At 36.7% G+C, this 72,089-nt stretch overlaps 1 protein-coding gene across 9 annotated transcripts; it reads right to left on the reverse strand.

The window, feature by feature from the left end:
- Positions 1-2,200: 2,200 nt before the first annotated feature.
- Positions 2,201-34,872, reverse strand: LOC131160092 (dol-P-Glc:Glc(2)Man(9)GlcNAc(2)-PP-Dol alpha-1,2-glucosyltransferase). 9 transcript variants are annotated; one of them, XM_058115424.1, is made up of 10 exons: positions 34,594-34,809; positions 22,410-22,567; positions 22,213-22,301; positions 21,828-21,940; positions 21,607-21,680; positions 15,711-15,954; positions 3,288-3,425; positions 3,000-3,204; positions 2,728-2,870; positions 2,201-2,653 (listed from the first exon to the last, which is right to left on the reverse strand). In XM_058115424.1, exons 2-10 carry the CDS (start codon positions 22,497-22,499, stop codon positions 2,394-2,396), a joined length of 1,356 nt encoding a protein of 451 aa, XP_057971407.1. In that variant the 5' UTR covers positions 22,500-22,567; positions 34,594-34,809; the 3' UTR covers positions 2,201-2,393. The 9 variants fall into 9 exon arrangements, with proteins under 9 accessions (XP_057971407.1, XP_057971404.1, XP_057971405.1 ...); XM_058115421.1 differs by having other exon boundaries at positions 21,607-21,940; positions 22,410-22,656; positions 34,594-34,872; XM_058115422.1 differs by having other exon boundaries at positions 21,607-21,940; positions 34,594-34,821.
- Between the last annotated feature and the right edge of the window lie 37,217 nt (positions 34,873-72,089).

Here is a 72,089-nt window from a genome sequence, read left to right on the forward strand (position 1 = left end):
TCCTTTGAGTCCTTATCTTTTTACTTTAGTGATGGACTAACTAACGAAGAATATTCAAATGAGGTTCTATGGTGTTTGTTATTTGCAAATGATATTATATTAATTGATGAAACTAAGGGCAAAGTAAAGGTTAAGTTAAGATTATGGAGAAAAACTTTGGAATCTAGAGGCTTTAGGATAAGTAAAAATAAGACAAAATATATAAAATATTACATCAATAATGATCGGAGGAATATCGGAGATAAGGTTAAACTTGATGACAAAAAAATAAATAACACTTGTTGATTTCGATACTTTGGATCTATTATGTAAGTTGAAGGAGAAATTGAAGATAATGTAATGCATAGAGTTAAAGTATGTCAGGTAAAATGGAGAAGTGTTTCAAGTGTACTTTGTGATCGTAAAATACTCTTAAAATTAAAAGAAAAATTTTATAGAACAGTTATAAAACCAACTATGCATCAGAATGTTGGACAACGAAATAATAGAATATTCAAAATGTAAAAGTTATCAACATGAGAATGCTTAGATAGATAAATGGTTTAACACTGAAAGATAAATTAAAGAATAAACATATTCGCGATAAGTTAGGTATAACTCCCATAGAAAATAAGATAAGGGAGGGACAACTAATACAGTTTTGGTACTTGCAACGTAGGCGACATAGTGCATCAGTGAGGAACAACGAATTAGTTACTATGGAGGTAGTAGAAGGGATAGGGATAAACTTAAAATAACTTGAAATGAGATGGTGAATAAAGTTTTAATAGTCCTAAATTTATCAAAAAAAATTATCTATGATAGAATAAATTGTCTAAAAAGAATTCATATAATCGATCCCACCTAGTGAGACTTAAGATTTAGTTTTATTGCTAGTGTTGTATTAGAAGGTTGAAATTAGAAAGGGCCCAAATCCGTTATAAAATGGGAAACAAAGACCAAATATTGAGAATTAGAATTAATCATTCCAATTCTAATTCCTAAGTGCATCAAAATTTATGCCTATACTGGCTAAGTTCCATACGATCACCCCCAACGACTCAAGATCAAGTATCACAAATGGCCCTAGAACATTTGTTACTGATACTTCCATTTTATAATTATGATTTTTTTATCCAATTAGTATCCTAGGACATTTGCCAATGAATTTTTTTGTTCTGCCCTTGGATTGCCCAATATTTTGGATTATTTTCTTGAAAGAAGAATTCAATCATTAAAACTTGCACACTAAATTTTTACACAAAGTATTCCATCTGAATTTCCTATTTTTATAAAAAAAAAAAATAGTACAAAATTATCAAAGCAGTGTCTACAACCACAAAAATATAAAAGGAAAAAAAATAATAAAATGACATTATTCACTTTTGCCATCTCAAATATGTTGACTATCCTACACAACATGCAGACTTGAGAACATTAAGCAACTGACATTTTTCTTTTCACCAGCGACCCCTCTCCGTGAGGTAAAACAAGTCAAGACAACTTCAATCAACTCTTCCATAGGATGAATTCCAAAGTTCCTTTGGAACTGAACACTAACATTGCTAGTGCAGGAAATTTGGAGGGCAGCTATGAGTATTACCTTCCCTGACGGCCAAAATCCACATGAATGTCATCATCTCTAACATACCTTCTTCTTTTCTTTTTTTTTTTTCCTTTTTCCCTTTAAAATTACAAATCATAAATTAAATTTAACCATTAGATTCTTTCAGTCACAGATATTATGCATGCTAAAAAAACCCAAAACAAAACAAAACAAAAGGCTCAAAAGTAAATTGAAAAGATACATCCATTCAAATCCAAAATTAAAATTTCTGAACAGTGAACTGAATGATGTACATGTACAAGGAGGAGTTAAAAAGTGTCAAATCAGCTCAAGCTTGTTTTGAAATGAACTTCATGAAAAATAGTCTAATGGGTGGCTTGAGAGAGAGAGAGCACCATCATAAGCGTACTAAAGTGAGATTTTTGGCCCCCTTTCCTGCTGCTGCCTGTCAAATGTGGCTCCATGCTCGGTCAAATTTATTATCATAAAATCATAAATCAGTTTTAAGAACAGAGAGAATCATCCCCAAGATGTTATGGTAAGCATGGATGTTAGTTGAATTTCAAAAGCAGCAGCAGAAACCATGTAGTATATTGTTACACAAGTACCAAGCAATAAGGATATTACTACCCAAAAAGCTCAATAACACAAGCATGAGCAAAGCTGGGAGATTTTCATTTCCTCCACTGAATAATTTACAGGCCTCATCAATTAAAAATCTCTATGTGCCATGGTTTTTGAAACAAACAGTACAAATGCATAGAGAGTAATAAACTCTGAAACCCTTGATTTCTAAAAAGAGCTTGGATAAAGAATCCATGAAGCTTTAAGCATTTCATAAGAATGTCTACCATATAAACCTCTGGATCCCAGGCTCATGGTTCCAATGAAATGGTCGAAACAAGAACATCATCATTGTGAAGACATTGATGGCTATATAAAGAATTCCAGCTAGAAGCCAACTTCTATAATCATAAATAGGCGAATGAAGCATCAAGAAATAGAATGGAATGGTATAGTATCTGAACTCAATCAGGGGAGCAGGAACCAGAACAGCAGCAGAAGCCAGGAAATACGCCAACACCCCAGTCTTCTTCTGAACTCTCCCTGCCAATGAAAACATAAGGCCGCGGAATAGTTTAAAGGAAGAAACAATGTAGTGACGGGATTTTAGCACTAACCCAATATACTGAAAATGGAAAGCCATGAATAAATATATAGTGGGACCAGAATGTACTTCATTGACCAATGAAGTCCAATTATCCTCCGCCAAAGATAAAAAGTATAGTGCCGATTGTCAGCAAGAAGATAGGGATGAGCTAGGCTGCGACAGTCAATTCACTAGATGAAGAAAATTAACAGTAAAAAGCGAATGTAAATGAAACCGTGCAGTAAGAACTTGCAGGGTCATGGTTCAATAAATTAGTATATGCATATTATTTACTGATCAGACCTGAAAAAATGCACTGATAGGAAACCAGCAGTGAGAGCCAGAAACCCTATTAAAAAACAGTAGGGCCTATTCTTCCACATTAACTGGAACAGGTTCACAGCTTGACTAAAAGTGAAGTGCAGAGGAGCCATAGATATAGCAGAGACCAAACTAAAATAGAGTATCTGTGCCAAATGTGGGGAAACAGCATGAGCTTCTTTTGCACCTGCAACATGTTTATATAAAATAAGAGGCAAACCCTTACAGTCTTGCTAATTAAAAAATAAGTAGAAAAAGGAGGGCTTATACCTAAAACAACACTCCCATTTAAGAGGATAAATGCAGCAAAAGCCACCAACACTACAAAGAAAGGGCAGAAGGAAACCAAAAGCTCATACTTCAAATGCCATGATGAAATCAAGATTGCCTGAATCTCATCAAGCAAACCTGCAACATGAAACAAGAAGATATAGTCTAATTGCAGACAAAATACCAGGAGGAATATAAAACAATTTGATAGTCACAAAGTCCCGGATTTGATATCTCGTATTTCTACCAGTTATACCAATTGCCACAGCCATTCAATTAGATAAATTTTCAATTATGCTCAAATTTAAGAAGATAGATTGTAAAACAACTTGGATCAATTGAGCAAGCAAAATAAGAAATTGAAGAATATGTGACACAAAGGAGTTCCAGCAGGAAAGTTACTATATGAGCATCTAAAGTTAAAATTTATAGCATGGCTATAAGATCAACTATGTTATCCAGATCAATATATTAAACAACTAAGAAAGAATCCAAAAAGCATATAGCTAAAATAAGAAGGTTAAGATGATGATATGATCCATAAAGGAGTTGAACACATCCTTAATAAGCAAGGAGGAGGATTTGTAAAATAACTAAGATGGTTTGAGGCAATGTTACCTAGAATGTGTAACATTCCGGTTCAAGGAATGGGAATGGGATCGTGGTTCAACACAAGCTTTAAAACGTGGAATGTGAGGAGTATACTTATATGATATTTTGGTGAAAAGTATGTAAGTTGACTTTTATATTTTGAGGAAGATGTTGAAGTTTTCAAATTCTAGAAGAGACTGCCTTTTTTGCATAATAAATTTAGAATGGCTGAAAATGGAATTATAATGTGATAATTCTCAACTTTAACTAATAAAATATATATTTTGTGAAAAATATTGGATTAGAGATTTGGATCATTAGGTTTAGCATTCCAGAACAAAAATGTACCACGTTTCTGAGCGTTTGTACCAATTTTTGGTTTGCCAGGGTGTTAGTGTTTTCAAGTAAATAAGGACTGTGGGAAGTTACAGCTACACTGCATAACTGCAGTTGAAAAGAGTAATTTAATCCATGTTAGAAAAACTTGGGGAGGGTTATAGCAAGATTAAATTTGACTACAGTAATAAAAAATTATGTGACAGCACTCCAACTTTCAGGGGATATTGTCCTAACCTACTTGATTGATGATCGAATAAGACTGATGTAACTGACCAAAACTTTGAGACTTCAGGCTTTATTCTTGTCATTAAGTCAAATTATTATCAACACAAATTTCAAAATCAATTGCTTCGGTCAAATACAGAAAAATGCAACTATTTGCAAAAGGAACTGCAATGGATATGACAAAGAAACCACGGCTGATGCTGCCTTTGTGATGCATGTTATAATTCCCATATCAGAAATAAATGACACTACAAAAAATGCCCAAATGACAAATAACAACACACTCGTGTACTTGTGCACATGCAAGGATTGTTTCAGCCATACTTGATAAAAATCAATTTGAAATGTTTTTCTACAGAGGAAAAAGCATGTAATTATTTTCTGAAGGACGCCACAAGGACAGAGGAAGCTTTGTGAAAATTTTCTTTAGCTTTCACTTTGCCTCTTAGAAAAAATCTCATCTCCATGAATGCCAATTATTTGTGCCCATCAATTAGGAAAAGAAAAAGGCATAACTAATCAAACTTCACCCAACTAACCTTGAACACAATTGTTAGGGATTGCTTACATGAATTCTATACCCTCATTCGGCTCCATTGAAGAAAAAGGCTTAAAAGGCACAATGAAGGCTTGCCTCAAGACAAGGGAAATCCAGAATGCATAAAGGCTTAGGTTAGAAAAATCTTACTCCCAAAAGAAATACAATCCACTTGGGTATCCTTCCTGAGGCAAAATATGTGTTGGAGAGGAAAAACAGTTTTTGCTGGCTACCACAAGAATGCAAACTGACAAGGGAACCAATCAGAGAGGGATGGTTTCCTTCAGGTTGAAATGGAGTAATTCCCTTTTTAGACAGTTCATTCTGAAAGAACTGCGATTTTTCCCTATATTTTTAGGATACGGAGGCGAGATGCTTCAAAATGGATCCGTAAAGATATAATCTTATAAAATATCCCCAAGAGAGTATTGCTTTTGAATATCGAGAAAGAGTTTATGGTACTAACCCCATTGTTGAAGGTGTGAGCATCAATTCCAGCTTCCTTAGTTCATTGCATGAAACAATTCATGTCATCAGACCAGCGGAGTTGATGAGTATTAACTTAGTTTATTCATTTCTATAAGATATGGGTGTACAAGAATAGCTTTAAGTTCATAATGGTTCTGGTAGCTGTACCACATGAAGACAACACCAAAAGCTGGACAGGCTTAAATGGCACAGCAGTTTCTCTCAGAATTGTATACAATTAATGAGCTACAGAATCACATCTACTTTGAGCTGAAGTCTGCAGCAGAAAGAAAAAAGGTAATCCCAATGAATTTGCAAATTACTGTTAAGACATGCTCTACATTCCTTCAAGTTTATTGTTATTTTTGAGGCATATTCTTTTGCAACATAGTACTTTGTGACTTTTTTGTTCCATCACATATGTACATCTTGTAATAAAATAGAAATGCCGGAAACTGTAATGGATTTCAACTCAAATTTTGGAATTATATTATGTAGAAAAAGCTACACTGGGATCATTAGGACTTGATGCATATATAATATAAATGAAGGAAATAAATTGCTCGGCTGTTCATCTATAGGACCCCCCACTGTTCATATCATATGAACTGCTTGAGATTTGTTTGGTATCATTTCAATTTTCAGTTTTTGTTTTTATAGAATGAAGAAACAAATTATGACAAGGTGGCCATTTACATTGCTAGTTTTCTGTTACTGTTGGTTTTCAGCTGTTTTTAAAAAACTGAAAACCAAATTTAATGATTTTCAGTTGTTTTGACAGCTTGAATACTTTACTATCCAAAATTAACTTTTGCATATTAAATCATTCATTTTTTACATAATTTTTAATTAAAATAAGAATAAAATGACTAAATGATTTTTTTTTTTGGGGAAGTACGGACATGTTGTGGTGTACCACATTCCAACCAACCCCCCCCCCCCCCCCCAAAAAAAAAACCCCACTTTTTCTAAAACTAGGAGGAATCCCCACCAAGGTGGTTGAACCGTGGACCTCCCCAAAAAAAATATCAAAAGCAATTAAAAAATACATATTTTTTCGTTAATTTTCAACTGTACATAAGATTGTTCTAGTAGCACTAGAAGGGAGTTTTGAAATATAAAAATTTAGTAAAGCGATAACAAAAGTTTCTATCTTTAATTATTATAATACGCGTTAGAAGGGAATAAATTATTTTAGAAATTAGGTTGTTTGAGTGGCAGTATATACGAGGGCAGACCTGGAGCTATATGTAAGGCTCAAGGAAACCGCTGCCTCTTTTTTCTCTTGCTTTCTTCTTTTGTTCTCTTTTTCCGTTTTTCTCAGCTCTATCTCTAGCTTTAAAACATGGTATCAAATCAATAATTTCCTCTAAATCTGAGCTGTTTTTTTTTTCATAACAAAAGAAGAGATTTCATTTATAAGAAGAGATTTACAAAAAGGAGAAAAAAAGACTTTTCCCGTTAAATTTCTGGAAATATCCAAAAAAATACACTAATAAAACTCCATTCTTGCTGAACCTCCAAAAAGCTAACCCCCTTAAAGCAACCAAACCCAACACACCATAAAGAAGCCAGGTAATGAACCTTCCCCCAAACCAGCTTCCAATTCAATTTTCTCCCTGAAAAAATCCATCCATTAGGCTCCAACCATACTCCACACAACACTGCAAAAATACTGCATTTCCAAAGTGCAACCCTCTCCTTTCTTCTAGACTTCTACCAAACCCCTCAAAAGAAATACACAACAATTCCTCCACTGATGCTGGGCGAACACAAGATTCTCCCATCACACCGAAGAAACTATTCCAGATTCTCCAAGCATAGTCACTGTGTAAAACTAGATAAGGTGCCGTTTCAGAATTCAAATTGCATAGCATGCAAACATCTAGAGATAAGGCCTTCAAAGGTCTCCTGATCTCCTTTAAATCTGAGATGATTTTCAGAAAGAGTCCTTTATTTTAATTATTTTTTTTCTCTTTATCTTCCCCTAGTTAGTTCTCAAATCTGATTTTCTGGGATAGTTTGAGAGTCGTTTAGGCACTATTCGTCTTGGTTTGGTGGTGTAGCATCCTCGGTTGGATGCTGTGTGTGTTTGTGGTGGTTTGCTAATCTGAAGAAGTTATAACCTGTTTCGTGTATAGTCCTATGTTGTTTGTTGTTAAACTATGGCATGATGGTGCTGTTTTACCATCATGTATTCATGATCGCCTGCTTGCTTGTAATCTTGTATCAGTTGCCTGTGATTTAGGTTAGTACTTTATTTTCCTGCTCTTGCCTGCACTCCCTCTAGTTGCCACCAGCAATGATGCCTGCAGCTGCCACACAATCATGTTGTTTATTAAGTGCCTGGTTCTTCTTGTGAGCTACCTTCTTCAACATAGTCAAGCAATTCCTTGTAGGCTTGTTACTTCAGTTTTGAGCTAGCCTCTTCAAGTTCTGGATCTTTGACGGTCTAAAGTGCTGCTCTGTGCCTGTGTGCACCCTGATTCTGCAGAGTTGTTGTGTTATTCATTCTCAATATTGGTGCGTGCTGGCTGCAGAGTATAGGGGGGTGTTTTTTGATGGCATGAGAGAGCTATATTGCTAATGTACAGATGAAAACCATCAAATTCATTGGATCTTCAAACTACTTGTTGTGGTCTCACAGTGCATGTGCATATTAACGTGAAAGGGAAGTCAAAAGTATTTTTCCATTATGCACCATCTTCACACTCCATGAATTAATTACACATTGCTTGTGTGGCTGTGGAATAGCTCAGAGCCATGAATTGTTGCGAACATGATGTTTCATAGAACAGCCAAGGGTATATGGATGATATTCATGAAAGCTTCTACAAGATAAAATAAACTCGTATTTTTTTACCTATATTGGAAGTTTTTTTCAAATATGAACAAGAACGTAGGTCCAATATTAAGTATTATAGCACTTTAAAGGGTATACAGGAGGAACTAAACATCTATCAACCAATTAGTTCTGGCGTTGAAATGATTAAGAGATGAAGAGCAAAGTTTTTGGCTGCCAAGTTTCTGTCTGGGCTTTATTCCATGGCGATCAAATTCTTACAGATGAATCCATACCATCCATGAATGAAGCAAATGCTAGAATCCAATGGATTGCAAAGATGGTTCTTGGTCTTTTTCTCAAGTTTCTTCCCATAATAGTTCAGCTATGGCTAACAATGCATCCAACTATTGTAAGGTAAGTGTTGGATGATAGGGACGGGGGTTTAGAAAGCAGTCATGGTAAAGGTAGTGTATTAGGATGAGGGGATTGTCATGGAAATTCTCACATTTGCATTGTGACAAGGAAAACTATGTTGTTGATCACTGTTGGGATCTCCATGGAAAATTGATTAGGGCCAATAAGTCTGTTGCCAAGGGTGATTCCACAATTGAAACTTTAGGTGCATCTGACCAAAGAGTTGAGTACATCATTTACTATGTCCCAAAAGGAGTATAACGATCTTGTTTGCATGGTTCAATATGTCCAAACTCAACTGTCTATATCTAATGCTATTGTGGCTCATTCAGCTACATCTGAGCTTCTTGCCTTAAGCCTCTTCATCCTCTTCACCATAGGTTAATGATCATTGTGCCTCCACCTCCCCTATGAAAGGCATTCCTAATTTATTTAAGTCCTTGAAACCCACTACTTAACACTCAAAGGTTACTCTTGTCTAGGGTTCAGTTACACTAGTTTTTTTGTGGCAATATTGTTTTTTCCTTCCATCTATTCCCTTGTGTTATATGTGCTTAAATTTCCCTTGAGCCCGTTATCAGTTAGTCAATAACTAAATCTCAAAATTGCTCTATAACCTTCTTTCCTTCTTATTATGTTATTTAAGATCTCCAAACAAAAAAAAAATTGGCGGGAGGCTTGAGAAGGACCGCTTGTACCATTTTCAATGGTGATGGTGGTAGATCCAATTCTTGTCATATTGCTCCCCTAATTTCCAATCATGGTTTTTCCCTTAACCAGCACATGCACGTTCAGTGGCACGCAGATTTGGCATCCATCCCTTAAAAAACTATAACAAGTTTTTTTGTAATGTTTAAGTATGTTTCTCGTTTTGAGTGTTCTAGGCGTCAATTTGGAAAAGCGTGTTAGGACATCTTTTCCGTCTAGAATCAAGTCTCATAGTGCATCACTGTTTTTTCTTATTCATTAAGATGTTCAGGGCGTGTGTAGAGAGTCAAGAATTCGTCCGTTAATCAATATTTTGGTCACTTTGGCTATAAAGGAATGCTAGCGTTTTTAAAGATCAAAAGACTCCTCCAAGATTGATATGGGAGAAAGCTATTTTTCTTTCTTCTTTTTGGGCTCATTCTTTCAAGGCTTTTGGGGGTTTTTTGCTGCCCAATATTCAAAGGGATTGGAAGGTAGCTTTGATGTATTTTCTTTTTCTTTCTTTCTTTTTCTTTTGTGCTTTGTTCTTGGGGTATTTCTTATCCTCGTTTCATTGTAATTATGTTTTTTTTAATAGATTTATTTTATTATGTAAAAATAAATTAGTCCTTTATAAATGATTTTTCACATATGACTTGGATTTATTTGTTAAAAGACAGATGAATTTTTGAATGTATTTACTCAATATTACCAGGAAATATGAACTTGGTTTGGCATTGATATTCAAATTTTTCGATTCGATAATGTATTAAATTTGTTCAAAATGAGCTTAGGTGTTTTTTTTTTTTTTTAATCGTGGCCAAAGGATTATTCATCAAATAAAATGAGTACATACCCCTCAGCAAAATGGAGTAGCTGAAAGAAAATATAGACATTTATTTAACATTGCATTGCCTCTCCTCATTCATATGCATATTCCTAAAATATTTGTACTGCATTAGGATTCCCTCAATTTTTCTATGGGGAGCAAATACACTTCTCCGTTGTGTACCTAAAAACATCCATGTTCTCTATTGTACCTTGTGCCTTTGGGTGCATGTGTTTTGTTCTTGTCCCATGGTCAGAACAAGTCCTCTTGTGCTATTAAATGTGTCTTTGTCAGGTACTTAAGAACTCAGAAAGGTTAGATGTTATGATCCCCACACTCCCAGGAAATATACTAGTGCAGATGTCACATTTTTTAAGGGACATCTTATTTCCCTAGGGCAGGGTCCTCCTTGGATGAATCTATGCTAAGTCCATCAATGATTTATGATCCCCCATTTGATCCTCTTGTTCCTATCATCATCTCTCTCAAAATCCTCTACTCCTCTTCCAAATGCATCAATCACAGACCCAAAGAAACAATTAAGGATTTATGAAGCACAACAGGCGAGCACAAACATCACTACCAACATGCAGCTGCATCACTGCTACAACTTCTAGTTTTGGAGATCCATCTGAGTGTGACTTGGATTTGCCCATTGCTTACCATAACAGTACTCAAACATGTACTCAACAACCTTAGTTGCCTATCCTAGTGCTCATTATGTTTCAATTCTCTACTTTCCTAGTTCTACGTGTTCTTTTGTCTTGTTTATTTCCTCCTTGCTATCCCTTCCTCACATGTTGGAGTGCTTGTTAACCATGGGTGGATGCATGCAATGCATGTAGAGATGAATGCCTTGACCGCTCGAGGGACATGGGACTTGGTGGATTTTCCTCCTCGTAAGAAGATGATTAGGTGTTGTTCGGTCTACACCATCTTCCTAACAGCTCTACTAAATGGCTTAAGGCTTCATCAGTTGCCAAGGGGTATGCCCAAACATATGGTATTGGTTATTTTGAGACCTTCTCGCCCATTGCTCGAATCGGCTATAAAGAATGCCTTATTGAAGGAGATTTGTAAGGAGAGATATACATGGTTTGGAGTAGAGTCGTTTATCTTGCGTCACTGTGGATGTCAGCTAATGGCTATTTTTGTCATGTTTCTCTGGAAGACCTACAGTGGGAATAGTTGGCTCTGCTTCATTGAGTTGAATTTCAAATTATGATGATCTTCTGGCGTAATTGTGAAGGGAGGATTCCTTATGCTCCCAGGTGTTCTCTTTTCTTTTCCACTTTTTCTCTTTTGATGTACATTCTTATCTCTTCTAATAAATTTCTTTCTTTATCGAAAAAAAAACATAGAGCAACCTCTGCAGGATGTTGCTCAAGAGAGGATGGTAAAGTATGTATGTTGCATATCGCCATTTATGGTCTTAATAAATCTACTTGAGCCTGGTTCAATAAATTCATGTGTGATGGTCTTTAGTTCGACTTCATTTTTTTGATAGCAAACATTAGACTTTATCCAGTGCTACTTTGATCAATCAATATTCATCTTCAAAAAGGAGACACCTGTAGTACTTCTAGTGGTTTGTATTGATATCATCACTGACAGTGACCAAAGCAGGATTTTAGATGCTAAGCAGTGCTTCAAGCTAAATTTCAAATCAAGGACTTGGATACTCTATGTTACTTTCTTGGTATTAAGATTGTACAGTATAGAAAAGGGTTGAATCTATCTCAACAAAAATAGACCTTGACTTGCTAAGTGAGAGTGGTTTGTCGGGAACTAAACCAATTGATACTTTATGGATCCTAACATAAAGTTGTCTAGGGATATCAGACTGGACTATGAAGACAATTGTCGATATAGGCAGTGGTTGGCAGGTTGATCTACTTGACTGCCACTAGAGATCTGCCATATCTTCTAGAGAAGGGATGGTGTGTCAATTTATGGAAAACCTCAAACAACCACATTAAGATGATGTTTATAGGATTTTGCAATATCTCAAAGGCTCTCCCAGCTGATATTTGATATATAAATGTAATAAATGCAGATTGGGCTGGCTTTGTTGATGGTCAAAGGTCTACTACCAGTGTTTGTAAGAGGCAATCTAGTTACCCAGTGTAACAAGAAGCAAACTACCACAGCAAGATCCAGTGTTGCAGCAGAATACCAAGCTATGGATCACAACATGTATGGGCTTATCTGGCTGAAGTCTGTTATGTCAGAGATGGGATTCTCTGTAACAAAATGAATAGCTATGTTTTATGATAGTCAAGCTACCATTTTTATGTCCCTAGCAATCCAATATTTCATTAGAGAACAAAGCACATTCAAGTTGACTGACATTTTGTGAGGGATGCTGTTTTGAACAAGGTCATGAGACTTTGTGAAATCAATAGGTGATGTTTTCATAAAGCCTTTATTTTAGCACACCTCATCTAATGGTTGCAACAAGCTGAGGGATGCCCTTTTCATTCTTGCTTTCTTCTTCTTTTCTTCTCTTTTTATCTCCTCTTCTTCACTGCTCCATCGCTAACCTTACAACAAATAATAAATGCCATTAAAAATATTTTTTACAATTTTTCAATTGTTACGTACAATAAGGTTGTTTTGGTAGCACAAAAAAGTGAGTTTTGATATAGGATAATATAGTAAAATAATTACAAGAATTTCTACTTCTATTATAATATCTTTTAATTTGTATTCTTTTTGCATATTTGTTATTTTAATTATATTTTTTAATTGTTATTTGATTCAAGGATAAAAATGAGCATTTGTTCAATCAAGTTTTCTAATTTGTTTTGGTTTTAGAATTATTAACCAAACAAGCTCAGTTTTTGGTTTTTAATTTTTATATCTGGTTTTCATTTGCATAATTTTTTACAATGATACCAAACAACCCTCAACCACCAATACAGAAGACCTGGAGCAAAATTAACCCTTCATTTCTTTTTATGCCAAGTTTTTTTAAAACTTTTACTCTTCTTCAAACAGAAGTGGAGGGAAAATATTTTTGCTTATTATGCAAAAGAAGAAGGATTTCCTTTTATCTTTTTTAACTTCTCTGCATTTCTGCAAATCGGCTGAGGGGGCACATCAAAGGAGCAATTCTAGAACCCCAGCCCTTTGAATTGGATGCCAACTTGGTGACCCCTACAATGAAGAAGAGGAGATAAGATATACTTAAACAATATCAGGTAAATGAACTCCCCACCTTTTTTTTAGTTCTATTTATTGGGGAAAAAAAGAGCTAAATAAAATGCTTATAAGACATTTTAAATTTTGCAAGCAGATATTGATGAACTCCATCGAAATTTGGCAGGAGAGAAGAGCAAGGGGTAAAGGTCAGTTTTGTAATGAGGCAGTCATATTTGTGTATTTAGGTCTCCTATTTGTATCAATAAGTTTATACAGCATAGAACCCCTCGCCTATACGGTATAGAATCCTCACCAACAGTTGTTCCCTCTCCTGCTAATAATCAGGGTATGTTTGAAAAAAAAAATACTAGTTCATTTACAAGATAATGCAACTTATTGTAGGTTTTTGGCATGCCAACTTGCCAAGTCACATGGCAAAGGCAAATGCTTTTGATGGAGAAATATCAAAGGAAAACCCAAGATGCAATAACCAGGGTATATTTGAAAGAATGCTTTATTTACAAAATAATGTAATCTAATGTTTTCCTAAGGCAAGGGAAAACTTAACATCCATCTAGAGTTTATATTTAAGAAACATAGGATGTTGCAATCTGTTGTGCTGAATATTTTCTATTTTGTTATTGTTTTTATTTCTACTTTTTGGTAATTTTCTTACAAATCCCACCCCCCAAATATTTCTATTTTTTCCAAAAACTGATAACTGGTGTAGTGTTGCACCCACATCTGGCTGCACAATGTTAATTGGGAAGGATACAATGGAAGGGATATTCAGTTACTTCTTCCTTTTCAAAAATCTACATTTGTGTAATAAACGTAAGTAACTTCATCATTATACTCTTCCAAGTCCAACTTCCACAAACTAGAACTGAGTTAATGAATTCTGTACATCCCCTCCTCCCCCCCCCCCCCGGCGGGCCCTTCCAATTCATAATTTTTGTAGCTGATGTTTCAAATAGAATTGGGACATTATCTATTTCTGCAATGATCTCCCATTAATATTTGAACATCTTTATTTTCTTTAGCATACACAATGAGCTATTATGCACATTCTATTTAGTAATGGATGGCTTGTGACAATAAGGTTTCTAATTTCTAAATTTTCCCACTTTCAAAGCCCAGACTTCCAGCACTAATATTCTTATTGTTATCATTTTACTGAAGCTATTACCGTAAGTGTCAGTTAGTGCCGTAGATATTCAGTAGATAAATGTTTAATTAAAATGGTAAATTGAGGTACTTTCAACTGTAAAAATGGCAAATAATAAATTCTTAAATTAAATTATTAGCTAAATATAATATCTAATTAAATTATTTACTACATTTAAAATGTGTAGCATTTCCAAAGCAATGTTATAAATTAATGAGATATGCCTTTTATTCATTTGCCAATTTAAGCTACAAGATATATCAACATCTTGTTATTCTTATATACATAGTTTGCTGCTGAATTGTCATGCTCAAATTATGAATGTAACATTTTTGGTTTAATATTTTGTTTAGATAAGAAAGGAAGATATATTGAGAGAGAGAGAGAGAGAGAATACAAGCAAGAGAGGATAAGCACCCTCAAAGAAAACTAAAAAAAAAAAGGTAAAGACCACCCCAAACCATAATCGCCCACAATCCAAACCACTTTTACCCTCCACCCAAGACCCTACTAAGCCTAAACAAAAATCTAGAACCTCTCTCAGACCTTTGATTTAGTATCTAGTTGACTGCTTTTCTACTTTTCTTTCATTTTTCTTTTTAAAAAGGGACTTCTTATTCACCTTATTGTATATTCATTATTTTCTAACAAAATCCTCTTCTTCTCTCATCAAAATAACACACACACACAAACACATATATATAACTATTTAACATTTTGAGTTTTAGGTTGTCACAGGTTTCTGCTAGTTTTTTTCAGTATTAACTACTTTTTCTATTTCTTTTAGAAAAGTAAGCGTACTTTATGACACTAAATATGAAATATGTAGGAATCAATACTCAATATGATACACCATGTAACAACTATGCTATGTTGGTAATACATTTACCAGGCAAGAGTTTACTCTACCACACCTTTGAACTTCCAAAGGCAGTAAGTTTCCTCTCTTTCTGCCCCAATCCCAACCACTTTACTACTCCCACTTCATGCTTATAAGATAGCTAATAGAAAAATGGACATGCTACCAAGTACAAATCACTTTTTTTTTTTAAAAATTCAAATTTAGATTCAAGACAAGTGGCAAGCTCTTTTTTTTCCATTTTTGAGAAAATACAAGCTTGTTTTTTACATCTAATGAAAATGGTGGAATTGATCCCGGATAGGACCGCGGGGATTTAAAATATTTTTACAGTTATAAACTAAAACGAGGAAAGAGTTGCCAGAGAAAACGAAACCTGATGCATTTGCGGTTGAAGAGGTGCTTGTATTGGTTCTAAAATAATTGGCCCCATCCACAGCATTCCCCAGCTTTCGCTTTCTCAAGTTTGCGCCCATTGTGACATTCTTCCTGATTGCCACATCATCTACAATTACATTATCTCTTTGATGGACCATAGTAATATTGATAATCTCCGTACATGCAACGAAAAGCATCCAAATAATATTTGTTTGTCGAATTAATATGGAGACAACCCCCAGCTGGATAAAAGGAAATGAAAACAGGTTACCAAATAGATAAACTATAACATCCATTGTCCAATCAGTTTTACAGCAATAATTTCTGGTGACATAACTTTATTGGCCTTGTAGGAACTCGATAGCGTTGAAATTTCACCCATATTTTGGAAGAAGGGGGGGGGGGGGAACTAGTCTCCAGAACATGATCTCGACATGTTACAGTACTTGTGTCATAGAATCTACATTTTCCCACTTTTGGATGGCAATTGATATTTTCCTAATGTTCTCTTAAAGTTGTCCAAACCAGTGCCTAGCAACAAAGTGGAGAACTAACAACAAGGTCTGCCACAAGAAAGGATAATTACTTAGCTACTTTTTTTAGGTAAGTGGGAGGGAAAGGGAATAAACTAAAAGAAATAAACACTCTTTAAGTCCAGAGCTATAAAAAACGCACCAGTCCATCTCTTTATTCTGTGAATTATGGCTTGGGATCCTCATGATACTTCAAGACAGTAAACAAGTAATGGCAGAATACATGAGGGACAATCAAACAAGTTTGGAAATAATGGTTGTATATGATTTCAACGGTAGCTAAACAAAAAACAAAACAAAACATGCAATTGCATGAAACAATTATCATCTTCAAGGGAACCAGGCAAGTGAAGATGCACGACTCTAAGGTTTCAGATGTAGGACAGCAACAGAAATTTAGAAACAGGGAGAGAGGGAGAGAGAGAGAGAGAGAGTTATTGGGAGAGAATTGAAGAAGAGAAGGAGAGGAGAAGAATTACAGAAGTACGAGGGAGAGATTGAAACAGCAAGCAGAATCACAGAATAGAATTAGAAGGCAGCATAGGGTTAAGGACAGACAGAACAGAAGAGAAGGGAAGGAGGAGGAGGAAGAAGGAACAAGAAGAAGAAAGGAAGAGAGGAGTGGGGAGGTTGCATTAGAGAGAGAGCGAACTGATACTATTTTTACTCCTCAAATCATCAATTTCTGGCACATTATCAGTGCAATCCAATCCTACAACGAATGGATGAGCCAAAAGCATTTCAACAGCAAACTTGGACATTGCCTTCCTCAAAAAATACTATTTCAAGAAATCTCTCGCTTTTCTGAACAAGCTACTTGGAATTTGCAGCAATTCATTAACTGCACCAATCTAAGACACAAGGCCCTCATGTCTGGATCGTTTGGAACCACTTATAGAAAAGTACTTTTCTGGAAAAAGTATTTACTCTAAAAATAGCCCAGGATTACTTATTATAAGTACTTTTTCAGATAAATAATTTGTTTTCCAGAATATTACTTTTCAAAAAAAAAATACTCACTTTCCTAAAAAAAGTAGCTTGGAAAAGTACTTTTTTTAAAGTAAGTATTCATTTTAAGTGTAAACCAAACACTACTTATTGACAAAGTACTTAATTTAAGTACTTTTCATAAGTACTTACTTTTTAAGATGTTCCAAATGGGGGCTAAATCAGCAACAATGAGTCATGGTAGCCTTTCAGTTAGCATCTCTAGCACCACACAACCAAGAGCCCAAATATCATAAGGAAATCCACGTATCCCACCAACCACAGCTTCGGGGTAGAAACAGTGTAGCTCCTCTCAAGGATACCATACACTCCTCTTGATCAATCCAAAATAGGCAGTCTTCGGCACAAGTTTACTTGAACTAGAATTGGGTAGAAAAAGTAATGGCCCATTTAGTCGCAGAAAACAATTTTCATTTTCCATTTTAAGTTTTTCAAAAAAGTACAAAAAAGGTTAGCTAATTTTTCAGTTTTACAACAATTGTATAAAAAAAATTGAAAAATAATAAAAAGTATTGGCTCTATTCGCTTGTGGAATAATTTTATTTGCCATTTGTTATTTTTCAAAAAATTACAAAGACACCACCTTGTTTTACAATTCTAAATTTCTACCAGAAGTTGGAAAATATTTTTTTATTACTTTCTAGACTTTTTATTTCCAACCTTGCGGTTGGGGGCATAGAATTCAAATCTCAGATTTGGCTTTGTAAGGATTTATAGCAGTTATAGCATAAAATCCACACATCCAACTCCAAGCCCCAAAATTCATGCTTCCAAACACTATCCTATATAACTTTTGGAAAATTGGAAAACAAGTTGTCTTTTTTGCAAATATTTTGAAATCTAGAAATAAAAAATGAAAACCTATTTTGAACAATTGAACAAACCCTTTATTTTTTACCTTTTCATACAAACCTTGGAAAATTAAAAAGTAAGCTGCAATTTTTATAATTCGTTCAAGAACAAAAAATGGAAAATGAAAACTATTTTCCACAACTAAACGGGCCCTAATAAGTTCTTGGGCTTTAAATGGGTATGATTGCAACAGCAAGAACATGATGGCGATCGGAGAATAGCCCTGGTGTTGGCCCTTAAGCTAATTCAAGATAGAGAGCAATGGCAAATGGTGCTCTTCACGATGACACCACTACGGGCATACTCCAAAATTAAGTCGTAGAATATATGCATGGTCTTAAATTTCCACGAAATTGTCAAAATTTTTGTTAAAATTTCCGATTTCCACTACCCTCGAAATTGAAATGGCAGTCAATTTCCGTTTTACATAATTTCCATTGAAATTTCAATGAATCATTTGAAATTTATTGAAATCTCAAAATTTTAAGGAAACTTATCGAAATTTTAACTATAGAACCAATTTCCTTAGAATTCAAATGAGAGATTTAGGAGTGAAGTGAAATTTCTCTCTTAATTTATTTTTATTTTTTATTGAAACAAAAAGATTATTACAACAGATTTTGAAATTATATGAAAAAAAAATTACAGCAACATTTTTTTATCTAAACATTCATGTCTAAATTATCATTATTTGTATAATAATAATATTTAAATGGTTTAGGAATTTCATTTGTATTAACTGAATTTTTGTAATACACATATCTTATACACAAATTATATTACAACTTTTTACACCACATACACAACAGAGATGAATTTAAGTTGTAATATATTAGTCCTAAAACTTATGTCATCGTATCTATTAACCATTTCTAAAGTTCCATAAAAGAATTCCATGATTAGCTACTGATTTCCAATTTTTTTTTTCAAATCAAAATCAACATTTCCGTCAAAATTTCCACACTAGAGGAGCTTCGAAATTTGAGTCGAAATCAAAATTTAAGACCTTGAATATACGCTGTCCATTTTCATCGATGGTTGTCTCTTTTACGAGGCATTGAAAAATGTTAGAACACCCATGAAGATTGTTCAGAATTTCTCTCTCTTGCAAAGTAACAAAAGAAAAGACCTCGTAGGATTTGATCGCCATGACACCCATGAAAAAAAAGTCCGCCTTTCTTCTTCTTCTTCCTAGTGTTGGCAATAAAAACAGAGCCAAAAATGACTTTGGAGATCAAAAACCCTTTAAGTCTCTAACACATGATCCTTCGTCTCCATAATCATATACGACTCTTCCAATGAACACCTTCAAACAAGGGATACTCATCATGGCTTACTAGTTGCATATCTTCTTATTCCTCCATAATTTTGTATTGATTTTCTTCGAAATAATTGCCATTATGAAGGCTCATTATAATCCGTCGTGTTTTTGTTGTTAGCTCAATCCTATTCTCCCTAATATTCACAAGCTAAAAAGAAAAATTCAAAGATGGATTCCAAATCAAATGTTGATGAGACTCAAGGGCATCAATAAGTAGTGAAGCAAGTTCTTTGTTAGCTAGTGCTGCCTCAATAAGTGCAAAGGAGTTCTTGCCACCTTTAAGCAATATGTTCTTTGAACGTTCTCTACTCATCGTCTTAATGCTTTAAAATCAAGTCGAGTGTACTAGTATGGAATTAATACTGCTCAAAGGTTGCCTCAACTAGATAAATGAAGGAGCTTAAAGCCCCATGTAACATCTAAGGGAGCCCCATAATCATATTCATCACTTCCTCCATACTTTCTCTTCATGTCTCTCCTCTTTCTTCTTAGTGCTCACAATCCTAATACAAGAAAGAGAAATGAAATCGTCATGATGAATACAATTAAGTGATGGGGGATCATGGGTCAAAGGGCCTTTGATCAACAAAGCCAATTTCAATTATGTTTTTATTGCCAGTCCCAAGAAGAGCAAGAAGAAAAGCAATGGCCTTCCCTTGGGTATCATGACTGTCAAATCCTGCGAGGTTTCTACCTCCATTACTCTATGGGAAGGGACAAATTATTCATGGATGTTCCAACATTTTGCAATGCTTCGACAAAGAGACAATTACTAATGAAAATGGGCAAAAGTCAATAGATGTTCTACAACATGCATTTCAAGTATGCATATGGAGGAACTTTGGGTGTTTCATCATGAAGAAGGCCACCACCGCTGCTCTCATTCACGAAAGAGATGTCAGAACCTACACCAGCACTAATGCTTCCATCACATTCATACTGCCAGTTATGTTCACTGCGATTTAAAGCCTGAGAGCAACTTACTTTTTCCACCCAAATTAGGTTCTAATTCCAGTAAATTTGTGCCCAAAATTGTCAATTTAGGATTGGTCAAGAGAAGGAGCATATAATATCCTTACTTGAGAGGAACTACAATGCATCTATCCCCCAAAGCTATGTTTGATGGGATACAAGGACCCTTATGATATTTGGCCATCTTGGTTGAATGGTGTTTGAGATGCTGACCATGAGGGCACCGTGGCTAGGTGTTGCAAAATTAGGCCTTCTCTCCCGAATTAGCACTCTCAATGAATTGCCGCAAATTCCAAGTTTATGTACAAAAAAAGGAGAGATTTTTTGATGCAGTTTTTTGTGAGGTAGGCTATGCAGAGGTTCGCTGCTAAAATGCTTTTGACAAACCCATTTGTCACAGCATTGGACTATGATAATAATGCTCAAGAAATTGATGATTTGAGGATAACAAGGAAGAAAGAGATATACTTTTTTTTTCGCAGGAGGAGGGGGGCGAGTGGGACACATTTTTTAGAATTCCACTTGTGATTTTGTCCGACATTGGAAAAATAGAGTGGAAGATGGGTGCTTATACACATGGTTGGGCCCAAGAATTAATAAGCGTAAACTTTTGGATCAAGTTGATGTTTCACCCATATATATCAAGCTCACCCATGGACTCCCCAAATCAAGACAAGAATTCTCAATTCAATTCAACAATAACCTTCTCTTACATGACTTTCGCATACTATTTATAAGAAAGCCTAAATCACAAAAATTACACAAAAACCCCTAAGATGCATGAAATTATTAGCAAACCCCTAAATTACCTAAATATTACAAACCAACCCCCAAATAATCATAAACATAATTAATTATCCTAAATCTAATAACTCCTCAATCCAATTCTCCTTAATCAGCCTCCAATAAAGGTCTATTCATTGCCTTGCTTCTGTCCTACATCAGTTTTCCTAGTTGATAGAGCATTTGTAAATTTGTAAATGTTTCCAACCAAAAATTAGCTACTTCACTAATTGTTTTGAAATGTTAAAAATTCAAAAAAAAGCAGAAAATCTGGAAAAAAAAAAAGACCTCTATCATGATGTATGCATTTACATAAAAGCAAATAATCAAAGAAAAGAAAATACACATACACCATAAAACATGTTGATTAACTTCAATAACACGTTTTAAAGATTATATGAAGTATTTTGAGATAATTTCTTTACCAATGCACTGAACTGGTAATTCTTCTTCAGCGCTGCTAAATACATGGCCAGGACAGCAGTTAGTGATGCTACATCTGTATAGTAAAGGAAAGTGAAGAACCAGTGAAGTGGGTACAAAGCTAAAATGACTGCACAAAGAGTTGCTTTTCTTCTGTCAAGAGCTGGCCTCAGATGGATGATTATCTCATAAAAAAGAATGCTGCATACTACTGCCAAGATACCATTGATGGAGCGAAGAACTGCAGTAGAGCAGACATCTGAAAATGATGAAGCTACTTGTGCACATAGCATGCCTGGAAACAAAGAAGCAACATGGGCAAGTGAAAGATAGTACCTGCAAGAATTTTAAAATTGCATAAACAACTTCTCTTTCTACTATTTTGCAAACCTCCAAATTTAAAAAGAAAAAAAAAAAAAAAAAAGTCCTTTGCATTAAACAGCAAGCTCCATTTGGTGGCTCAAATAGTGAGGGAAAAGAGAAGAAATCTGGAGCGATCCAGTGCCTTTGATTAGTCGATACGTAAAATTAATTGATGAACAAAAAACTCATCATTAATTAAACAAATAAAAAAGATATAGAAAAATGACAGGGGTCAGTGAACACACAGGCCAGGGGGAGTGGTGATCATTGGATCCCAACTTCTGAAATTGCCCTTGCAGTACTGTTGAGCCTGAGGTATGTGGAAGATTTCATCCTGCAAGCGATTTTGAATATGATCACACAATATAAACACAGTTCTGTTTGTCAAGATAGACAGATGAAATGGACAAAAGGGGTGGAAAAAAAAGGTATTTGGGTTTACCATGTAAGGATCAGGAACAATGTGATTCACGAGAATAGAGATGGGAATAACCCACAAACTGACAAGGGCTGCAACAGCAATTCTTCCCATCTCTCTACTTTTAATCGGCTTCAGATTTCAAGAACCAAACGAATTCCAGAATTCATTCTGTTTCTTTCCTGAGCAAACAGAGAGCAGAACTCATCACGACTTCTTTCCTCTTCTTCCAGGTACAGAAAAAACCTCATGTCCAGATTCGAGAAACAATCTATACCATCAACTAAAATTCAAAAGACGTGAAAATATTCAAAATTTTTCTGGACTTGAAATTTAATTTAAAAAAAAAAAAATCAATCAGCCGCTTGAAAGAAGATCAAATAATCAAAATTTCAGCATTGGCCCAGTTACACAACCAACAGAAGAAAAAAAAAAAACTAGGAAGTGCGGAAACCCTAAGTTAAAGCACGTTGATGGAGAAAAGGGTTGTTGGAAAAACTGATTTTATCGCATTTAGCACAATGAATTGCAAAGATAAAGCAGTACAAATAGAAAAAAATAAAAATACAATGTAATAAAAAAAAAAAATTGGTAAAACCCCACCTCGATTTAAGCAGGAATTTAGTAGGAAAAAATGAAGAGATTTTCTAGCAGCAAAACAGAAGATCACAGGCTGGGGTAAGAAATGCTCCAAGGAACCATTTTTTTTTTATAGTCAAAACAACAACAGCGTCACATTCACAACCCCTCCTCAATCGATGTGTGATGAACAAAACCCATCCTCAGCTTAAGTGGGAAATTAATAGGAAAAAAAATGATGAATAAAGTAACCTGACATTTTTAGTAGCAGCACTGCAGAAGAAAGAGAGCGCAGGCTGGTGGCAACTTCTTTTCACAGTCGAATCAAAGAGCAATCAAAACATCTCTTATTAAACTTTGCAAAAAGGACAAAAATCCTTTAATCCGAACTGAATCCAACCTACTTAAATTGAATCATAACCGATTCGCACATTAAATGAGTTGAATATGGTTTAAACTTTTTTTATTCGCCTTCAAATGAGTCGACTGGCGGATTTAGAAGTATATCCAATAGATATCCGCCAACAACTAATGTTTAAATTCATTGATAATCCGATATGCTTATACTTACTGGGCAACAAATCAATTAGCATAATCTCTATTGGTCAAGGCCTAGTCCCACACTCTCAACTCTTACACTACTATATGCATCTCTAGGTCTACCCTATGCCCACGTTCAAAGCAACGATTGACTCTTCGAGTTGGGACACAACCTTTAAAGGGCTGGCATTAGATTGATTTGGATATAGTCAAGATGCATAAAACTGCAAACACAAGTGGGTGCAATGAGAAATTTGTTCAATGTTAATCGATCACTAAACTATGGCTTAAATTGTAATTTAAAAAACAAGGTCAAAAAACACTAACTTTCCTTGTGGTTTCGTAAAAAGACATTAACCTCGTCTAAGGTTTCAAAAATACCATGGACCTCTCTAGAGGTTTCAAAACTCCCATAGACCTCCTTTGACATTTGATTTTTTGAAACTTACATCCCTCGAACCTCTTGTCTCTTTACAAAATATAAGGAAATGTTCGTGTCTTTTTGACAAACCATAGAGGAGGTTAGTGGAATTCTTAAAACCTCAACAAAAGTCCCTAAAAATTTTGAAATCTCAAGGGAGACTAATATCTTTTGACCTAAAAACAAATAAAATGAGTATCAATACTCGATTTATTAGATTTCTAGATAAACAAAAAAGGCTAGAACGAATCATCCTTAAAAATGATTATGGTGATAAAAATGCCTAACTTAAAGAAATGCAACCACAATCAGTACATAATAGTTCATGCTTGAATAACAAAAAAAAAAAAAAATAGAGGCAATAGAGAAGTTGAATCGCTAGTAGAGCTCATAGCGGTATTGCTTGTTGTTCCTCTGCTTCATCATTTACACAAACACATATAACTTAGACATAGAGACAACCATAATCATTTCAGAATGGATCATGCTTGAATAACAAAGAGAAATGGAGAGAGAAAGAGGGAAGGTGGAAGCAATAAAGAATCTAAATCAATGGCATAAGTGATAGTGTTATTGATTTTGGTTTCTTCACTTAGAGGCATTTACACAAACACATACAACAAACACAGCAAGAGGATACCTCAACAATTTTGAAACTATAAGAAAACTCTCTGTTTTCATCAAATAGTTGGTAGATGATATTTGCTAAAATCAGTTTCTTAAATTTTTCTAATGATGATAGTTATAGATTAATACCCACTACATATTTTCAACAATTAATATCCAAACGAAGCAAAAGTAACCCAAAAAAAAAAGAATTACTGATTACGACAAATTTGAGTATCTCATATCAAAGAACTCATGTAAAACTAAATTAAACTAATAAAAATCATAAGCAAAAAGAAAAAAGAAAAAAGAAAAAAAGAAAAATGGCACTGTGGGAGTAATGTGGAGCATTTTGAGAGGGGAGATGATTCAAATAGCTAAGGGGAAAAAATCAAAGAAATAAAAGTTAAAAAAAAAATTGATCTCCAAGTAGTCACGATAGCAACACCATAGATGGAGGGGTTGGGATGCCACTTGAAGGGGTTGACACCATATTGGTTTGGATCTAGTTGAGATGCCTAGAGCTGCAGACACAAGTGAGTGCAGTGATGGTACTGCAACAATGCCTTTGATAACGCAGGAGCAATGAAAGGAAGGAAAGATGGCAATGACAACAAGAGGGATAGGAAGTTTGCAAAGGGGATATGTGGATTTGGGAAGAGGATTTAGGGATAACTATAGCCAAATTATGAAAGAAATTTTGACATTTGCTTTGTAATTTTTTAGCTCAGCGAGAGAGAGAGAGAGAGAGAGAGAGAGAGAGTCATAATTGTAGGTGTTTGAGTGACATGTTTGCACCCAGAAATACAAAAATAAAGAAACAATGCAAACTTTCCTTCGCAAGGAACAAATCATGTGCAAGAGTGAGGAAAAGATAGTGAGAAGGATAGTGATTGGAAAAATTAAATTAACATATTTTTTAGCTAATATCAATTTAGGATTTTAAGTACCAACCAATCAAAAATCAGTAAGATATTTTAAAAATTAAAAAAAAAATAAAAATCAGAATTAATATTTTGAGGTCTCTACTCTCTAATGATACGCTAACATCTTTTAGTATCATAAGATATATGTTATGTTATTGAGTATTTTTTTTAAAGTTATCTTATACGGTATCTTACAAGTACTTGTGTAAATTTAGCTGAAAAACAATTTTAAATCTAACTAGTCGACTCTCTATTTTTCAAAAATTTTAAAAAATTATAAAGAAAATAACAACAACAACAACAACAACAAAACCAAGCCTTAAGTCGCACTAGGTGGGGTAGGTTGTATGAATCATTTCCGCCAATTTATGCGATCATGGACCATTTCTTTTTATAGATTCAGGGATATTAAATCCTTACTCACTATCTCCTCCCAGGTTATTTTAGGTCTACCCCTACCCCTTCTATTATCCCCCACAGTAACTAACTTACTCTTCCTCACTGAAGCACTATGTGGCCTACGTTGCAAGTGTTCATACCATCTGAATCGTCTCACCCTTATCTTATCTTCTATAGAAGCTACACCTAACTTACCGCGAATATGTTCATTCCTTAATTTATCTTTCAATGTTATACCACTCATCCATCTAAGCATTCTCATCTCGGCAAATTTTACTTTTTGGATATTCTGTTTCTTCGTCGCCCAACATTCTGATCCATAGAGCATAGTTAGTCTTATAGATGTCCTATAAAACTTCCCTTTTAATTAAAATGGTATTCTATGATCACATAGCATACTTGAAGCACTTCTCAATTTTACCCAACCTGCTTTAACTCTATGCATTACATCATCTTCAATTGCTCTTTCAGCTTGCATAATAGATCCAAAGTATCGAAATCTACAAGTGCTATTTATTTCTTCATCATAGAGTTTATGATGTAATGCAGCCCCTTTTTCTAAAGCCTACCATAGAACTTCCCTAGGTATCCTATCATATGCTTTCTTTAGGTCAATAAATATCATATGCAAGTTCCTCTTTTTCTCCCTAAACTTCTCCATTAATCTTCTTAAAAGATATATAGCTTCTATGGTAGATCTCCCTGGCATAAAACCAAATTGATTTTCTAAGACCTTCATTTCTAACCTTAATCTTTGTACAACTATCCTTTCTCATAATTTCATCGTATGACTCATAAATTTAATTCCACGATAGTTATTAAAATTTTGAATATCTCCTTTATTTTTTTACATAGGTATTAAAGTGTTTTTCCTCCATTCATCTGACATTTTCTTAGTTTTTATAATTGTATTAAATAAATTAATCATATAATTCCGTTATCACCTACGCATTTCCAAACTTCAATTGGGATGTTATCTGGTCCTATAGCTTTCCCATTTTTCATCTTTTTTAGTGCAAACTTAACTTCGTTAACTCTAATTTTGCGAATAAATCTCATATTTTTAGTCTTTTCATCATTTGACAATTCAAAGCTTAAGTCTTCTATTTGGTTTTCATTAAACAACTTAATAAAGTAACTTCGCCATCTTTCTTTAATGTCTTCGTCCTTAACCAAGACAATATCATCTTCACTTATTATACATTTTACATTTCCTAAGTCCTTACTCTTCCTTTCTCTAGCTTTAGAAAGTTTAATATAAAGAAAATAACAAAAAATAAATAATATAAGGGTATTTTGGGATAGTTTTAGATAATAATAAAGGCATTTTGAGATAATTATGAGTAGTTATAAGATAAATTTGATATAATAATAAGGATTCTTTTGAAATAATTGAGAACAGTTAAAGGAATATTTTGAAATAATAATTGAAAATTATAGGAATAAATTTGATATTTTAAAAAGAAGCCAACTCTCTATAAAATGGTTGTTTAGTATCGTTGTTGTTTCCTATTTTTTGTTTATATTTCTCCACATTGAAAAAACAGATTATAAAAATATGTTTATTTCCGTTCTTAGTTTTCTATTTCTATTGTTGGTTTTCAGTTGTTTGCCAAAAAACTGAAAACCATATTTTATGATTTTAGTTGTTTTGCCAACCTATTTTCAGAAATTTTAATATCCAAAAATATACATAATTTTGAAAATATAATAATAAAGTCAATTACAATATATTTTTACTATTTTAATTGTTGTGTCTAATAAAATTTTTATTGTAAAAATAACTTTGGAAGTAGAAAAATAAAGTAAAATAATTATAATAAAATTTATTTTTATAATAGTAATTTTTTAATATGTATTATTTATAATTTCATTATTTTAATTATATTTTTATAATATTTTAATTTAAAGATGAAGATAAATATTTTAAATTTAATTTATATTAATTATATAAATATTAATTGAATATATTGCTGATTTTTACTTTTTAGCTTCAATTTGTAATTTCTGTTTTTCAAGTTTTCATTTCACTAATTTTTTTAAGTAATTTCAAACGGCCTTAGAGATTAGAGATAGACCTGGCAAAGTGGACCAGGTCGGATAATCCGTGGCGGATTAGGCGGATTATCGAAAGAAAATATTACAATCTATATCCGACTCATTTAAGTTGCTGATTTATGGCAGTTCGGAAATCCAATGAACAATTTATTTCATAACACAATAACTAAAGTTGCTTTTAAAATTATAATTTGATAATATATTAAACATTTAATGACTAATCATAAAATTATATTTGTTTTATTTTTTAGAGCATAAATTTAGAGACTTTTATTTTTATCGCAAAAAACTGAGTGTTTGAGCTTAAGTTTGAATGTGGGCATTTGGTAGACCTAGAGACGCATATAGCAGTGTAAGAGTTGAGAGTGTGGGACTAGGTCTTGGCCAATAGAGCTTATGCTAATTGATTTGATGTCTAATAAGCATGAGCATATCTGATTATTAATGAATTTAAACATTAGTTGCTAGCGAATAGGTGGATATCTATCGGATAAAATTCTAAATTCGCCAATTGACTCATTTAAAGGAGAATAAAAAAAAGTTTAAACCATATTCGACTCATTTAATGTGCGAATCGGTTATGAGTCAATTAAGTAGGTTGGATTCGGTTTGAATTAAAGGATCTTTATCCTTTTGGCCAAGTTTAATAAGAAATGTTTTGATTGCTCTTTGATTCGACTGTGAAAAGAGGTTGCCACCAGCCTGCACTCTCTTTCTTCTGCAGCACTGCTACTAAAAATATCAGGTTACTTTATTCAATATTTTTTTTCTACTAATTTCCGACTTAAGCTGAGGATGGGTTTTGTTCATCACACATCAATTGAGTAGGGGTTGTAAATGTGATGTTGTTGTTGTTTCGACTGAAGAAAAAAAAAAACAGAGAGAGAGAGAGAGAGAGAGAGAGAGAGAGAGTTCCTTGCAGCATTTCTTACCCCAGCCTGTGATCTTCTGTTTTGCTGCTAGAAAATCTCTTCAATTTTTTCTACTAAATTCCTGCTTAAATCATGGTGGGGTTTTACCAATTTTATTTTTTTATTACGTTGTATTGTATTTTTTTTTTTTTATTTGTACTGCTTTATAAGTGCGATTCATTGTGCTAAATGCTATAAAATCAGTTTTTCCAACAACTCTTTTCTCCGTCAACATGCTTTAACTTAGGATTTCCGCACTTCCTAGTTTTCTTTTTTTTGTTGGTTGTGTTACTGTTGGGTCAATGATGAAATTTTGATTATTTGATCTTCTTTCGAGTGGCTGTTGGTTTTTTAAAAAATTAAATAAATTTTAAGTCCAGAAAAATTTTGAACAATTTCAAGTCTTTTGAATTTTAGTTGATGGTATAGACTGCTTCACAAATCCAGACATGAGGTTTTTTCTGCACCTAGAAGAAGATGAAAGAAGTCGTGATGAGTTCTGTTCTATGTTTACTCAGGAAAGAAACAGAATGAATTCGGGAATTCGTTTGGTTCTTGAAATCTGAAGCCGATTAAAAGGAGAGAGATGAGAAGAATTGTTGTTGCAGCCCTTATCAGTTTGTGGGTTATTCCCATTTCTATTCTCGTGATGATCCTTAGATGGTAAACCCAAATACCCCTTTTTTTTCCACCCCTTTTGTCCATTTCATCTCTCTCTCTTCACAAACAGAACTGTGCGTATATTGTGTGATCATATTCAAAATCGCTTGCAGGATGAGATCTTCCACATACCTCAGGCTCAACAGTACTGCAAGGGCAATTTCAAAAGTTGGGATCCAATGATCACCACTCCCCCTGGCCTGTGTGTTCACTGACTCCTATCATTTCTCTACATCTTTTTATTTGTTTAATTAATGATGAGTTTTTTGTCCATCAATTAATTTTACGTATCGACTAATCAAAGGCAATGGGACAGGATCGCTCCAGATTGCTTCTCTTTTCCCTCACTATTTGAGCCACCAAATGGAGCTTGCTGTTTAATGCAAAGGACTTTTTTTTCCTTTCAAATTTGGAGGTTTGCAAAATAGTAGAAAGAGAAGTTGTTTATGCAATTTTAAAATTCTTGCAGGTACTATCTTTCACTTGCCCATGTTGCTTCTTTGTTTCCAGGCATGCAACGTGCGTAAGTAGCTTCAACATTTTCAGATGTCTGCTCTACTGCAGTTCTTCGCTCCATCAATGGTGTCTTGGCAGTAGTATGCAGCATTCTTTTTTATGAGATAATCATCCATCTGAGGCCAGCTCTTGAAAGACAAAAAGCAACTCTTTGTGCAGTCATTCTAGCTTTGTACCCACTTCACTGGTTCTTCACTTTCCTTTACTATACAGATGTAGCATCACTAACTGCTGTCCAGACCATGTATTTAGCAGCGCTGAAGAAGAATTACCAGTTCAGTGCATTGGTAAAGAAATTATCTCAAAATACTTCATATAATCTTTAAAACGTGTTATTGAAGTTAATCAACATGTTTTATAGTGTATGTGTACTTTCTTTTCTTTGATTATTTGCTTTTATGTAAATGCATACATCATGATAGAGGTCTTTTTTTTTTCAGATTTTCTGCCCCTTTTTTTTTTGAATTTTTAACATTTCAAAACAATTAGTGAAGTAGCTAATTTTTGGTTGGAAACATTTACAAATTTACAAATGCTCTATCAACTAGGAAAATTGATGTAGGACAGAAGCAAGGCAATGAATGGACCTTTATTGGAGGCTGATTAAGGAGAATTGGATTGAGGAGTTATTAGATTTAGGATAATTAATTATGTTTATGATTATTTGGGGGTTGGTTTGTAATATTTGGGTAATTTAGGGGTATGCTAATAATTTCATGCATCTTAGGGGCTTTTGGGTAATTTTTGTGATTTAGGCTTTCTTATAGATAGGATGTGAAAACCATGTAAGAGAAGGTTATTGTTGAATTGAATTGAGAATTCTTGTCATGATTTGGGGAGTCCATGGGTGAGTTTGATATATATGGGTGAACACCAACTTGACCCAAAAGTTTACGCTTATTAATTCTTGGGCCCAACCATGTGTATAAGTACCCATCTTTCACTCTATTTTTCCAATGTGGGACAAAATCACAAGTAGAATTCTCAAAAATGTGTCCCACTCCCCCCCTCCCCTCGCGGGGAAAAAAAAAGGCATATCTCCTTCTTCCTTGTCATCCTCAATCATCAATTTCTTGAGCATTATCAATGTAGTCCAATGCTATGACAAATGGGTGTGTCAAAAGCAATTTAGCAGCGAACCTCTACGTAGCCTTCCTCACAAAAAACTATATCAAAAAATCTCTCCCTTTTTTGTACAGACTACTTGGAATTTGCGGAATTTGCGGGAGTGCTAATCCAGGAGAAGAAGGCCTAATTTTGCAATAGCTAGCCACGGTGCCCTCACGGTCAGCATCTCAAACATCATCCAACCAAGATGGCCAAATATCATAAGGGTCCCTATATCCCATCAAACATAGCTTTAGGGTATAGATACATTGTAGTTCCTCTCAAGTAAGGATATTGTATGCTCCTTCTCTTGACCAATCCTAAATTGACAATTTAGGGCACAAATTTACTAGAATTTGAACTTGATTTGGGTGGAAAAAGTAAGATGTTCTCAGGCTTTAAATCGCAATGAACATAACTGGTAGTATGAATGTGATGGAAGCATTAGTGTTGGTGTAGGTCCTAACATCTCTTTCAGTAATGAAAGCAGCGATGGTGGCCTTCTTCACGATGAGATGCCCAAAATGCCTCAATAGGCATACTTGAAAAGCATGTTGTAGAACATCTATTGACTTTTGCCCATTTTCATTAGTAATTGTCTCTTTGTCGAAGCATTGCAAAATGTTGGAACACCCATGAATAATTGGTCCCTTCCCATAGAGTAATGGAGGTAGAAACCTCATAGGATTTGACATTCATGATACCCAAGGGAAGGCAATTGCTTTTCTTCTTGCTCTTCGTGGGATTAGCCATAAAAACATAATTGAAATTGGCTTTGTTGATCAAAGGCCCTTTGACCCATGATCCTCCATCACTTGATCGTATTCATCATGACGATTTCATTTCTCTTTCTTGTATGAGGATTGTGAGTACTAGGAATAAAGAGGAGAGACATGAAGAGAAAGTATGGAAGAAGTGATGAATAAGATTATGGGGCACCCTTAGATGGTACATGGGGCATTAAGCTCCTTCATTTATCTAGTTGGGGCAACCTTTGAGCAGTTTCAATTCCACATCAACACAAGTACATTTGACTTGATTTCAAAGCATCAAGAGGATGAGTAAAGAATGTTCAAAGAACATATTGCTTAAAGGTGGCAAGAACTCGTTTGCACTTATTGAGGCAGCACTAGCTAACAAATAACTTGCTTCACTACTCATTGATGCCCTGGAGTCTCATCAACATTTGATTTGGAATCCATCTTTGAATTTTTCCTTTTAGCTTATGAATATTAGGGAGAATAGGATTGAACAAACAACAAAAACACAGCGGATTATTATGAGTCTTCATAATGGCAATTATCTCGAGGAAAATCAATACAATTTTATGGAGGAATAAGAAAATATCTAACTAGTAAGCCATGATGAGCATCCCTTGTTCGAAGGTGTTCATTGGAAGAGTCGTATATGATTATGGAGAAAAAATTAAGCAAGCAATACTAGAGAAAGCAATATTGCCACAAAATATGCAGAAAAAACAACATTGAAGCAAGAAAAAACAATCCTATCCCAGCTTAAATGTTTATAAACAAGGGAAATCAGAGCACACAGCCATAATAACAATATTAGTAACCTCAATTTTAAATCAACTCAAATAACTTATATAAATATCTTAAAGAAGAAGACAGGTCCAAGAAAAATGGAATTGTGTATTCTTAAATCTAAAAGTTGAAAACGTAGTAGCAGCATATTAATTTATAAGACAACTCATGCATAGTTCCTGATATGACATGCCTGACAATGGTAAATTCCAAAATTTTCATTAAGCCTTGAGAGTGTGTTAGTTTTGCATTTTAAGGAGGACTAGGCTGGTCACCCCATATCAAACAAAAACAAAAATCCTACTCATGTCCTTATCCCATCCCTCCCCTACAGATGACAAGCCAAAATAAGGCATTATAATTATCATAACCAGTCCAACCCAATTGTATTTAGTTTAGCACAGTCCAGTCCAGTCTTGAAAAATTCGATCCTCCAACCAAATGCTTACAAAACTTCCACAAGCTACTATCACACTTTCTGGGCATACAAGCAACCAAATGCTTACTAAACTTCCACAAGCTGCTATCACACTTTCTCGTCACACAAGTAAATAGAGAACTAAAATTTTTCATTAGACCTTAAAACTTCCCACAAGGCCCTATTGGGGTTCGCCTGGCACAAATTAATGAAGTGATTTTTTAAAAATTAAATAACAAAACAGCAAAAACAACGCTCTCGGATGAAAATGCAGCCAGGGTTCTTAACATGTAACCTGATGTTGCCTAAACTAAAACAGTAGCGTCTACAAGGAGACAGGATGCATGAATCTGAACAGATGCTCTCACTTGAACTTGCAAACAGGGAACATTTTCATGAAACCCATAGGTGCATGGTCCATGTCCAAATATTCAATGAGGTCCAGACAACAGCAGCATAAATGACACCAACCAAACATTGTATGGAGTTGTATGAAATGGTAGGGCTTTCCAGAAATTACTTGCTGCTAATCAATCGAATTTCTGTTGGCTCAAACCCTGCATTATCCACAGAGCCATATTATGGCAGATTTTGGATTTTTCTTTTAAATATTTCTTCAGCCAAAATTTAGTGAATTTTCATTAAAGTCTCAAAAATAATTTATCCAAAATATTGATGGAACCATTAAAAATATTAAGAGGGTGTTAGGAGTCCCAAATCAATTGGGTTTTCTAATTAATGTGTCATGATTCCCAAATCACTAATTAGAAATCCCAATTGATTTGGGAATCTTAACAGAGTTAAATTTTCAAAAATCCTTCCCGGCATTAATCCAGATTTACAGCATTTGCTAAAATTTTACAGAAATTAGCTTCAAGGCACCTTGTCTAAAACTCCAAACACCGAGGTTACTCGCAAAGTGATAATGGTACTGGATAAAGAGGAGATTAGTCGCACGAGAAACTCAAAACAAACAATTATTCAAACAATTTCATAAAAACTAGCATGAATGAAAATTCACAATAGAGCAGTGTCATAAAATCAGAATTTTTAACAGGCTTTTAAAATGAAATTATAAATCGCCAACACAGCTCAGTCTTACTAAGCAGTTGAGCCGGTCAAAACCAAAAATATAAAAAATAAGATAGGAAAAAATGTAGAATCATTCTTGACAAAAGATCACCATCAGCAAAGCACAGATCCAGATCAAGGCATCCTCCAACCTAACCAAACAAACCAACTCATACCAAAATCAAAACACAAGAAACACAGAAAATGCCCACAGATCCATCAAAAATCACAATACGAAACCCCAAGACAACCCCCAAAACAAAACAATAACAACGCGAACTAAACCACACAATATAAACCAAGACTCTTCAGCGATTCGACACAAAACAAGATCCACAACCCGAGAACCTCCCACACAATCACAACAGCAAATCCATTCAAGCGCGTTGCACCAACAGATTGACCATTCGAGCAAGAGAAACATGAAATCAAAACCTGAACAAACGGAAATAAACCTTTGGAAGAACGCTGGATTCGGCGTTTCTGGAGAGGCGAAGGCGGGAGTCTCCGATTAGCTCCTCGCGTTTCAGGAACACGACGGAGAGAAGAGAAGCGAGCGGAGCCAAATCGATGAAAAGCTCCACATTACTCCTAAGGTGTCATTTTTTTTTTTTTTTTTCTCCTGATTGCTCACAATATATTTTTATTTTGACCTGAGTTTTTTATTAAAATTTGTCATGATCAATCATTTTGATTTTTTTGATTACTTTTGGCAGCCAATTTTACTAAAATCCATTAGTGTGTGCGGTTTTCTAGGAAATTAATAAATATTTTTCTTTTAATTGCTTGAAAGTTAAACTCTCCTAAAGTTTAACAAAAAGACAGACTGACGTGATTTAGGATTCAAATTTTTCAGTACCTTTTCTTAAATTTTAAAAATTTCAATGACCTCTTTTAAGGTTGGTTAGAAAGATACAAATTTTTTTTTTATATTTATAAATAAATAAATAAGTATTTTGATGGTAATGTTTGTGTCTTTTTGATAAGTTTTTTCGGAGATTTGTGATATTTTTTAAACCTCTAGAGAATTTAATGAAACTTTTCAAATTTCATAGAAGGTTCCTGTCTTTTCGTCAAACCTAAGGGGAGGTTAATGTCTTTTACCCTTTCTTTTAATAATTTGAGATGTCATCTAAGGCTTGCCTATCCCGAACTCTCTCAACTTTTATATTTCTCTCTTTATTCATCCTCCCATCCCATTGGCCTTGCAAGTGCCATTAGGGGTAGGTTTTGGTAAGAATTCTCTTATCGAGCGGATTTCACTATCAACTTCATGTCCCTCGTCCCTTTTTTCCACCTATCCCTTAGTAAAACAAACAATAAAAAGGGGTTCATTCACTATATGTGTGCATTACGTCTACATCTTCTCAAGTACAAGCTTCACATCCACTTACAAGTACACATTACTAGGGGGGGGAAAAACACACACACACACACACTCACAAATACAAAAAAAAAAAATCCTCAATTTTCATCTTGAACTCTCATCTTCATAACACGTCCATTCTATAAAACATTCACAAATCCATCTAATAACAAGTTCAAAATTTAGTAAAGCATAAAGATATGCACCAATTCACACAAGCATTGAACTCAAACCACATAACTTAATTTCTAGCAAATTCCACGTACCTTTTCAAATCTAGGCTTAATTGAGCTCACAGACAAATTTGTATATGAAAATTACTCTACGCTAGTTTATTCTTTAACAAAATCAGTTTGTAAAGACGAGTTGTATTTCAAATCATTACTATTGTAGGATAAAAAAGGTGATGACCTGCAACGTTGCTCTCCGACTTCCGATGACCTGAAAAGGATGAAAACAAAACAGGCTTGGAGGACTCGGAGTGTACTCCGGGGGATCACTCTGATGCCTAAATTAGAGAACGCTTCGAAAAGGTTAAATGCAACAATAAGATTGGGTTAAGAGTGAGTTACCTTGGCCTCTCGCCCGAGTCCCTATTTATAGTAGCAGAAGTTGACCCGAGGGTGTAAGGTTATTTATTGGCGAGTTATGGCGCGGGCATGAATTGTTCTAGCTTTTAAGGAGCCGATAACAGTTGTCTGTGGCGCGGGTGTGGATCGCTCTGGCCTGCATTGGGTTGACCCTTTCAGAGCAGCTGTCCTTAAACGATGATAGCCCTGATTGTTGTTGCGTCATAATGCTCCTTTATGGTAGATGGACCGTTTTGACCCCGATATATGTTTAGGGTATATCAGTTTTCCCCCCTTAGTTTCAAATTTTTGGAACTTGTTCTAGAAAGTTTGAAAGTTGTCCTATCTTTCCTTTTTTTTTTTTTTTTTGGTTACCGAACCAAAGTGGAGGGAGATGGCTAGTCCAAGCTGATGCGGAGATGAGTTCGGCTGATTCGAGTCGATATTAGATGCGTTCGGCTTTGCCGATCCGAATTGGAGGAATATGGTTGATCTAAGCCGATGTCGAGCCAATGCCAAGCCGAATTGAAGGAAGGCAGCTAAACCGAGTCGATGACGAGTTGATGCCAAGCCGAATTTGACGGATACGAGCCTGTATTAGGATGCACACTGCTTCATCGAGCTATATTGGAGGGAAACGGCTTATCTGAGCCAATGCAGAGCCGATTTCAAGTCGAATTCGACTGATCCGAGCCGATATTAAGGCACGTTGGCTTTGCCAAATCGATCACTCTGAGCTAGCTTTTGCAAATGTTTACCCTAAGTAGCTTCCCTCATGGATTTCTTCTGAGTAGCTCCTCAGCTCTTCTCGAGGTAAACTTATGAACAGTTCCTTTTGGGAACTTTGTTCCGAATAGCTCTTCTCGAGGAATTTTGCCAAGCAGCTCCTCTTTGGGAACTTTGGTCCAACCAGCTCTTCTCGAGGAATCCTGCCGAGTAGCTCCTCTTAGGGAACTTTGTTTTGACCAACTCTTTTTCAAGAAATTCTACCGAGCAGCTCCTCTTGGGGAACTTTGTTCCGACCAGCTATTCCCAAAAAATTCTACTGAGGAGCTCCTCTTAGAGAAATTTATTCCAAACAGCTATTCTTAAAAAATTCTACTGAGCAACTCCTCTTGGGGAACTTTGTTCCAACCAGCTCTTCTCAAGTATTTTTGTCAAGCAGCTTCTTTTGGAGAATTATGTTCAGACTAGCTCTTCCCGAGAAATTCTGCCAAGTAGCTCTTGTAGCGACCTGCTTAATTAAATGGGGGGTTTTTTTTTTTTTATACACTAATATTTTACATGCTCTGATACCATGTTGGGATAAATCCATCCATAAACCTAAGTAGCGAGAAGCATAAGCTGAATAAACATAACCATAACCATTATATACAATACAGAACCAATACCACTCAATACCAGAGTACTACATGTTTTCCCAATATACACATATATATGAATTTCCCAAAATACCCTCAACTAGCTAGGGTAATACAAAAATCCTCCCAAAACATATTCACTTTGCTGACAGGGCACTACAGACGCCCCTCTATTTGCGAGCCTGATCTGCTTGCCTACCTGAATCACCTAAAAAATGTTTTAACACTGGGATGAGCCAACGCTCAGTAAGAAGAAATATGTTATTACTAGTGTGTGGCAAATGAACTACTATATATATATATCATGAAATTTGTTTCCATATAAACATGAATAACTGAATACAAAGTACAGCACCAATAATAAAATACACCACCCCTTTTCTCATGTTGCTTAACATAGCAGTATTATAGATTATAATTCAAAGTACTTCTAGTGTACATAAATATGTTCCCTCTTTCTATAAATCTGTACGTATGAAATAGTAACTGAAACTGTTCGCTATGGCTATCTGTGTGTCATAACTTGCCCCCCCTCATGACAGGGTTGTGCGGCCCGTAGGCTAGATTTACCCTGGTTGGCCAATCAGGAAAAAATCACTGAACTCCGTTAGTCAATCTGCCCACCTCAACCCATATCTAGATGGGGAGCCTGACCTCTTCAAGGGCCTAGGTGATCGACCTTACCACATACTATCTAAATAGGTGGTTGCACTGATAAAGTAACATGGCATCTGTAGCAACGGTACCGTGCTCTGTAGCTGCAAGTCCAATAAGGTCTGATATCATATAATATATTTCTATATATATATATATATATCTGATTTATCATGATTCTGAAGTACTGAAATAACCATGATGCTGCATAAACTGTACTGTAAATCTGAGAACTGCATAATCATAATACTGTAACTGCGTAATCATAATACTGATGTTCATATAATCATGGTACTGAAGTAACGTAAAATCAAAATATTGAAATATTGTAAAACATATCTCTGTACTGTATTCATAATCACAAGCCACACATTACTTAAATACATAATTTTCATCATATAATAAACTGTATAATATTTTAGAAATGCCTAACATAGCATATTTCCCTTACCTGACTACTAGGAAACTCCTATAGAATACTAGCCTCACTTCTGCAGGGCCTCCTACAAAACACCTTGAAACCAACATATGTCAGAACATAATATCAGTATTTCTCTACCTACATCATTTTCTATAACTGCCATTGTAACACCCCGACCCCGAGGGGCCTGGGATATTAACTTTTTACTATTAATTTACAGCGGAAGCAAATAAACTCAATTTTTATTAAACCAAAGCGCTAATTATCCATATTACAATCATTTATTTCAAAAGAAGAAAAATTACACAAGCATAAATATCTGACATCATACTAATATTTCTAAATAAATCTTTATTTTTCTATCTCCACCCGCATGCTTGCTAAGCCTGATTTTCAACATGCTCTTCAGAGTTATCTGAAATAAAAATATGATTGGAGTGAGACGACATTCAGTAAGTAAATAAGATTATTATTAGTGTGTGGCCAAAATGAGTTTTTAAAAAATTTCGTAAATCAATATTTAATACTATAACTTCAAAACTGCTTTTAGAATAAATATAAATTTAAAATTCACTACATAAAACTTTTACCATCAATTACAACAGTAAAATTTTATAATTATATACTATAACTGTTAAATTAAACTTTTAACTTTAAAACTGTAAAAATATTTAATGATAAACATACATATACTTTTCCTTATACGTTTTCCTTAGATCGTCATTTAAGCACCGAAATGATCTTTTTCACGTAAACTTACACTTTTCTTTCAAATCATTAGTAACTTTGTATACGTAATTAAATATGTATAAACATATATTATAAAAACCATCCTTAGGCCTGTTTGTCGTAAGTCATGTTTACCCCCATGACTAGGTTGTGCAGTCCGAAGACTGGACTTAGCTGGCTGGCCGACCAAACTAAATCAACGTACGTAAACTTTAAGTGAGATTTTCCTTATTAAGTCCTGGTCCGAAACCAGGTGTGCACTCAGGAGAAATCCACTAACATAAATAACCACTCTGTAAACAGTGTGGGTACACTCTAATCCATATAAACTTTAATCTGCGGTACCGAGCATCTGTAACTTTGAACTTTCGTTGCCATTAGGGGTTTTAAAATCATCTTATTATAATTTATGCAATTTAAAATAATATCGTGAAAATCTCATCTTTACTCATATTTTCATAAAAAAATACAACGTAGAAATAAACTCATGCCACACAATTTTTGTGTTAAATATATATAATTTTATTTTTGAATATAAAGAAATATTGAAAATTTACCCGAGAGGATTAGAACATTTTTTTAACCCAAAAATAGATGTAAGTATATTAAAGATAGAACTGGTATAATTAAATATGCGTAAAAAAAAACTCATGGAAATTTTGTGGAATTAATTAACATCATTGAAATTTACTTATAAAATAAACTCAGGTATGAATTTTAAATAAAAAAAAAACTAACATAATTTTATCATATATTTTTACAAATTATATTAGTCAAAACATTATTTTATGTATTTATTTACGTATATAAACAGTGTCTTGTGGCTCCAGGGCTCATGTGGACCCCACATAGTCTTGTGGGCCCCACATATGATACCTATATTATTATCATCTTATTGTGTATTTTTACAAATTATGTCTGTCAAAACACCATTTTATGTATATATACTTATTTACGTGTACAAACAGTGTCTATCCTGTTTATCCTATGAAATTCCATTTTGACCAGGCCGACCTCCAGGGAGCGATTGAGCCACAATGGTCTCTGAGCACTCGCTTAGACAAGGTCTTTCTTAGGCATCAAACATGGAATCAAGGATCCTACAGAAAAAAACACTTCTGTATTGATATTAACTTAATGACCATTTTTATTATTTTATTATTATTGTACTTTAATCGTATATATATTTTTGGGTCATCACAGCCATAAGGCCAAAAAAGGGACTAAAAGACCTTACCCCGAATTTGGGATGAAATCCAACTCTGTTTTCCTGACGATCCGCTCCGGCAGATTTGCAGAGAATTCTATTAGGAGTGTGGTGGTAGTTTCAGATCATCGATCCGGCGACTGGTGGGGCCGGAATTGAAGAGAGAAGGGAAAGAGAGACGTAGGGAGAGAGAGAGAGAGGAGAGAGAGAGCGGCGCAAGAAATGACAAAATATCCTGGTTTCCCTCCATTTATACTGCTAAATTCGTCAACAAGACACGTCACCTCATCAACGAGTCTTTCATATAATTCGTCGACAAAACCCTGTATTCGTTGACGAAATTCAGGGCAGCTGGAAACCTTTCTCGGTATTTTCTCATCGACGAAGCCCTATATTACGAAATTCTGAAGACTTTCGTCGACGAAGTTTACGGCCTCCTTCTTTTTCTGTTTCTATTTTCTCTCCCTCTTTATTTAAATTCTATTATTTTTTGGGTTACTACAGCTCCTCTTGGGGAACTTTGTTCCGAACAGCTCTTCTCAAGGAATTTTACTGAGTAGCTCCTATTAGGGAACTTTGTTTTGAACAGCTCTTCCCGAGGAATTTTGCCGAGTGGCTCCTTTTGGGAAACTTTGTTCTGACCAACTCTTCCCGAGAAATTCTGCTGAGCAGCTCCTCTTGGGGAACTTTCTTCCAAACAGCTCTTCCCGAGAAATTTTACCGAGCAGCTCCTCTTGGGTAACTTTGTTCCAAACAGCTCTTCTCAAGGAATTTTGTCGAGTAGCTCCTCCCGAGGAACTTTGTTCCAAACAGATCTTCTCGAGGAATTTTGCTAAGCAGCTCCTCTTAGGGAACTTTGTTCTGACCAGCTCTTCTCGAGGAATCCTGTTGAGTAGCTCCTCTTAGGAACTTTGTTTCGACCAGCTCTACTTGAGGAATCCTACCGAGCAGCTCCTTTTGGGAACTTTGTTCCGACTAGCTCTTCTCGAGGAATCCTGCCGAGCAGCTCTCGGTCTTCTTTTCCTAATGAGTCGTTCTCATCTTTTGGGCATCTTTTGTGGCCTTATAAGCCTTAGCTCATTAGTTGGGCCAGTCTTCTTTGCCTAATGAGTTGTACTCAGTTTTTGAGCATCTCTTTGTGGCCTCATGAGCCTTAGCTCATTAGTTGGGCCGATTGTCTTTGCCTAATGACCCGTACTCATTTTTTAGGCATATTTTGTGGCCTCATGAGTCGTAGCTCATCAGTTGGGCTGGTCTTCTTTGCCTAATGAGTCATGCTCATTTTTTGGGCACCTTTTGTGGCCTCATAAGCCTTAACTCATCAGTTGGGCTAGTCTTCTTTGCCTAATGAGTCATGCTTATTTTTGGGCATCTTCATTGGGCCTCATGAGCGTTGCTCATCAGTTGGGCCAGTTTCGAGATGGGTCGCAAGCAGTGGTGTACTTTTGAAGTTCAAAGAGTCTCCATAATTTCGCTTTCACCTGTAGAGTTTCAAGATTTTTCGTTAAGTGAACCATACCTTTGGGGTATCGCGATTTTCCTCGAGACCATACATCTCTTAGGTGCCCCATATGGTTGGGAGACATGCCTATACGGAGCCTTTGTCAGCACACGGGTTCTAGAAGATACTTTCTTCGGACTGTGAGCTCGTACGGGGACTTACAACCTTTTCCTCGAGACATGAAATAATCAATGATCCTGCCTCCTCTAGATTCGTGTTCTTGTAGAGATTTGGGCCAACTTTTCTTTATAAAAGGTGCTTGCTAGCCCATTTGCTCCCTGTCTCAGTTGAGAGGTTCCCTTACTGCTAGGTATGCCCTCACTCCGCCTTTTTCCTTGCATCTTTTCATTCTTTTTTCTTGGCATTATGTGCTGATTTTTTCTGCTATGTTCTTCGTATGTTCTTAATGTTCTTCATATCTTGTTTGAATGTTCTTCGCATTCTTCATTTTCCTTGGATGTGTTCTTGGTAAACTATTGGAAATATGCATTGTTGATCCAAATCTTTGTATAGTGTAAATTGTTTGTCCTTTTGACACTTTAAAGTTTTGACTCCATGAATTCTTTCGAGGTTCAGTCCAGTTCTCCCGTAACCATTAGGAATGCTCGGTCTGGCCTTACCCTAGTAGAGCTGCAGATTGTATGTCGTTTATTTGTTATCCCCGACACTATCCACATTAGGCTACCCACCAGCTCCAAGTTAGGTCAGAAACCCTATCCAAATGAGATTTGTCTGTACACTGATTACCTTGACCTAGGTCTTAGGCTTCCCTTCTTAGCTTTCTTCTCTAATGTGCTTCATTTATACAACGTTGCCCCTTCGCAGTTCGCCCCCAATTCTTATTTGACGTTGACATGTTTTGCCATCCTTCTTCTCAAACGAGGTTACCGACCCACAATGCCTCTATTTCAGAGCTGTTATCAAATGAGAAAGCATACCGTAGAGAAGGACATGTACTATTTCAATGCCCATCCTGACTACAAATTGTTTACCCCTTGTAGCTCTTCTATTCATGATTGGAAGTTTTGATTCTTTTTTACGTCTAGGGAGTTAGATTATAATGGGCCCTATGTGTAGTCCACTCCTCTAGATGGTGATGCAATTCCCTTCATGTTTTGTTTATTTTGCAGATGCCTAAATTTTATATACATTATTGCATAACAGTACCCTTTGTTTCAGCCCGATTGCAACACTTGGCTCTGTTAGTTTTGGTGTATTCCCAAGAGGGGGTGAATTGGGTATTTAAAATTTTGTCCTACCTAAGTTTATCCAAATCAGCAGTATTACGCAACATATGGTCTGTCTATGCAATTATAAACTCAATCAACACATGTACTACATATAATGAATCAAACATACAACTAGGGGTGTTCACGATTCGGTTCGGTTCGGTTTTTGCCAAAACCGCCAACCGAACCGAACTCCTCGGTTTTCAAAATGACCAAACCGAAACCGAACCGTATAGCATCGGTTTATGAACAAACCAAACCGTGAACTTTGCGGTTCGGTTCGGTTATTTTCGGTTGTACCGAATTTTGAACTATCAAAAGAATATTAATACTTGAGCCTAGGAGCCACAGCCCATTACGGCATTACAGAACTCCTGGGCCAAGGCTTTAATTGCAAAGCCCAAACCATGAGACATGTTAAAAGGCGGATCCATACAAAATATATAAGGTGGGATCCTAGTTCACTTCCCATTTCCAACTGATGTGGGATGGCTAGCAATTAGCATGTGGTTCCTGCAGCTGCATGTGCCTTCGCAAATCTGCTTGCCCTCTTTGCAGTTCGCCGGTGGCCACCGGCCTCTCTTTCTCTCTCGCAAACACACACACACAAACAGAGATGGGGGTGTGCACTGTGCACTGCACACCAAGACGGTGAAGAAATCTTCTCGGCAGCCGGCAGGTGATCAAGAAGTACTACTCTCGCATAGTCGCATGACCCTGGATTTCCACACCAAAACGAGATCGCCGGCTTCTCCTGTTCTCCACCCATCTCATGAAACGGATCCAGAAGGCAGAAGGGTTCTGTGTTCTGTTCGTCGTGTCCGAGGCATCTCTCTAAAGCTCCAAGAAGAGGAGTGCGAGCGTCGCATGGAGCCATGGACTTCGTCCCAGAAATCTCCGCCATCCAGACCGACCAGAGGTGGATTCGGAGGTGGTTTCTCGCTGACGACTGGTGATCCAACACGGCAACACCAACAGGCAGCATCTATAATAATTATTTTTTATTAATTCGGTTTTCGATTTTTCGGTTCGATTTTGGTCCGAAACCGAAACCGAAACCAAAATCGAAATTTTTTGTATTTCAAAACCGAAACCGAAATCGCAAATCGAAAAACCGAACCGAAATGTGTTTCGGTCCAGTTTCGGTCTGGTTTTCGATTTTTCAGTAAATTTTGTACACCCCTACATACAACATACATGTGCTGAAAATGAAAGTGTGAAAAATAAATTTGTAGAAATATAAAGAACACGCACGATATGTTATCTGGGTTCGGCCAATACTGCCTACGTCCCAGCCTTAGCTAACAAGCACAAGGATTACCACTATAAGCTCACTTAATGGGTGGAGCGACACCTAAACAACCAGGTCAATTTGCACAAATTAACCTCAACCTTTACAACTAGGTCAATTAACACAAGGCTGACCTCAACCTACACAATCTTTCTAGGCTGGATTACCGCCCACTCAGGCACGCCTGGAATACATCAGATTTCTCAATAAAATTTGCGTACAACAAATATGTTTTTCAACTAAGCAAATTACGTACCAATATGCACAAGTACTAATCAATGCACCTCAAACACAATAAGAACTATAAGCTTAGTGCAGATATGTGTATCTACTCTCAATAGTATGTCAATATACAATCTAAGTATGAGAGTGTATGTGTTAGCAATCTATCTTTGAAACACTATGCATATAATAATTTCAACCACAAATATAGTTTCAAAGATTTCAATAGTTTAATCAAATATCTCAAACAAAATTTTCAAAACCTCAAGCACAAAAGATGTTTTTTTTAAAAAATAAGCTTATCAAAAATATTTTTCTTCACAACACAAAACAAGCTTTTGAGTCTTGCAATGAGAATGCAAAGACTCACAAGCTTAAGAAGGTTTCCCAAAAAATGAATTTATGAACTAAATCACTAGGGAAATCCTTTGGGCTTAACTCTCAAGAAAATCAACAAAGCAATCACAAGTGTAAGAGTATAAGCACGTAGGAACTATATGGAATAACTCAAGATACTCTTTCTCAATAGGATTTTGCAATAGAATGATCAATGAAAGAGTATATGGCTTTGAGTATGAAGAATATGGAAGTGGGGAAGATTTTGGCCAATAAAATTTTCAGAGAATTTTTTTCTAATCTAAAACCCTAATCTCCCCTTAATTTTGCAAATGAAAGGCTATATATAGAAATGGGAAGAATTATAGTCATTGGGGATATATTGGTCATTTTGAAAAAAGTTTAAGTGAGGTTAATAAAATTTAACAGCGTTTTTAACCTCGGTAATTCTCGCCAACTCGAGAGCACTAGTTGACCGAATTTAAGGTTCAGTTGACCAAGTGACAGAGTTCGGTAGACCGTGCAAAAAATGAATTAAGAGTTCGGTCAACCAAACTAAAGGTCTTAAAGGTGATTTTCCCAAATCAGCGCGGTTCGGTCGACCAGTATCTTTTGAACTATGAAGTTTGGTCGACTAGGCAGTTGGATTCTCCCACGTGGGGGTTTGGTCGACCAAGGCATTGCCCATATATTTTTTGTCAGTTGACCAACGAGTCAAAGCGTTGACTTGGTGGGAGTTTGTTCAACCAAGTTGTATGAACTTGGCAAGGTTCGGTCAACCGTGCTATGGTCAAACTGTTGACCTCTAATCGGTTGGGTCAACAAAGTGATTTACATAGTGAAATTGCGATCGACCAAAGCACTGTTCAATGCACAGTTTCGGTCCTATTCTTTATCATAAGTCACCCTTGTTCGTATAGGTATAAATTTTAAGTTATGGGGGACTTTACATGTAATGATTAGGGACCTAGGGTCAATCTAAGGTCAATGGCCAAGGCTTTTAAACTATACCCAAAAATCTGGTGTCGGTCAACTGAAGGGTGATCCCTAAGGTTCTGTGGCTCCCTATGGTCAGTCTATGGCCATCACTGAGCTTTTATCCATATCATGCATGCAATGCATTAATTATTATAGACCAATTCCTATTTACTTTTACAGACCAAATAGAAAAACTAAATGCAATACAAGTGAAATTTAAAAGTTTTCAATCTTCTTTGCTCTCGTGACTTCCTTGGAATACGCCAGTTGATGTACATATCCTTTGAGTTTTTTTTGGCTTCCATTTTCAGTTTCCTTATGCGTGCACTAACATATCAAGCCTACTCAAACACTGGATACATACATAAGAACCTTGTGGTTTTTCATTATCAAAACCAGGGATCGGACTCAAAAAGTCAACAGGCTCCCGCTTTGTCTTGGTTAGTGGAAGCTATCCTTCAAGAGTTGCAGGTAGTGCTCAGCAGGGACTTATGCCCCACGAGCAGCTGCTCAAGGAGTGAGTCCTTGTGCAGTGGGGGCTAAGTCGTGTCTCTCCTGGTCTTTGCTTTTCTTGAGCTTTATTATATGTGTACCTTGTTCTATTTAACTTTTCCTTACTTCTCCCTTTTTCTTTTAGTAGACAAGGACTTCAATCAGTATGAGGTTGTAATAGCTAAGGCCAAAAAGCAGATGGCTAGTAGGAAGAATAAGAAGTAGCTAGACTTACAAGGAGACTCTTCTCAAATGGAGGACGCCCCAATTGCCAACAATGAGCTTCCACTTATTCAGTTGGCTCCTGCCATGGCCACTTCTTATGGAGGACCCATCTTCTATGATCCTACTCTTTCTAGTTTCGCCCTTCATCGTGCAGTGCATGTTGAAGACCTTGTGGAGGCGAAGTTGACCCTCCTCGAAAACCTGCTCTCCAATATTTGAGACCCCACTTATCAGGTAGCTTGGTTCATGAGATTTGATTTTACTACTCATTGTTGTGTGCTAATTTTGATTTTGCTTGCAGCTAGCTACTATGTCCCTAGTTGTTGAGGACAAGGTGGCTGATATGTACTTGCTCTCCACAGAGTTGCGGGAAAAATATGTGGCTGATATATACTCCTACTGCTACGGCAATAAGAGCCTAGAATCAGGGGATGAGATGGATGAGACCGAAGAGTATGTGGAGGAGGGCTAAGAAGGAAGTAATGCTGGTGATTGAAGATTCCAGCTCAATATTTTATTACTTTTGAGATTGTACTCTTGCTTTTGAAGCCTTTTAACTCGATTGTACAACTTATGCAACGAAATTTTAAGAGTAGTACTTTTTCAACATATCAGAGTTCATTGTGTTTTTTATCTCCCTTCCCCCTAAGTCCTCTAAGGTGTATGTCCCTAACTTAATTTCTGATGCCACTCAGTATGGTCCCTCCCAATTCGACTTCAGCTTGTTCGTTCCAGGCTCTGCTGGGTTGGTTGGCATCTTCCTAAGGATCAGTTCTCCTAGGTGGAACGTTCGCACTCTAACACGAGTGTTGTAGTACCTGGCCACTTTTTGTTGGTATGTGGCGATTCTCATATGTGCTTGTTCTTGTCTTTTCTCTAGGAGGTCTAATTTCATGCTTAGTTCTTCACTGTTATTCTTTTCATCAAAATGTTGCCTCCGCCAAGAAGGGATTCCTGTCACACCCCGAACCCGAAAATGGGTCCCAGGGTGTGATTTAGTAACCTAACCTGTCTCTGTATCATACAACCATCCATGATACTACACAATATAAGGGTCTGACCCCGTAGGGTTCTCATAAACCCTATTCACAATCACATACACAATATACGCAGCGGAATAATTCAACCTATTATATCATAATACCATACCAAAGTCTATACAAAACCAGGAACTAGTCCCATAATACAACACATACCCCCGAGGCGCCTACATAACCCAAAATGAAAACTCGGCCAAAGATCAGTACTTACACAAGTACTTAGACAATGCTAACCAACAACCACGCTCTTGAAACGCTAGGATGCTAGTGTTGGCTACTCGAAGGATCTGATAAACATTTGTATGATAGGGGTGAGACACCTCTCAATAAGGGAGAAACAGATTATATTAGTGTGTGGATACATGAGTGTTATTTCAATAGTAAAATATAAATATTTCACAATTCCAGTATTTTCACAACATAGATCCACTATATCTCACAAAACCACTCGGTCTAATGTCGTCACACTCTTTGACCTAAATCGGCCTCACGACACGACGTCCCCGGTAACCTAGCATAGCATAAGCCTCATAGCATTCAACTAGTGCAATATGGCGAAACTCACACCCTTCGGTAGCCAACTGGAATCATAGGTGGTAATTCACACCCTCGGCTTCACGTCGGATATCTAAGCCTACGGTAGTTAACCGACTCGGCCGCTTACGGTATTATTCCGGCACGGCTCATATCTCAGCCTTTCGTAGTTAACTAGCATGCTTCAATTGTCCTACGCCTTCAGTTTTATTCCGACTCGGCATTTTCACAAAACCTAGAATATTTTGGAACTACCGTTCCTATATCTCATTTCAATAACTCACAGCCTATGGTAGTTAATCGACACGCTTTTTCACAAAACACATCATTCAATATATTAGCTCATTCCACACTTATTTGAATAAACAAATAATCTCATATCAGATACTCTGAAAAAATATAGTTTAACGTAATCAAAGGTATAGTCATTTGTATATTACAATTTAGTCATATATATAATTTTCCAACAAAAATGGAGATGATACCCGAAACCCCCAATTTTCCAAAAACTGTAAACCCGAAAATCCCATAATTTCACTCGATAGATTTTCCCAAATAAATAGCCAAAACATTCGTATAATCGTAAACCACAGTTTTACCGATTTAGATTACAAAATAACTGAAATAAACCAAAATCCCTTACCTTATCCTGAAAACTGAAACATGAACTTAATCGGTTCGAACCAATGACACGGGATCCCCAAAACCTAAAAATCAAAGAACAACACTTCAATATAATCCCAACCACTACAGATCTACCAAACCAAAAACGAAATTAGACCCTTAACTCGATTTTAGAACAAAACCCGAAAATCCTTGAAACGAAGATCTGATCCGCTATAAATGTAGAGATTCTTCTCCTGATCCACGTGGTATCGTTGGATCGTTGATTCGAGTAATAGACGGCTCAAAACCTTAGAGAGAGAAAGTGGTTCGAGTTATAGAGAGAGAGAGAGAGAGAGAGAGAGAGAGAGAGAGAGAGAGAGAGAGAGGATTTTTATGTTTCTTAACCATTAAGCAATTGAAAGTTCAACTTATAGACCTTTGACCCAGCCAGCCTCGTTAACGAAGTGGAGCGCTCGTCAACAAGCAAAAGAAGGGCATTCATTGATGACAACGTGGCCTTGTCGATGAGCTTGAGATTTCAGAATTCCCAAAAATCTCTTGGTATTCACTCGTCGACAAACCTTTGAATTTCGTCGCCGAGCTGTAGAAGGGGCTTCGTCAACAAGAGAAGGAACCTCGTCGATGAGCCCTGCTATTTTCACCTTTCTAAATTCTTTTCCCTTTTCTTATTTATTTAATCCAAATTTCTCAGGTCTGGTTCTTACAATTCTGACCATGGCAAGAATGACTACCTCTGCTCCGAAAGCGAGCATGAATGGGGTTTCACCTGCTGCTGCTCGTCGAGTCGTGTGGTAAGCCCAAATTATGGACAAGAGATCTTCCACCCATATGCCTTGTGAAGTTTCAAGCTACGTACTCAAGTCGTGTAGTATAGTACAGTTCATGTTCTCCACGTGGCCATTGCTCTAGGGATGTGCAACTAATGTGAATAGAAGCTTTATAGATAGGTCAGCGCACAATTTCTTGAAGCACTCATTGTCAAACTATCTCCCATGGTCCGTGACTATGCCCTACGGGATTCTGAACCTGCAGACAATAGAAGCCCATACGAATCGGGTGATGTTGCGTTCCGTTATGTGAGTCAGAGCTTCTAATTCTACCCACTTGGTGAAGTAGTCAATTGCCACCAACAAAAACTTCCTCTGTCCTGTCGCTTGAGGTAACGGTCCCAAGATATCTAGTCCTCATTGAATGAAGGGATGAGGACTGGCCAGGGGGATAGAAGGCGGGACAACATATGTGGTATTCTCACGCACCGCTAGCACCTGTCACGCTACTTGACTATTTCGATTGCATCTTTCCTCATTGTGGACCAGTAGAACCCTTGTCGTAGGGCCTTGTGGGCTAAGGCTCTGTTGGCCAGGTGATTTCCGCATATTCCTTCGTGAATTTTCCTTAGCACATATTCTCCCTCTTCGGTACTTAGGCACTATAGGTATGATAGTATCAAGGATCGCCTGTACAAATTTTTGTCTATGAGCGTGTACTTTGCCGCCCTCCTCCTTACCTTTATTAAATGTTTCTTATCCTCCGGTAAGGATCTGTCGTGAAGGTACGGCATCAAAGGGGTTCTCCGATCCCTTCTGTTAACTTCAACTACCATCAGGTTGACACTAACCTCCTCGTAAGAGGGTTTTCCTACTCGCTCCAAGTAGATTATGTTCTTCCAATCTGGCTTTGTAACTGAGGCTAATCTTGCCAGCGCATCAGCCTTTGCATTCTTTGTTCGTGGCACGCGCTGTAATGACCTGATTTTTCATACTGTATATATATATATACAAATTGTAAAATTTCACTACTCTGATACCTTCCCATATAAACCAAACCATCATCACAGACCAGATAGGGACCGTGGAATCTAAAACTCAATAAACTACCTATGTAGTGGAAAGCAAAATATATATAAGCACGTCAATATGCACAATACCAGAGTGTCAGAATTTTCCAGAATATGCATACATTGTCATTCCCAAAATGCCCTCACCTAGACCTGGGAACTATTCAAAAAGTGGCTTCCCAAAAATACTCACCCTACAGACAGGGCAGTACTGTAGTCCCTTCTATCTGCGAGCCTAATTTGCTCGCCTAACTGGAACACCTGAAAAATGTTAAATTACTGGGATGAGACATTGTTCAGTAAGACGAAATATGCTATTGCTAGTGTGTGGCAACTGAATTACACAATAATAACTAATATATTACTAAATTTGTAAAAATGATAGAATAATATACTGCACAACAAACACCTAACATAATTTAAGATGCAACTGTAATATTTCTGTTTTACTTCTTCATACTTCTAGAAATATAGTATCTCTACTACTATTGTGTAAAATTGTAATAACATATAGTTAACTGTGATAATACCCTGGAAAACTAAACGTCGTGATTTAACCCCTCATGACAGGGTTGTGCGGCCCACAAGCGGGACCTATCACTGGCTGGCCGACCCGGATAAGTCAACTGAACTCCGAAAGTCAGATCAGCCTCCTTAACCCTAACTCATGGGGAGCCTGTCCACAAATAGGCACGATCGACTGCTGAAAATCCATATACTATCTAAGTTACGTGGTTGCACTCTGAACTGAAAACAGCTACGGTACCGTACTTTGCTGTCTGAATCTGACTGAATAATTCATCAGGGTTTGATACTATATAATACTGGTATTTATAATTACCTTACTGCTTTTACCATGATTTAGAAATAACCATAATACTATAAAACTGATCTGAATAATTTGAATTTTTGAATAACTAACTGAATATCTAAATATCATGGATTCTAAAGTCATGGTAACATGAAAATACTATAAATCATATTTCTGAATATTCTGTAAATTGTCTATCTATATGTATACAGGGAATTAATAATCCTATAGAACATATATATATATATATATATATATTTCATGATATTTCAAGAATTGTATAAATTCTGTACTAAATAAATACAAACTCATGTCACACACCAAATAAAACTCATGTATTAAAAATCTGTACAAATCTATATTCTGACATATTCAAAATCACACCCTGTTCTCATATTCAAATATTATATTTGATACTAATAAAAATTCCTGAATTTGCTAGCATAGCATATTTCCCTTACCTAGTAATTAAGCTCTCCTACTAACGTTCTAAATTACGCCTCTGGCATTTATAATTCCATAATCCTGAAATTATTATATATATATATCTTGTCAATCAACTAAATACCCAGAATATTCTTCATTCTTCTATCTTCTGAATTATAACCTATTCATTATTTACCTGGGCTTCTGAAAAGATATCCACAGGGGTCCTCAACCCATTCCTGCAAGGTCCCAAAACACCCTAACCCTGAGAATAGAACACCCTAATTTTATTCCAATAAACACCAGTATATTCTTATATAATACAAAATTTAGGCTCAACTAAGCTTAGTATTACTAGAAATAGCTAAATAATCTACTTAACCTGGTTTTGGGATGGTTCCCAAACTTCTCAAATCAACATTTTGCTCTCGTTATGTTGTAGAGAATCTCTCCAGGATCACCGTGGTAGCTCCTAATCGTCGAACCGGGGAGAGACAGAGCCAGAAACCTAAAGAGAAGTGAGAGAAACTGTGTAGAGGGAGAAAAAAAATTGATAAAAATGAAATTTCCTCACTGAAAATCCATTTTGGGGCTATATATAGAGTGCTATCCACGTGGCCTCGTTAACGAGACACGTCACCTCGTTGATGATTCAATGGAGGGAGTTCGTCGACGAACACCTTCTCCTCGTCGACGAGGCACACGTCCCCGTCAACGATCCCAAAAGCCTTGCTCATTTACGAGCACTTCTACACTTGTCGACGAGACCCTGCTGAAGCCTTTTTTTAAAAAAATTCATTTTCTCTCCTTTCTTTTATTATTTAATTATCATAATTCTTCGGGTCTTTACATTCTCCCCTCCTTATAAAAAATTCGTCCTCAAAATTGACTATATATATTGAATACCATCCTTTAAAGAAAATGTGCTATTTATTTTATTACTTATCCTCACTTATGGCGAAGGAATATCGTGGTTACATAAGTAGTTTTGGGAGATTACAAATATACTCATAAAAAAAAATTCTCCTAAAACCCAAAAATCAAAAACACTACCTATCCTATATTTTATAATACAACTATACATTCATCACTCCATATTGAATAAAATAAAACTGTCATTATTTGAACTATACAATCTACTACTGTACCCCACTAAACAGGTGTGGGTATTTTTGTATGATCTCTTTCTCAAGCTCCCACGAAACTTCTTCAATGGCATGATTTCTTCGCAAAACTTTCACTAATTGAATTTTATTGGTGCGTAATTCCCGTTCCTTTCTATCTAAGATCTCCACTAGTGCTCCCTCATAGGCCAATGAACCTCTAAGCTCTATCTCTGCATAACTGATCATGTGGGATGGGTCTGAGATATATTTCTTCAACATGGAAACATGAAATATATCATGTATTCTAGATAGAACTGGTGGTAAAGCTAACCTGTAGGCAACTGACCCCACTCTCTCAAGTATCTCGAATGGACCAATGTACCTAGGGCTTAGCTTACCCTTCTTCCAAAATCTCATAACTCCTCACAGAGGAGCTACCCTCAAGAATACCTGATCTCCCATATCAAATTCTGACTCCTAGCGGTGAGTATCTGCGTAGCTTTTCTGCCGGCTCTAAGCTGCACTAATTCTATCTTTAATTAGTCAGACTTTATCAAACGCCCGTTGCACCAACTCTGGTCCTAGAACTCGCCTCTCACCTACTTCATCCCAGTACAGTGGGGAACGATATCTCCTACCTTATAATGCCTCATATGGTGTTATACCAATACTGGCCTGATAACTATTATTATATGCAAACTCCACCAGTGATGGATACTGGATCCAACTACCCCCAAATTCCAACATGCAAGCTCGTAGCATATCCTCAAGTATCTGAATTGTTCTCTCAGTTTGCCCATCAATCTGAGGATGAAAAGCGGTACTGAATGCTAATTGTGTTCCCATAGCTTCCTGAAAGCTCTTCCAAAATTGTGAAGTAAATCGAGGATCTCAGTCTAAGACTATAGATACCGGCACACCATGAGCATGAACTACCTCCTAAATGTACATCTCTGCTAACTTGTCCGTAGAATAGATGAATTTAATAGGAATAAAGTGAGTGGCCTTCATTAGTCGATTATGATTACCCAAATAGCATTCTATCCTTGTCGTGCTGATGGTAGCCTTGCCACGAAATCCTTAGAGACGTGATCCCATTTCTACCCAGGGATGTAAAGTGGTTGCAACTGCCCTGCGGGTCTCTGGTGCTCAGCCTTTATCTACTGGCATGTCAAACACTGCTTCATGAATTTAGCAACATCCCTCTTCATGCCACTCCACCAGAAGGATTCCCACCGATCTCGATACATTTTAGTACTACCTGGATGCACTGTGTATAGGGATCTATGTGCCTCTTCTTAAACAGTCCTCCTAATCTCAGCATTTGTAGGAACACATAGTCTAGTACGAAATTGCAGGGCTCCATCATCTGATATGCTGAAATCCTCCTCCTGTCCGTTTTGTACTTTCTCTATTAACTCTGCTAATTTTGCATCATCCTTCTGAGCTGCTTTGATTCTTTCTTGTAAAGTAGGTTGCACCACCAGGTTGGTAATAAATGCCTGGTGATCACCCTCTATCAGCTCCATGCCTAACCTCTTTAAATCCATCTGGATAGGGCGTTGAATCTCCACTACTGACACTGCTGCTCTTGCTGTTTTCCTTCTTAGTGCATCAGTCACCACTTTGCTTTCCCTGGGTGGTTGCTGATAGTACAATTATAGCCTTTAATAAGCTCCAACCATCTTCTTTGTCGCATATTTAAATCTTTCTGGGTGAATGAATCCTTTAAACTTTTATAATCAGTGAAAATCTCGTATTTCCCACCATAAAGATAGTGCCTCTATATTTTCAAAGCATACACCACTACTGCTAATTCTAGATCATGCACGGGTAGTTCTTCTCATATTCTTTAAGCTGCCCAGAAGCGTATGCAATAATTCTGCCATGCTGCATCAACACGCACCCAAATCCCTTCAGGGACACACCACTGTATATAACAAATCCATCCTCTTCTAATGAAATAGCTAACACTAGGGCGGTGACCCACCACTGCTTCAACTCCTAGAAGTCTAGTCACATTCATCAGACCATTCAAACCTCACATTCTTCCTCGTGAGCCATGTCAAGGGACCTGATAGTCCGGAGAAACCATCTACAATGTGCCGATAGTACCCTGCCATACCTAGAAAGCTCTTGACCTCCTAAACATTTCTCGGCCTCGCCCAATCCACCACTGCCCTATCTTTCTTGGGTCAACTAATATATCACCCTCGGAGATCATATGCCCTAAAAAGGTGATCTGTCTTAACCAGAATTCACATTTCTTGAATTTCGTGTAAAACTTTCTTTCTCTCAATATCTGCAACACCAGCCTCAAATAATGCTTATGTTCCTCAAAACTTTTTGAGTAGACCAGTATATCATCTATAAAAACCATAAAAAATTGGTCCAAAAACTGATGGAACACCCGATTCATCAAATCCATAAACGCTGCTGGTGCATTTGTCAAGCCAAACGACATAACGAGAAACTCGCAGTGCCCATATCTAGTCCTAAAAGCTGTCTTCGAGACGTTCTCTGCTTTAACTTTCATCTGATGATAACCTAACCTGAGGTCGATCTTGGAGTAGACTTGAGTCCCCTGAAGCTAATCAAATAGATCATCAATTCTAGGAAGCGAATATTTATTCTTTATTTTCACTTTATTTATTTCTCTATAATCAATGCACATCCTCATGGTCCCATCTTTATTTTTCACAAACAAAACTAGCGCCCCCTAGGGCGACACACTGGGCCTAATAAAACCTTTATCTAATAACTCCTCTAGCTAGTCTTTCAATTCTTTCAATTTAGCTGGAGCCATTTTGTAAAACACTTTAGATATTGGCGCCGTACCTGGAAGCAGATCAACTGCAAATTCTATCTCCTGATCTAGTGGTAAGCCAGGTAACTCCCCTGGAAAGACATCCAAAAATTCTCTAACCATTGGAATGTCAGCTCGATTCATTTCTTCTTTTGATAGCTCCTTTATGTAGGCAACATATCCCTGGAAACCACGCTGAAGTAGCCACCTCGCCTGAATAGCTGACACCAACTGTGGGGAGGCACGCACACGTGATCCCATATATCCAACCCCCATATATCTAATACCACGAGGTCGGCTAGTAATATCTTCTCCTAAATGCTCACTGGATAGTTTTCAAGTACCCTTCTACATCTCATCACTGATCTAGTTGGCGTAGCTACAGACAACTCAAAATCTAGAAACTATGTCTCAAATCCAGACAATCTAACATACCTCAATGACACAAATGAGTGGGTGGAACCTAAATCAAACAAAACAACAATTTTATATGGTAAATCAATAAGTGTACCTGTAATAATGTCTCCAGTAGCCTCGACATCTCCCGGCGTCAGAGCATAAACCCTCGTCAGGGCTACATTCCTCTATTGGCCTCCACGAGGCACCTGATAACCACCCTAGAACTGTCTGGGAGTTGGGGCCTGAGCTGGCGGTCTTGGGCATGCTCGTGCCATATGGCCGGGTCTCCCACAATGATAGCAGACGTCTATCTTTGCCCAGCACTCACCCAAATGTTTCCTCCCGCACATCTGACACACAGGGTAGGTCTGCACACCCTGATTCTCACGAGGTCTCGTTATTTGTCTCTGACCTCCACTGTAGCAATCTCCTCTCCATGGGCCCCAGCTGGAACCCGCCTGAAAACCTTGAGGCATGGGCCTCTTTCTCTGACTCTGGGCTGCGGTGCCTTTCTGCATGCCACTCTCAATAATCGCAGCTCTATAAAAAACCTCCGCGAATAACCTGCTCAAATAGATTTTGTCTCAGACGTTCTTCAAATTTTCTCGCCTTCTTCTCCTCGTCCGATGCCAAATGTGGGGCAAACCGAGACAACTCAATAAATCGAGTTGCGTACTGTGATATTGTCATCTGCCCCCAAGCTAAGTGCATGAATTCTACTGCCTTTGCACTCCAAACAATAGTAGGGAAATATTGCTCAAAGAATAATTCCTTGAATCGACTCCACGTCCCTGGCACAGGATCCGATCTTTGCTCCTCAATCAACCTCACTGATCTCCACTAGAGTTTTGCCTCCCCAATCAGTTTGAACGTCGCAAATAAAACCTTTTGGTCGCCTGTACATGGAAGCACTGTAAAAATTTCGTCAATGTCCTAGACCCAATTTTCAGCCACAATTGGATCAGCTTCTCCAGAAAAAGATGGAGGCTTCATCTGCGTAAACTGCTCGATTGTGCAGCTACGCTCCCCCTGAGCTTCTGGCCATCTCAGTCATCACTTGCTGGGTGACGTTGCGTAGTACTACATCTGAATCTCTACCTCCCATACCAAAAGGTCCTGCTCCATCACACCTAACATTCGTACTACTGCTCCCTTGGTCCATCCTGAAAACAAAGAATATAATTTAAGGACCCTATCTCCTGTACAGATCTAATTTATTTCATTTAACTGAAATCTCATATTCACAATTAACTACCCTCCCTGATCTTACTTCAAAATTCAATCCTACAACCTAGTCACACGACCCGACAATAGTTTACTATTGCTTTCCTAAAATCGTCACCCCAAGAAAGACACTGAAATCACCACAGAAATCTTGTATCCAAACTACAGAACAAAACCTCAAATCCTTTCCTATACTCTGGTATTACTTCCACTGCACTCTAGAGTCTACATAACCTAGCAGGCTAGCAACCTAGGCTCTGATACCAAACTGTAACGACCTGATTTTTCATACCGTATATATATATATATATATATATATATATATATATATATACAAACTATAAAATTTCACTACTCCGATACCTTCCCATATAAACCAAACCATCATCACGGACAAGATAGGGACCGTGGAATCTGAAACTCAATAAACTACCTATGCAGTGGAAAACAAAATATATATATATATATATAACCACGTCAATATGTACAATTCCAGAGTGTTAGAATTTTTCGAAATATGCATACATAGCCATATTGCTCTGGCTATGTTTTAGAGAATCTCTTTAGGATCACTATGGTAGCTCTTGATGGTCGAACTGGGGAGAGATGAAGTCGAAAACCTATAGAGAAATGAGAGAAACCGTGTAGAGAGAGAAAAAAACTGATAAAAATGAAATTTCCTCACTGAAAATTCATTTTGGGGCTATATATAGAGTGTTGTCCATGTGGCCTCATCGACGAGACACGTCATCTCATCAACAAGTCAATGAAGGGAGTTCGTCGACGAACACTTTCTTCTCGTCGATGAGTTTCGGGCTCTAGAAACAGTCATCTCGGTAATTTCTCATCGACGAGACACGCATCCCCATCGACGAGCCCAAGAGCCCTACTCGTCGACGAGCACTTCTACACTCGTCGACAAGACCCTACTGAAACCCTTTTTTAAAAAAAAAAAAAATTCTTTTCCACCCTTTATTTTATTATTTAATTATCATTATTCTTCAGGTCTCTACACGCGCTCTATCTCAAATTGAGTGAATGTTCTGATGTGTTCTTAGGCTTTGGCTAGGTATTTCTACATTTTTTTTCCTTAGCCTCAAGTTCTCCCTTCACATGTTCCACCACTAGCTGGGAATCACTTGCTATATGAATCCATGCCACCCTAACTGCCTCCGCCAAGCGCAGCCCTGCTAGCAGGGCTTTATATTCAGCATCATTGTTGGTCGTCGCAAACTCTAACTTTAGTGCGTAGAATTTCTCCGAACCATCTGGTGTCATGAGAATTAGTCCTCCTCCTCCTCCGGTTACGTTAGACAACTCGTCCATATGTAATGTCCACACCTTTGAGTTCTTTGTTGTTTCGTAGGATTGTTCTGCCATGAAATCAGCCAGTACCTGAGCTTTGATGGTAGGCTTTGGTTGGTATTGTATGTCGAACTCTCCTAACTCAATCGACCACCTCATCATTCTTCCAAAGCTCTCTAGTCGCTGGAGGATCTGTCTCAGTAGTAAGTTTGTCAACATGATTATCTTGTGCGCTTGAAAGTATGGTTTAACTTTCGAGCTGCATATATAATGGAGAAGGCTGCCTTTTTTACTGTGTTGTAATACATTTCAACTCTGCTCAGCACTTTGCTGGTGTAGTATATGGGTTTGTGTTGCCTTTCTTCTTCTCTAACCAAGACTGAGCTGACCGCATGTGGAGTTGAGGCCACGTATAGGTAGAGGTCCTCTCCTGCTTTCACTTTTGTTAGTAGTTGGGGGGGGGGGGGGAACCAAGGTATTGTTTGAGCTGATCGAAGGCCTTACTTTACTCCTCTCCATTCAAATCCACCTTTGTTTTGCAGTGCCCGGAAGATAGGTAGACCTTTATCTCCCGAACAGGAGACAAACCTACTGAGGGAAGTGATCCTTCATGTCAAGACCTGGATCTCCTTCTTGGTTCGAGGAGCTTTCATCTCCAACAGTGCCCTTATCTTGTTAGGGTTGACTTCTATCCCCCTGTGTGTCACCATGAAGCCTAAAAACTTCCCTGCGAAGATACCAAACACGCATTTGGAAGGATTTAACTTCATTTGATACCTGCGCAGTAGTTCAAATGTTTCCTTCAAATCCTTGCAATGCTCCCCTACTTTCAGCTTTTCACCAGCATGTCATCTACATACGCCTTCATCATTTTTACAAACTGGTATTTAAATATCTTGTTAACCAATCTCTGATATGTTACCGCTACATTCTTCAGCCCGAAGGGCATCACTCGGTAGTAATAGAGTCCTCTTTTTGTGATGAATGATGTTTTCTCCTCATCCCCTCAGTGCATTGGGATTTGGTTATATTTAGAATATGCATCCACAAAACTTAGGAGCTCATGTCAGCTGATCAATTTAGGGAAGGGGGAAGCTATCTTTTGGACATGCCTTTTTGAAGTTCGTGAAATCGATACATGTTTGCCACTTTCCATTCAGTTTCTTTACCAAAACCACATTGCTTAGCCACTTCGTATAGTTGACCTCCCTGACAAATTTGGCCTGCACCAGTTTCGTCACTTCCACATCTATCACCTTGATCTGCTCCAACGCGAAGCTCCTCTTCTTCTGCTTTATGGGCTTATGCTTGGGGTCTACTTGCAACCTGTGTTCCATGATTACAGGGTCAATCCTTAGCATATCTTCAGTCGACTAGGCAAACACATCTACGAATTTGTTCAGTAGTTTACTTAGTTCTGTTTTGAAATGGTCGGACAAGCGACTCCTGATCTGTACACACTTCTTTTAATTACCGTTTATGGGTATGCATGTAAGGTCATCATACAATGTGCTAATTTGTGGGTACTCTCCCCTCACCTCCAGGTCTTCAACAGTCAAGGTTTCCCTTACTTCAATCTTGCCTTTTAATGCCATAATGTAGCAATTCTGAGCTGCTTCTTAATCTCCATTGATCATCCTCGTCCCGTGTGAGGTAGGGAATTTCATATTTAAGTGATAAGTGGACGTTATAGCTTGGGCCACATTGAGCGATGGACAACCCAGTATGATGTTGTATACTGATGGCCGAACAACCACTAGGAAATCCGTCAATGAGGTGATTTGTTGTGGGACCATCCCCATTGTCACTAGGAGTGTAATTGTTCCCAAGGAATGTACTATGTCTCCTCCAAATATGACCAATGGGGTGGAGATCAATTTGAGGCGCTCCCTACCGACCTTCATTCCTTCGAGCACCGATCAGAATATTATATTGGTCAAGCTCCCGTTGTCTATCAGCATGCGCCTTACTTTGCAATTAGCCACCAGAAGGGATACTACTAGGGCATCGTCATGAGGCCATTGTACTCCTTCTTCGTCTTTACTATCGAAGATGATAGCGTCTTCCTATTTTTGTCTTTTTCTGTTTGGCTCCCTTTTCTCCATTAAGAGCACCCGCGTGGCATACCTCTTTCGAGCGTATCTGCTGTCTCCGCCATTGGCGGATCTGCCAAAGATCACAAAAACTTCTCCAATGATCCGCTCCTCTTTCTCATCTCCATTTGGACTTTTATGCTCACGAGCTTCCCCTCGACGATCCCCTTTCTTTACGAATCTTGACAGATAGCCTCTTTTTTCTTTTATCAAGGTCTGAAATTTCATTGTTTGGTTGAACACACTCCTCGGTATTGTGCTCGTGATCCCTATGGAATTAACAGAACTTTGACATATTCCATTCATATGAAGGAGTTCGCATAGGTTCATGCCATGAAACATACTCCTTCTTTCTTATGTGCATCAACACATCGGTTTGCGGTATGTTTAAGGGAGTATAAGTTTGAAACTTACTAGCGTGCCCCCTTGCCCTAGAGTTGGCCTGCAGCGTGTTGTTCTCTTATCTCTTCCTGGCTCTGGAAGATTCTCCGACCTTATTGTTACCCTTCCTTTTCAACTCGATTTGATTTCCTCTTGTATCCATCATCTCCTTCGAGTTGACATATTTGTGTGCTCTGGCCATCAGTTCTCCCATATCAACTGGGGCTTCTTCCCCAATGAGTATAGGAAATTCCCTAGCTGAAGGGTCGTGGTCAGGGCTGCCAACGCCACTCCAATATCCAGGTTGCTGATCTGCATGGTCGCGGTGATGAAGCGGTACATGAATTTTTTCAACGTCTTTCGTTCTCCTTGAACCAAGTTCATCAAATGAGCCGAAGTTTTGACGATTCTTCGATTGTTGATGAATTGGCTGGTAAACTGCTACTCCATCTCAAAGAAGGAGCCGATTGATCCAGGCCGGGTTTGGTACCAATCCCTAGCACTACCTTTAAGGGTGGCTGCAAATGCCTGACACATGATGGCATCATGTGCACCCTACAATTGCATCAACGCCTTGAAGGTGTCCAGATGATCGATCGGGTCAGTCAAACCCTCGTACCTTTCAAAAGTAGGCATCTTGAATTTGCTGGGTAGCAGGATTTCCATCACTTCTTTGGTGAACGGCAGCTTCACGGATCTTAAATAAGTTTCCCCATAAGAGGGGTTGGTTCGACCCTCTTTCATCATTTTCTATATTTGGTCTTTTTTTTAACCTCTCCTCTAACTCATTCGATCTTTGCTCATTGGCTCCTACGCTGTCCGTGTCCTCCACTCTCTTAGCGAGGTTAGTTTTTCCCTCACTCTCCTTTGGGTTCTCTACTTTCTTAGGTGAGTCGGGGCTAACCTGTTGTTGGCGGGGGATATGTTCTTCCTTACCCTTTTTCTGCAAGAATAGGTTGAACATATCCTCCATCTTCTTTTGGAAGGCTTCCATTTTCCTTTAGAAGGCGAGAAATTCCTCTCTGGTGACCCCTGAACAATCTCCAAGCATGGAGTGAACGAACTGGGGTGATTCTTTAGCAGTGGTAGGACCGGAGCTTGAGCCCTGGGTTGTTGTTATTATTCGAGAATCGGAGGTCAGAAGCAAGATGAACACCTCTTAGAACCGATTCTTATAAACGGCGCCAACTGTTGCAGGATAAAAATGGTGATGACCTGCGACGTTACTCTCCGACTTCCGATAACCTGAAAAGGATGAAAACAAATCAGGCTTGGACTCTTGGGGATCGCTCCAATGTTTAAATAAAGGAACTCTTCGAAAAGGTTGAATGCAACAGTAAGATTGGGTTAAGAGTGACTTACCTTGGCCTCTCGCGCGAGTCCCAATTTATAGTGGCAGAAGTTGACTTGAGGGTGTAGGGCAATTTATTGGTGAGTAATGGCACGAGCGTGAATTGTTCTGGCTTTTAAGGAGCCGATAATAGCTGTCTGTGGCCCAGGCGTGGATCGCTCTGGCCTGCATGGGGTTGACCACTTCAGAGCAGCTTTTCTTGAGCGATGATGGCCCTGATTGTTGCTGCGTCATAATGCTCCTTTATGGCAAATGAAACATTTTGACCTTGATATATATTTAGGGTATATCAATTACAATCAATGTATCTAGTGATTTGGGTTGTAGTATCAATTTGCAGAAGACACTAGTTGTGTTATCAAACCAGTGCAACCAATGTATCAAACATTTGTTTATTCAAATTGCCTTGCACTTGGCTGGAATTGTGTATTAGCATTGCCTTATGTTGGGTGTTTTTTTTTTTATTGGTTTGGTTTGATATTAGCAAATCAACATTATGGTTAAAAATTTATTCATTTACAATGTCATGATCCTAAAACTTCTTTTTGATGTTATTTTTTGTGCATTCTTAATAATATCAACTCAATTATTACCATGATCTTATTTTATTTAGAATAGTGTCAATTTATTCATTTACAATGTCATAATCTCAAAGCCTGCAAATAGAATTTACATCACCATGTAATAGCCTTGTCCTTACCTTTCCATTTTAATCGAACATTACAGTGGAGGAATTGATATGCTATTTGTGTTCTTAAAATTAAGGTCATTTATGCTATGTTGATTTCTCTTCAGTTTTAAAGTGAAGTAAATATATTTACTACTACCAGCAAACTTCAAATGAAAAGTTAAATAAGGCATGCTACATATACTTAAAATGAAAGTCAAAATAAAAATAAAGTTTTTTTCCCCTTTTTTAATGCAATCGTATGGTTGCAATGTTTACTTTCATGTCACTATCATGGTTAACACTTTTATTACTTTCGTCATTATTTTCACAAGAATAAGATCCATGACTATACTTTTAAGTCATTATTAGTAATTCTTAAATCATATTTGCCTTGACGCAATTCACTAAACTCGATAAAATCATCACATGGAGTGTTATGTTAAAGTTTCTTTATGTTTAACATCCTTTATAATTGGAATAGTAACTTTTTTGTAACTAACAGAGGTACATTGTCAAATATTGGGTGTCAAGTTTAAGTAATTGGCATAGTGAATTACATGTACCTTTATTATTGTGTATAGTGAAAAAATGAAGTTTGTAATATTTTTTTTTTGTAGAATGCAAAAATTGAATGGCTTGATGGTTATGTTTGATAAATTTGAATTAGTATTGTAGTTTGTATGCAAAGGTTCATTTTGAATTACATATATAGATAAATTTGAATTTATACAGGATAAAATATATGTAAAATGTATAAAATATAAAAGATATGCTATCAAAATTCTAATAGAATGTATTTAGTAACATTATTTAAATTTCACAATTCGATGTTAAATTGGCATTTTGTAATTTTTGCTACTTAAAATTAAATGCTTATATTTTAAACATATTTATAAAAGCATATCCCGCACATATATGCAGAAAATGATTGATTATATGGAAAATATTGTCAAAAATTATGAGATATGTAAAAAAGAGAGGGAGAAGGAAATTTCAAAGAGGGAGAGAGAGAAGCCACACACAGGCTGGCACAAAACCAAAGTATCTCAATAATGAATACAATACAACCTAAACCTAATAAATGTACAAAGGCTAAAATGGTCCTAGTTAAAAATATATTATCTAACATCCCTCCTCAAACTCACGATGGCACACTGAAAAGCATCGAGAGTTTGCCAAGTAGAAACTGGAAACGACTAATAGTGTGCGACTTTATGAAGAAGTTAGTCAACTGCGTGGTAGAGGAAATGAATGAGAAAGAGATGGTACCAAGGCGAAGATGACGATGTGTAAGATGACAATCAATTTTAATATGCTTAGTGCGTTCATGAAAGATAGAGTTATTGTAACGTCCCGAACCCAAAACTGGTGTAACGACCTGATTTTTCATGCCATTTTTTTTCCACTTAAACATATATAGCAAATCTCTCTATATTATCTACTAAAAACATCTCAAGCCCCAAGCGAGCACTGAGGAAACTCTGTTCACATTACATTCTTATGCAGCGGTAAACATAAAATCATAAATTATATTTACAATACCATAAATTTAAAAAAAAAAAAAAACCAACAAATACATTACAAAACTCCCAATGACATCCATAAAAAACTTTGGGATCTACCCAAACAACCAACACCCAGGAAACACTCACCCTTCAAAAAAGGCAGCGCAAGAACCTCTCTACCTTCGAGCCGAATTTGCTTGCCCAACTGGATCACCTGAAAAATGTTAAGTCACTGGGATGAGACCACGTTCAGTAAGAAAAGATATGCTATCACTAGTGCATGACAACTGAGTTACATTTTAATATACTGATATAATACTGAAACTGTAAAACTGTTAGTCTAGTATACCATACAAATTACATTTATCATAGTTTAAAATAAAACTGTATATCTGAGTTTTCTAGTTACACATAATTCTAGTATTATAATAAATCTACTGCTATACTGTAAATTTGTATATATAGAAACAACCATGATAATACCCTGGGAACTGAATGTCATGCTTTAACCCCTCATAACAGAGTTGTGCGGCCTGTAGGCGGGACTTAATTCTGGTTGACCTACTAGGTAAGTCAATCTGAAATTCTACCAATCATCAATCTGACCCACTACAGTCTTTCCGGGCATGATAACTAGTCTCTACTTCGTCAAACCGGCCTCCTCAACCCAGAATATTGGGAAGACTGCAATCTCTCCATAGATACGATTGACGGAATCCACATACTATCTGAAAATGTGGTTGTACTCTGATATGAAAATAGCAACGATACCGTGCTTTGCTGTCCGAATTTGACTGAATACTTTCAAAGGGTCTGATACTATTTAGTACTGATATTTATAATTATCTTACTGTTTTTACCATGATTTTAAAATAACCATAACATTTTTAAACTGATTTGCATAATCTGAATTTTTGACTGAATAACTGAATAACTGAGTGTTATGGTTCTGAAGTCATGACATTCTGAAAAATACTATAAATCATATTTTCTGAAAACTGCATATCGATATTTTCTGCTAATATACTATAAAACATGATATTTGTAAAACTGTATAAATACTATATTAAACTGTTATGAACTCATGCCACACAATTAAGTAATAAGAATCTCGCTCTAAAGTTTGCATATTCTAATATAATAATAATATTTTGGAAAAACTGAATAATAAACTGATATATACATAATTTTCTAGTAACTTTCTAAAATTCCTAGCATAGCATATTTCCTTTACTTATCTGACTGGGAGGCTGGCCTCCACTCAACTCTCGCACCCTTGATGTACCAACCCCAAAAACCCGCATTTACATATACATATACATATTTTCCAGAAAATCAATACACCTATATTTCATGAGATTGCTTATTCATAATTTCTTGAGCTATAATTTACCTGGGCTTTTGAAAAATATTCACTAGGGTCCCCAACCCGTATGCAGGGTCCCAAAAACATCCTATTCCTGAAAATATAATATCCTAATTTATTTCACAAAACTTCAGTATATTCCCACATTACTCAAAATTTAAACTCAAATAAGGCTAATAAAACTGAAAATACCCAAACAATCTACTTACCCTGATTCTGGAATGGTGCCCAACTTGGCCAAACTGACAATCTGTTCCGGAAGACTTGTAGAGGATATCCCCAGGATCAATGTGGCGGCTTCTGATCATTAAAAGAGGGACAATTGGGGCGAGAATCATAGAGAGAAGTGGGAGGAACCGAACAAGAGAGAGATAGAAATGAGGAAAATGATATTTCCTCACTAAATCCTGATTTTTTGCTATTTATAAACCTTTTGCCATGTCACCCCGTCAACGAGCCACATAATCCCATCGACAAGTTCAAGAAGGGAATTCGTCGATGAGCACCTAACCCTCGTCGATGAATTTCAGGCCTCGAAATAGCCTATGGTAATTTCTCGTCAACGAGACATGCGTCCACTCGACGAGCCCAAGAAGACTTTTCATCAACGAACACTTTGTGGTTTGTCGACGAGGCCCTGCTGCATCCCCCTTTAAAATTATTTTTCCCTCTCTTTTCTTTATTATTTAATTATAATAATTATCCTAGTTATTACAACTGGGGTCTAGAGTGCCACAAAGGAATAAATATACTCTTTGATACCACAATTATAATGACCCGAACCTAGTGGAATCCAGGATGAGACTTTCCATACATTAATTCAATCCAAGCAGCTAAAATAATATAAACCTCAAATACTATACTAGAGTACTAAACCATCACAAACATATTGGTATCTCCAAATAACAATATTACAACCCAAGAGACATAGAAATATACGTAATTCAGTATTTTACAAACACTTACTCTAAACTATATTATCTCACCCCTTCCCAAAACTTGTTAAGCTTGATTTCCTGTAGGTCACGAAAAGTTAAAATATTTGTTGGGAGTGAGACACCTCTCAGTAAGAAGGAATAGATTATTATCAGTATGTGACTAACATGAGTTTTAGTGTACACAAAATACCTCCATTAATTTAACTTTAAATAAAACTGCATTTATAAACTGTATCTCACACCTACATAATTAAAAATACACATTTTCCTTCAAAACAAAATTTCGGCTCCATAATAGCCCCACTTACATAAATCTACAAATATGCATAGAAGAACTCCCCCTTTTGGACTAACGACATGTTAAACCCTTATGACGGGTTGTGCAGACCGAAAACTGGACTTAGCTTGGTTGATCAAACCACAACTAAGCTAAAGTAACTCATTTGTAAGTCTGATTTGCCTACCGTGTCTTGGTCCAGACTCCAGGAGGGTACACAACCCTTCTCTGGCCAAATCAACTTTCATGCATACACTTTCACAATAGTGTGGCTGCACGAATATTTCTCTCTAACTACGGTACCCAACTTTCATCACACCTAGTCCAACAGGGTTCTTAAACCATATATTGCAATTTACATAATAAAATAGATAAAATGATCTCATTTTCTCAATACATGATTCGCAATAGCTTTTCCAAAATTTTCCAACAATCTCCGTGATCGGTATAAAACCGTCAAATTCACAATATGCACGTTATTCTCAATCATTTAATAAATCAATATATCACCATATCGGTCACAGTATATTACCACAAAAAATACCAATAGGCTTTAATTATACAATAAATGAAATATTCTCATGCCACACGATTTGAGTGTTAAATCATAATTTAATAAACTACTGGAGAAAGCATGTCATAATATACCCGGTATATATTTTACTGAAAATACAGGTATGATCTACAACATTAACTTAACTCAAAATGTTTATTTTAAATGGAAACGGAGATGATTAATTGTAACGACCTGCTAATTTAATTTTTTTTTACTAATAAATACTGTGAAATTCCATTGCTCCGTTATTTTCTAATTAATATAAAACCATCAACCTAAGCAGCGAGAAACTGAATCCATACAACTAAAACCATATATATATAATACAATACCAGAGTGCTAACATACTCCCACAGTATAAATACACAGTTGTATCTCTCAAAATATACTTCATCTGAGACTAGAACTATACAAGGAAAACTTTCCCCAAAATACTCACTCTAACAACAGGCAGTACTGAAACCCCTTTATCTGCGAGCTTGATCTGCTCGCCTCGCTGGATCACCTGAAAAATATAAGTTAAATAGGATGAGGCGACGCTCAGTAAGAAGAAACATGCTATTACTAGGGTGTAGCAAGTGAGTCATATACTTGGAAAATCTGATCTAAAATAATATACCATATATAATAAACTGAGAAAACCTGTATACATGTTATCATATAAAACATGCTTCCGTAGCTTAACATAAACTAATTATTCAGAATGTTCTATTCATAATACTGATAATACTTATAAGTATAACTTTCGTCTATAAATCTGATAATAATATGTATAAATAATAACTGTGAAAATTCCCTGGATGGATAACTGAAGTCATGATTTAATCCCTCATGACAGGGTTGTGCGGCCCGAAGGCGGGACCTAACCTGGCTGGCCGACCGAGGTAAGTCAACTAAACTCTGCCAGTTAGATCGGCCCCCTCAACCCATATCTGATGGGGAGCATGTCCACAACATAGGCACGATCGATTTCTGAATACCACCTATTATTTGAATAAGGGTTGCACTCTTAACTGAATATAGTTACGGTACCGTGCTCTGCTGCTGAATATGGTCCATCAAGGTCTGATACTATATACATAACTGATATTTCTAAAATACTTGTTTTTACCATGATTTTGCAATAGCTGAAATAACCATAACATTACAGATACTGAGCTGAATAAACTGTAATAACTGGATATCTGAAATGTCTGCATAACTGAATAACTGAATAACTGAAATATCTGATTAACTATATAAACTAAATGTTATGGTTTTGAAATGGGTAAAATATAATATTATGAAAAATACTGTAAAATACAAGTTTCCGTGCATATACTGAAAATTATGGTATTCTGAAAATTATGGAAACCGTATACTAGGAATAATAAACTCATGCCACATAATTAAACATTAATATTATCAGGCCATGAAACTGGATAAATAATCTGAATAATAATTTGCTGAAAAACATATAATTTATACTAAATTAAAGTAGGTTTGCCTAGCATAGCATATTTCCCTTACCTGATTCTGGCTAAAACACCCCTACTGTATCGGATCTTACACCCGTAAGGATTCCCACTCAACACCCTGAAAACTATATATCCCAGAACAAAATATTACTATTTCTACATCTGCTGCATTTCCTACAACTACTGGAAAGTCAAATTTCAACAAAAAGGTTTTACCCTAAATCTGGGATGAAATCCAATTTCGTCCCACCGATGATCCACTCCAGTAAACTTGAAGAGAACTTTCCCAGGAGCGTCGTGGTGGCCTCAGATCGTCAATCCGGCGACTAACAGAGCCAAAATTGAAGAGAGAGGATGGAGAGACCGTAGAGAGAGGAGAAAAGAGAGTTTCGGTCGGTTTTTCCTGCATAAAAACTGAGTTTAGCCCTATTTATACTGCGAACTTCGTCGACGAGCCACGTCATCTTGTCGACGAGTCCAAGAAGGAGGTTCATCGACAAATGCTATCTTCTTGTCGATGAAATTCAGAGCTTAGAAACAACCTCTCGGTATCTTCTCGTTGATGAAACATGCCCTCGTCAACGAGACCCTTTGTTATCCTCATCGACGAATCCCTTGCATTCGTTGACGAGTCCTTGATTAAATTCCTAGGTTATTACATTAACCCTGCTCACTTTATTTCTTCCAGACACATGTTTAATAGACCAAAATCACTAATTTCATATACCTAATGATGTAGGGCGGGAATGGCCAACCTATGTCCTACGATTCAACCCTCACACAAGCACATACACTTAAACACTTTAACTTAAGAATTTAATTATCCGAACATAAACACAATAAATCATGCTTTATTTCACATATGCAAGGATTTTGAAAAGGTGTATGACTTGTCTATCAATTAAGTCATAATTGATTCTTTCACAAAGGAATCAAGTTATATACTAAAAAGTTGCTATTTCAAAGATTCAAGAATATAAGTTCTATGTTAGCAAACTAATATTCATACAATTGATTTTAACTAGTAAGTACCAATATTGCAATCTATGGATCAAATGGGTTCTTCAAAGATGTGATTTTAATATACTAGCAAGGGTTCACAAAATATAACAAAGGATTCAAACACAAGTACTAAAGTTACCAAGAGATTGGTTTGGATGACTTGACGTTGTGTTAGAATTGGTGTATTCCCAAGAGGGGGGGTGAATTGGAATTTTAAAATTTATCACCTAGGTTAAGCCGGATAAACAGCAGTATATACACAACCTAGGGTCTGCCTATTCAATTTCCAAATGCGTAGATAAGTATAATATGAAATTTAAGTCATACGCATCATTCACCCATAACATACATGTGCGGCTAATATAAAGTGCGGAAATATAAATGAACACACGATATGTTATCGGGGTTCGGCCAACCGTGCCTACGTCCCCGCCTCAAGCTCGCAAGCTAGAGGATTCCACTAAGAGCTCACTTAAGGGTGGAGCGTCACCGTTTACAACCAAGTCAAATTAACACAGGGCTGACCTCAACCTTAACCAGGTCAATTAGCGGGGTTGACCTCAACCTACACGCCTCAACAGGACGACGCACCTAGCTTTCCTAACCGGGTATAAGCCAATCCGGGACTATTCCAGGGCTAGTCTCCCTCTTCAGGCCCGTGCCTGGAAATACAACCAATGTGTATTATACTGAAATGGTACAGTGATTGTGCTTTCAAGTAAAGCAGATATGTACCCAAATTCGCGCAATAATATACACCACAAATATGAAATAATTTGTAAGCTCAGTGTGGTCTAAGATGTCAACTCTCAAATAGATTTACTATCAGTGTAATGCGTACGTGAGAGTGCAAACCTAAATGATCTTTGTATCACAGGATATTCAATCTAAGTGCTCAAACAAAGATATCATCCAGACTTCATATATTTCAATCAACAAGTTTTCTCAATACACATATGTATATGAAGCTCTAGCAACGTATAAGTTTGGTTTGCAAAAGGATATTCAATCTTTGTATTCAACAAGAGATATATGAGTTAACGAGTATTGCAACAAAGATTTTATCACACTAGCAAATATCTCATCAAGTATTTTCAAGATTAATAACGCATTAGATATTTGAAAATGTTTTGCAACCAAAATACAATTACACTCTTCTTAAGATGTTGCAATGGAGGTGCAAATCTTAGAAGATCTATCAGAGTTTTCTTAGGATAGACTTATTAATAAAGTCCCCTTAGAATGCTCAAGGTTTAGCTCTCAAGGATAATAAAGCAATCAAATATGAATGGGAGAGCAAACCTACTTAGACTAGCACTCAATCAACTTACAAAGAGTTCAATTTGTATGAGAAGGTAAGTATGAGTGTAGGAGGCTTAAGAATGAGTATTATAGGGTTTTGGATTTTCAAAGAATTTTCCCTAATCAAAGTGGCTAATTCTGCTTAATCTTTGCAAATGAAGACATATATATAGGCAAGGGAGAAAATATGACCGTTGGGGACCTATAGGGTATTATTAGAAAAGTTTAATGGAGTTTAATGCATTTTAACCCTGTTTAGAAAAATATTAACCACGGTAAAAATGGGAACAACCCGAGAGGTCTGGTCAACCAAAAGTGGTTCGGTCGACCAGGACTCAAGTAGCTCGGTCGACCGGG

This window comes from Malania oleifera, chromosome 7 (assembly GCF_029873635.1).
Source record: "Malania oleifera isolate guangnan ecotype guangnan chromosome 7, ASM2987363v1, whole genome shotgun sequence".
Taxonomy (NCBI): domain Eukaryota; kingdom Viridiplantae; phylum Streptophyta; class Magnoliopsida; order Santalales; family Ximeniaceae; genus Malania; species Malania oleifera.

Coding starts and splice junctions, on each gene's coding strand:
- LOC131160092 (XM_058115421.1), bottom strand. CDS start 22,499: ATGGGAAGAATTGCTGTTGCAGCCCTTGTCAGTTTGTGGGTTATTCCC. Junction 3,205..3,287: donor AAATGGGAGTGTTGTTTTAG/GTATAAGCCCTC, acceptor AACATGTTGCAG/GTGCAAAAGAAGCTCATGCT. Junction 2,871..2,999: donor CTATCAGTGCATTTTTTCAG/GTCTGATCAGTA, acceptor TGACTGTCGCAG/CCTAGCTCATCCCTATCTTC.